A 60,948-nucleotide genomic window follows, 5' to 3' on the forward strand; every position below is an offset into this window, starting at 1 on the left:
AACGCAACCCCAGCCACTACTGTAGCTTCTATTCTATGCGCCTTATATATGAAAATAGTTTTAAAATAGGCCATTCATTCAAGGTGCGCCTTATAATCCTTATAGTGCGGAAAATACGGTATATGGACCGGATTTGAAGGTACTTAACATTTCAGGTTTTAGACAGTCTGCAGTCACAGAGACTATGTCAAAATTTTAGACACTCTGTAGGGGCGTCACTGAGACTATGTAGAAGTTTTAGACAGTCTGTGGGGACGTCACAAAGACTACATCCAGATTTGAGACAGTCAGTGGGGACGTCACAGAGACTATGTCCAGGTTTTAGACAGTCTGTGGGGACGTCATGGAGACTACGTCCAGGTTTTAGACAGTCTGCGGTCACAGAGACTACGTCGAAGTTTTAGACAGTCCATGGGGACATCACAGAGACTACGTCCAGGTTTTAGACAGTTTGTGGGGACGTCACAGAGACTACATCCAGGTTTTAGACAGTCTGTGTGGACGTCACGGAGACTACGTCCAGGTTTTAGACAGGTTGTGGGGACGTCATGGAGACTACGTCCAGGTTTTAGACAGTGTGTTGGGGATGTCACCGAGACTACGTACAGGTTTTAGACAGTCTGCGGTCACAGAGACTACGTCCAGGTTTTAGACAGTCCATGGGGACGTCACAGAGACTACGTCCAGGTTTTAGACAGTCTGTTGGGGACCTCACAGAGACTACATGCAGGTTTTAGACAGTCCGCGGGGACGTCACAGAGACTACGAACAGGTTTTAGACACTCTGTGGGGACGTCATGGAGACTACATCCAGATTTTAGACAGTCTGCGGTCACAGAGACTACGTCCAAGTTTTAGACAGTTTGTCGGATGTCACAGAGACTACGTCCAGGTTTTATCGACAGTCGCTGGGGACTCACAGGACATGGTCCAGGGTTTGGTTAGACAAGTCTGTGGGGACGTCACTGAGACTACGTCCAGGTTTTAGACAGTCTGTGGACCTCACAGAGACTAAATGCAGGTTTTAGACAGTCCGCGGGACGTCACAGAGACTCCGAACAGGTTTTAGACACTTGTGGGGACTCATGGAGACTAATCCGATTTTAGACAGTCTGTGGGAAAGTCACAGAGACTTACATCCAGGTTTTAGACCGTCTGCGGGTCACAGAGACGAGTCAAGTTTTAGACAGTTTGTCAGGATGTCACAGGAGACTCGTCCAGGTTTTAGACAGTCTGTGGGGACATCACAGAGACTATTCCAGGTTTTAGACAGTCTGTGGGGACGTCACAGAGACTACATCCAGGTTTTAGACAGTTTGTCAAGACGTCACAGAGACTACGAACAGGTTTTAGACAGTACTGCAGGACGTCACAAGAGACTAGTTCAGTTTTAGACAGTCGTGGGGACATCACAGAGACTATGTCCAGGTTTAGACAGTCTGTGGGGACGTCACAGAGACTACATCCAGGTTTTAGACAGTTTGTCAGGACGTCACAGAGACTACGTCCAGGTTTTTGGACAGACTGCAGGGACGTCACAGAGACTGCAGGGACGTCACAGAGAACTATGGTTCAGACGTAGTCTCCGTGGACGTAGTCTCCGTGACCTCCTGACTGTCTAAAACGTCGACATAGTCTCCATGACGTCTCGACAGACAGTCTAAAACCTGGACGTAGTCTCTGTGACTGCAGACTGTCTGAAATCTGGACGTAGTCTCCGGGATGTCCCCAACAAACAGTCAAAACCTGGAAGTAGTCTCTGTGACCACAGGCTGTCTAAAACCTGGACGTAGTCTCTGTGACGTCCCCATGGACTGTCTAAAACTTCGACATAGTCTCTGTGACTGCAGACTGTCTAAAACCTGGACGTAGTCTCTATGACGTCCCCAACAGACTGTCTAAAACCTGGACATAGTCTCCATGACGTCCCCACAGACTGTCTAAAACCTGTTCGTAGTCTCTGTGAGGTCCCCACAGACTGTCTAAAATTTTGACATTGGGGATGTCACAGAGACTACGTACAGGTTTTAGACAGTCTGCGGTCACAGAGACTACGTCCAGGTTTTAGACAGTCCATGGGGACGTCACAGAGACTACGTCCAGGTTTTAGACAGTCTGTTGGGGACCTCACAGAGACTTCCTGCAGGTTTTAGACAGTCCGCGGGGACGTCACAGAGACTACGAACAGGTTTTAGACACTCTGTGGGGACGTCATGGAGACTACATCCAGATTTTAAACAGCTGTGGAAAGTCACAGACACATCAGTTTTAGACAGTCTGCGGTCACAGAGACTAGTCCAAGTTTTAGACAGTTTGTCAGGATGTCACAGAGACTACGTCCAGGTTTTAGACAGTCTGTGGGGACATAACAGAGACTATGTCCATGTTTCAGACAGTCTCTAGGGACGTCACAGGACTACGTCCAGGTTTTAGACAGTCTGTGGGGACATCACAGAGACTATGTCCAGGTTTTAGACAGTCTGTGGGGACGTCACAGAGACTACATCCAGGTTTTAGACAGTTTGTCAAGACGTCACAGAGACTACGAACAGGTTTTAGACAGACTGCAGGGACGTCACAGGACTCGTCAGGTTTAGACAGTCTGTTGGGGACGTCACAGAGACTACGTCCAGGTTTTAGACACTCTGTGGGGGCGTCTTTGAGACTATGTAGAAGTTTTAGACAGTTTGTCAGGACGTCACAGAGACTACGTCCAGGTTTTTGGACAGACTGCAGGGACGTCACAGAGACTATGTTCAGGTTTTAGACAGTCTGTGGGGACGTCACGGAGACTACGTCCACGGAGACTACGTCTGAACATAGTCTCTGTGACGTCCCTGCAGTCTCTGTGACGTCCCTGCAGTCTGTCCAAAAACCTGGACGTAGTCTCTGTGACGTCCTGACAAACTGTCTAAAACCTGGATGTAGTCTCTGTGACGTCCCCACAGACTGTCTAAAACCTGGACATAGTCTCTGTGATGTCCCCACAGACTGTCTAAAACCTGAACATAGTCTCTGTGACGTCCCTGCAGTCTGTCTAAAACCTGTTCGTAGTCTCTGTGACGTCTTGACAAACTGTCTAAAACCTGGATGTAGTCTCTGTGACGTCCCCACGAATGTCTAAAACCTGGACATAGTCTCTGTGATGTCCCCACAGACTGTCTAAAGCCTGGACGTAGTCTCTGTGACGTCCCTAGAGACTGTCTGAAACATGGACATAGTCTCCATGACGTCCCCAGGACTGTCTAAACCTGGAAGTAGTCTCCGTGACGTCCCCACAAACTGTCTAAACCTGGACGTAGTCTCTCTGACGTCCCTGGACTGTCTAAAACTTCACGTACTCTCTGTGACGCCAGGTCTTAAAACCTGGACGTGGTCTCCATGACCTCCCCACAGACTGTCTCAACCTGGACATAGTCTATCTCGCCCCACCCCGTCTCCATGTCTGTCTAAGTGTCCCATAACGACGAAACCAAGCTGGAGGCAGGTGAAACCATGCTTGCCTTCAAATATATTCTATTCTGCAGCCCTGAAGCCAAGAACGCAGTGGATCAGTGGCTCTGGGGAGCTGGGACGAAGCCATCTGTTTTGGCCGCCCGAGGGGCGCCATCCCCGGCTAGGAACAGAGCGAAGGTCCGCCTAGAGGAATGGAGCCCTCCGTGTCCAGACCTGGATGTAGTCTCTGTGATGTCCCCACAAACTGTCTAAAGCCTGGATGTAGTCTCTGACGTCCCCGCGGACTGTCTAAAACTTCGACGTACTCTCTGTGTACCGCAGACTGTCTAAAACCTGGACGTGGTCTCCCTGACCTCCCCACAGACTGTCTCAAACCTGGACATAGTCTATCTCGCCCCACCCCGTCTCCAAGTCAGACCACGTTTGTCGTACATAATCCTCTATTCTGCACACTTCAGGGCCAAATCTGGGCTCCCGAGAGGCACCGGCGTGCCCGTCTCTGCTTTTTATGTGCGACGGATTGTGTGTGTTTCATCAAAAATATAATCTTCATAACGGCTGAACAATAGCATCTGATTTCAGTCTGTGACATGTAGTGTTAAATAATAACTGTGAATATTATCTCCAATAAGTAATCATTTTGTGATAAATCAATCAAAATCAATTCAACCATTAAAGGACTCCTAGACGTGTTTCAAGGTAGCCTTTATAAAATACTTTTCTTTTGAATACATAGGCTAATATGAAATAATGAAAAACGATACTCGTTTTCACACCCAAAAAGTTAAATTCTCTTGTTAAAACTCCTTTTCCCTCTTAAAAAAAGTCCAGAATAAGAAAATATGCAAATACATGACATCCCAAAAGTTTGAAACTCAAACATTCGAGTGTAGGAACAATATGAAAAACACATTTTTGAGTGGAGGGGGGAAATCGATAGACTTGGCAGGTAAGTGATGCGTGGGTCAAGGCATCTTTGGTTCAGCACCATGGACAGCGGTGTGAGACGACGAGGAGCATTAAGTGTCCATAACGCACGAAAACCAAGCTGGAGGGCAGGTTGTGAAACCATGCTTGCCTTCAATATATTTCTTTCTGCCAGCCCTGAAGCAAGAACCAGTGGCTCGTGGCTCTGGGGTGCTGGGGACGAAGCCATCTCTTTGGCCGCTCCGAGGGGCGCCATCCCCGGCTAGGAAACAGAGCGAAGGTCCGCCTAGAGGGAATGAGCCCTCCGTGTCCGACCGGATGTAGTCTCTGTGATGTCCCCACAAACTGTCTAAAGCCTGGACGTAGTCTCTCTGACGTCCCCGCGGACTGTCTAAAACTTCGACGTACTCTCTGTGACCGCAGACTGTCTAAAACCTGGACGTGGTCTCCATGACCTCCCCACAGACTGTCTCAAACTGGACATAGTCTATCTCGCTCCCCCCGTCTCCAAGTCAGACCACGTTTGTCGTTACATAATCTCTATTCTGCACACTTCAGGCCAAATCTGGGCTCCCGAGAGGCCCACCGGCGTGCCCGTCTCTGCTTTTATGTGGCGTAGACAGATAGACAGATATGTGTGTTCATCAAAATAAATCTCATAACGGCTATGAAAACATAGCATCTGATTTCAGTCTGTGGCATGTAGTTAAATAATAACTGTGACTATTATCACATAAGTAACTCATTTGTGTGTATAAATCAATCAAACAATTCAACCATTAAAGACTCCTAGGATGTGTTTCAATGTGTAGCCTTTATAAAATCTTCTTCTTTGAATAATAGGCTAATATGAAATAATGAAAACTGATATCGTTTTCACCCACCCAAAAAGTTAAATTATCTTGTTAAACTCCTTTTCCCTCATTAAAAAAGTCCAGAATTAAGAAATATGCAAATACATGACATCCCAAAAGTTTGAAACTCAAACATTCGATGTGTAGAAACAATATGAAAAACACATTTTTGAGTGGAGGGGGGAAATCGATAGACTTGGCAGGTAATGTGATGCGTGGGTCAAGGCATCTTGGTTCAGCACCATGGACAGCGTGGAGAGCGAGAGGAGCATTAAGTGTCCATAACGCACGACAAACCAAGCTGGGAGGCAGGTGAAACCATGCTTCCTTCAAATATATTCTATTCTGCAGCCCTGAAAGCCAAGAACGCAGTGGATCAGTGGCTCTGGGGAGCTGGGACGAGCCATCTGTTTTGGCCGCCCGAGGGGCGCCATCCCCGGCTAGGAACAGAGCGAAAGTCCGCCTAGAGGAATGGAGCCCTCCGTGTCCAGACCTGGATGTAGTCTCTGTGACGTCCCCACAGACTGTCTAAAACCTGGACGTAGTCTCACTAGACAATACTTTTTATTTTCACATTTATTTAATTCAATGAAATCCATGCATATCGTATGAAATGGATATTGAGCATTAGGCATTTTACCTGGTCTTGGTCTGAATCTGCCTTGGACATTCTGTTTTCCACACATAAACATGATGACAATTTTTTTTTAACGTATTTTTGGAATCCATTACCTCCTGCATCCCCCCTGTTGACACATGAGTCAATCCATGCGTCAATACTGCCGCAAATTGAAATAATTTTTTATTTGTATATATATTATGTATAAATACCTTTACCTTTGACCCCAACATCTAAAACCTGGACGTAGTCTCCGTGTGATCGTCGAAAGACTGTCTAAAATTCGACGTGACTGCAGGACTGTTTCAAACCTGGATGTAGTCTCCATGACGTCCCCATGGACTGTCTAAAAACCTGTCTTAGTCTCTTGTGACCGCAGGACTGCAACTCTTTTAAACCTGGACGTGGTTCTCCGTATAGGTCCCAACAGGACTGTCTAAACTTGGACGTAAACTCCGTGACCTCCCCACAGACTGTCTACAAACTTCGAATAGTCTCATGACGTCTCGACGGACAGTCTAAAACCTGGACATAGTCTCTGTGACGTCCCTAGAGACTGTCTGAAACATGGACATAGTCTCCATGACGTCCCCAGCGACTGTCTAAAACCTGGAAGTAGTCTCCGTGACGTCCCCACAAACTGTCTAAAACCTGGCCACAGACTGTCTAAAACGTCGACATAGTCTCCATGACGTCTCGACAGACAGTCTAAAAACCTGGACGTGTCTTGTGACTGCGACTGTCTGAAATTGCCGTAGTCTCCGTGATGTCCCCAACAAACCGTCTAAAAACCTGGAATAGTAGTCTCTGTGACCACAGGGCTGTCTAAAACCTGGACGTAGTCTCTGTGACGTCCCCATGGACTGTCTAAAACTTCGACATAGTCTCTGTGACCGCAGACTGTCTAAAACCTGGACGTAGTCTCTATGACGTCCCCAACAGACTGTCTAAAACCTGGACATAGTCTCCATGACGTCCCCACAGACTGTCTAAAACCTGTTCGTAGTCTCTGTGAGGTCCCCACAAACTGTCTAAAATTTTGACATAGTCTCTGTGACTGCAGGACTGTCTAAAACCTGGGACTGTCTCCACGACGTCCCCACAACCTGTTTAAAACCTGGACGTAGTCTCCGTGACGTCCCCACAGACTGTCTAAAAACTGGATGTAGTCTCTGTGATGTCCCCACAAACTGTCTAAAGCCTGGACGTAGTCTCTTGTGACGTCCCAGCGGGACTTTCTAAACTTCGACAGGTTCCACTTTTCGCTAAAGCCCTAGAAGGAGCAAGAGGAAGCATGTTCTGGACACGGTCTTATGTCAGGACGGAGAAAACCGAAAAGTGGTATAAACTGGAAAAAAGTGATTAAAAAACTCGGAAAAAACCAAAGGTAGGAATCTCCCCGGACGACCACGACCTGCGGAGTGGCAGTTGGAGGATTCGCTCGGGTGAAATCGCAGCGGGGTGAGAGATGTCCTGCTGTGCTAATGCTAAATGCTAAAACGCTAATGCTCAAGCCTAACGGCTAGTCCGTGAGCTAACCACTAGCCTCAATGCTAATATCGGAGCGCTAGCTCCGGGCTAATCAGCACTGCTAGTCACACAAGTATTGATGAATAAGCTCTGATGTAACAATTTTGTCTAGCTTTTACTTGAGTTATGGTGTGCTATGTGTGTGACTGTGACCATATTTGTTATTTTTAAGCACATTAAGTTATGGTTTCTTACTTGAACATTACAAGAGTTTACATTTTGGTTATTTGTGATAATTAATATGTTAATTGCTATGTAAATAGCATATATATATGTGATGGTACTGTTAGAAAAATATCATTTGGTATCATAATATACTTATAATTATTTACCTTTTGCTACTGAGAAATTGTGATCTTATTTTGCAATACAGTTTAGTTAAAGCACTTATTCTCTACAGATATAGGACAATTTAAAGTGATTTCAGTTTAAGATATGAGAAATTGAAGAAATATGTTCTGATCCTACTATTGTAGGTCAGGTTTTTGAGGAACCCTTGGATTTCGATAGAGCCTGTCTGGAGGACGGAGCCAGAGAGAGACGGTGATGGCGAGAGCCGGACCCTGGAGGATGTAGACATACACGCGGAATTGAATCCTTTTGCTCACTTTTACCATACACACACACCCACACAATCGTGTGGTGGACTGACACCTAAAGGGTGCAGATATAGTGAAGTGAACAGAACAATAAGAAAAAAAACACGTGCAGCTGCGAAAACTTTTTATTTTTTTATTATTTCTATACCTACCCGGGTAGGTGCTGTTGTATGTATTTCATGTGGTTTATTATTCTCCCCAGCTTCATATTAAAATATAGGGACGGGGAGCATTGTTCTCATTAAACAAAAAGAGCCACAGTGTCGTGTCGTTCATGTGCATCGGTTGGTTACACCTGGCTCCGTAGCGAATTTAATCTTCTGTTTCTTATTCTGGCCATTAGTTCAATTATTATATCATTTACTAATACTTTTCTGCTTCAGAGGGTTACACTATATTAATGTTAGCCCATCAGCGCTACACTGCTAATGTTAACAAGGCGAATGCTAAATGCTATGCTAACATGTAATGTTAACTGCTAGCTAAAAATGCTAATGTTAATTGCTAGCACGTAACGGCTAGCTGCTCCTGTGTCTAAATAAACATGTTTAAAAATGACTATTTGAGGTGGCTTTTGAATACAGACCCCCAGCAACAGCCCACTCGTCACTCTCAAAATTTCTTTTCTAGTCTGCTGAGCAGTGTCAGTAATATGCATGGGGACGCCGGGCAGAGTCAGGCACACTCCAAATTTCTTTAGAAATTTTTCTATGATATATAGATATGATATGATAGAGTGGCATCACTGGTTAGGTCTGAAACATCATTGTGGTGTCTTGGGACGTCTCTTCCATGACATTAAAAAAAGTAATGAAGAGATGAATGACTGTCTTCAACCAAAAGACTGATGTAAGGGTTCCATTATACTGTATCATGTTCAGTTTTGCGTTCCAGTGTTATTGTTACTTTAAGTAAAAAAACCAGTTGAATTTACTCTCACTTGACTTGTGTGTTTGTGTTTAAAAAGATCTGCCAGTTGTAACATGTAAAAAACTTTAATTGTCCATATTGTACCAGTCTTACTTGAAGTTTCTGACAATCATGATGGTGTCATAGCAGGTAAGAAACAACATTCATGTTGGTGTTGGTAAAGGATCCTATGGTGTAGTAACACTTCATGACATATTAATGAGTAGTCCAAAGTGTACTACTTTACTTGAGCTCAAAGAAAATGCTTATGAACACATTCATAATGATGTCATGACGGGCAAAGTCACATTCATGATGGTTGTAAGACAAGTAAGTAACATTCATGTTGTTGGGGATCTTACTGTTAGCGTCACTTAATGACATATTAATGAATAGTCCAAGTGTACCTTTACTTGAGCTCAAAGAAATTGCTTATGACACATATATTGATGGTGTAATGACAGGCAGTAGCCTTCATGATGGTGTAAGACAGGCAAAGTCCATTCATGTGGTCTAAAGATAGGCACATGACATGAGCGTGAAGTCATGTTGATACAAAGCCAAGAAATAAAAAAAAACAGTTTTAACTGTTGGTCCTGCCACGGAAGGAGATGGCTGAAAGTGACAGGTAAGTTGTCTTGTGTACGATAGCCAGTTGGTAGCTGCTGCTAAGTAGGTTAGTAGCTTTCCTCCCCCGGGCCCAAGGAGAGAGCACCCTGGTTTTTTACCCCTAGTGTGTTCCACCCCAGTCCTAGGCGCTCAAGGTCCAAAGCTAGTGAGTGGGCTGGTGCAAGGCTGAAGCGAAAGTCACCTGCAGGTCATGCTGGTTAATGTCAAGTTGTCATGACAAAGACACTTCTCAGCTATGTGGTTTTGCTTAATGTCAAGTTGTCATGACAAAGATATTTACTGACTAAGTGCTCTTGGTTAATGTCAAGTTGTCATGACAAAGACATGGTCAGCCTATGTCATCTTGGTAAATGTCAAGTTGTCATAACAAAGACACCCCAAACAATGTCAAGTTGACAGTGAAAGAATGAATGATAGAAACCGCATGACACTTAATGACCGCAGTCCTTGACATTCATTACATGTTCATGACAAGTGTCATGTCATAGTTATGACAATGTCATGTCAGTCTTATGAACACCCCTTCAAATAAAGTGTTACCGATGCTTTAAATGCAGGTTCAGTCCATCCATTACTTTGAAATGAGTGATCTTGACTCAAATGGACTTTTATTTCTGTAGTTTGTAAACTGCACAGCACCCTGTTTTATGGACCTCAAATCATTCAGTCTTCAGTGCTTTAGATGCATTTCATATCATCTGTCCAAACCCGAATCATGTCAGAGAAATGAGATTTGGTTACATTCCCTGTGTGACTCTCCCTCCACTGCTTCACCCCACCCACCTCTTGTCTTGCCAGCAACAGAATACACCCTCCTCTCCACCACACACACACACCACACACACACCAAGTCCCACTGGCTGCCCATTGTTCACATAGACTTGTGCATTGCACCATTCAGAGCACAGACATATGCCCAGCCCATCCCCTCCCTGCCTCACTCCCTCACTCTCTCTCTCTCCCTCTCTCTCTCTCTCTCCCCCGCTCTCCCACCTCGTCCTTCCTTTCATCCTCTCTCTCCAACTCCTTCACATTCTCTTCTCTCCTCCATCCAGCAGCATCCTCCGGCTCTCTCCTCTTCTTCCACTGTCAGCAACAATGACCAGCATAGTATCAGGTAAGACAACATGTTCTGACTAGCTTGTCGGTTACTTGAAATTTTATGTGTGTGTGTGTGTGTGCATGGCAGGAAAGGGCTGTATAATTTGGAGGGTGGAGAGGTCTGTGTATCGGTGTAATTGTCATGGCAACTGATGTATTCTTTCTCCTTGTACTGGGGCTCTGATAGAGATAAGAGACTCTCTCATGGTCCCACACACACACACACACACACACACACACACACACACACACACACACACACACACACACACACAAACACTGTGTATTCATCCAGAAAGAGCAGCTTATTGATCATTCATTTGCAATTATATGTGACCACTGCTGACTAAACGTCGGCTTGCTGACGCAGATCCAAAACACAAAAAACTAACCACAGGGCAAATGTTGTCAGCACCATTCTGATGAGTTCATACTGCAAGTAAGAGAGACAACACAGACTAAATGAACTGTAGTAATTATCACAATATTGACATGCTGTGATATTGACAGTGACGATATAAAAGTTAATCTTGTGTTTAAATCATTGTTTAAACGTTTCACATTAAATTCTTAGATAATAACCAAGTGTACTTTAAAATGCACAGTGTTCTTCATGTTTGAGGCAATGTTTAGAGTAGCATTAATTAGTTCCAAAGCCTTCTTCTTGTGTAATTAGCTTCATTGCTGCTACAATAAATGCCAGACTGAGTCCATCCTGAAGAAAGTACTAGAATGTTTGACCCCTTGCACATTGTTATTTGTTTTTATTCAATTGATTACAGCTGCTTTAAGATGCTGGAGCCAGTGCTGTTAAATATGATACATGCACCTTTTATTTTCATGTTTAACTGCACTGGCTCGAGCTATAGCTGGCATCAACCTCTCGGAGCCCTGATGGTCTGTATGAAAATACAAGGGCATGGTTTCCTCTGGGGGATTGTGGCGGGGCGTCCGTCACTCTTTTGTTCTGTTTTGTTCTCTTTGCTTTTATTGATCCAAGTTGATCTTGTCTTATTAAAGCCTTTGAATGGTAGTCCTACACTTGCCAGCCACCAAAGTCCACATGAGAGAAAATCTTTCATTTCATTAGTTATTACATTGTGCTTTTCAGTTTTCAAGCAGCGTAAAAAACATTTAAAAAAATCAAATAAAAGCAGCATTAAAAACATTAAACATTACACAAAGACCTAAATACAGGACTGGAGAGAGGCAGAGATCATGAGGTGCAGACTGAAACTTTTAACCAGGATCAAAAAGTCTGATCAGCCTGTTCCAGCTCTGCCGTGCACACACAGGAAATTTATTTATGTCATTTTATTACTTCAGTGGGCAAAAACTGACTTGGAGGTGAATTGAACGGACAGCAAGCTCAACTATGAAGTTTCTCTGGTGTCTTTTTATAGTTTGAGTCATGCCTAGCCAGATGAACCAGGTAAAGCTCATTTCAATCACTTTCTTTCCATGAATCAGGCTTTGTCATCAGTTTATCTCCCACCTCAGCAGTCTCTTGAGATCCTCGTCAATGTAAGTCTTTTTCCAGCCCAAAGATTTTTATTGATTCCTTTTGATTGCTCATATTTGCCACTTTACCTGTTGTATTGAAGTAGTATCTTCAAAGACACAGCATTGTTTTTATCAGAATATGGGATCTTTCTATTTGCACCACACTCGTGAATAATGTCACAAGCTCTCTGGCTCTGTGGGTGAGTCTACGCCCTGCTCCTCGTCTCACCGATGTCTCCCTTTGTGTAGGCACTTCATGTGCCTCTCTGAGGCACACACACACACACACACACACACTCAGCTGCTGTTTAGCCTCCACAGAAAAAGCACAGCAGGAAGCTAGTTGCTTGGAAAAACAAATGAGAAGAGACAGTTGATGTCATGTAATGCCGACAGCTCACAGTGAGGAGTCTGTGCATGTATAATGAACACATTTGCCTTTCCTGCTCTGAAATGAGATTTGATTACAGCCATAATACTACCTTCTGGTATGCAAGTCAGCCATTTTGAGGATTTGGTGGAGTAGCAGAGGTGACTGTGCTGGTAAATGTCCTGTGAGCAGAGTTAACAGTTGCCATGCCCTACTTCAGACTGACGCTGATTAAATGCTGTGTTGTGCTTCATAAATCCAATCCCTCCTCTGAGCTGCCTACACACAGTGTGACTCACTGTGCATGAGACACTTAACACATTCTATAGCTGTCTCTGCAGATCAATAATTCACTCTGAAATATGTTCCAATAGAAGTAGAAGAAATATTTGACTAACCCGCAATTGTCCTTAATGCACGACTGGGATCGCTTACATTGTTGGGTCATATTGGGTTCTTTAATACAAAATAACTTGGTCACCTGATTTACATATTCATGTTATTGTTTTAACTCCTAGACATATACATGTGACATTTAATGTGGATAAACCATTTTGTCAAAAGAAATCATACAACTCACATTGATTGATCCAAACCAGGTCGCACACACATAGAGACAAACAGCCGTTCACAGTCATGGACAATTTAGAGTCACCAATTAATCTGCGTGCTTTTGGACAACATGCAAACTCGCTGCAGTGCCCACTGCAGCTAAATTAGCGTACTCAGCAAACGACAAATATACATGGGGCTGAGGCAGAAATATCTATTTAGGCCTGTTTTATATAGGTAATAATGTTGATCACTTCCATCTTGTATAACAATAAGGTAACGTCACTTTTATGACCCGATAGCCAGCCCATTATTAACTGTACACGATTTCCTATGTAAGCAAATAGGCTAACACGTCGTTATCAGCAGACTAAAAAGGTGTTGTTATATCAATATTATATATACATTTAGTCATTTCACTGCTTTTATCCAAAGCGACTTTCAGAGAAGGGAAAGAGTCAAGGTACAGTGTGATAAGAAAGTGTTAGTGAGGCAGTAAGTGCTGTGACAATTAATAAAGGGGTACATTTATCATCATGCCTTTGGACAAAGTGCAAACTATTTATGTCCAGTTGATGGTAATGTTGGAGAGGAGGTGCTCTCTGAAGAGCTGGAGGTCTTCAGGAGTTTTTTTTAAAAGGTAGAGATATGCCCCTGCTCTGGTGGGAACTGGTAGGACGTACCACTAACAGGGAACAACAGACGAGAAAAGTTTGGATTGCCTTGAACGAACGGGTGGCAGAGCCAGGCGTTGTTCATTGGAGGAGGTAGCATATGTCCGTATAAGGGCGCTCAAGTAGGTGGGTACAGAAACGGAGACTACTTTGTAGTCAGCATTAGTGATCGGAATTTAATGTGGGCTGCAACAGGTAGCCAGTGGAGCTCGATGAGCAGTGGGGTATCATGTGACCTTATGGGTCGGTTGTAGACGAGGCACGCCGCAGCGTTCTGGATCATCTGAAAGGGTTTCACTGTGCAGGTACAGTAATCTAGTCTTGAGATGACCACAGCTTGTGTCAGGAGTTGAGTAGCGTGTTGAGTTAGGTATGGTATGATTTTTCTGATGTTGTAAAGTACAAAGCGGCATGACCGGGCAACTGAGGCAACATCATTGGAAAAGGTTAGTTGGTCATCAGTCATAACCCCTAAGTTTTTCACTACCCTGGGGAGGGGGCAAGACACAGGTGTTATGGAATTTTCTATTCTTAGGTTACACAAGGTCACGTGTAGGCCTTGAGGTCCTCAGCAGTATTAGTTGTTTGGCTTTGCTTGAGAACAGCAGGTGCCAGTCTATCTCAACCCTGTGGTGACCCCGGTAGAAGGAACTGAAGGTTGCCTTCCTAGACATAATATAGATAGATATATAGATAGCTTGCCGTTGACGTTTCATTAACATAAAAAGACAACAGTGTCTCCAGACTAGAATGTGCAGTAACACCTCCATGGGTAAAAACATTCTCTTTGACTAATTCTGGGCGTCCAGTATTTGTGGTGTTATCTGTAAGGGTTTCAAGTCTGATCACCAGGATTAATTTGACACAATCTGAGACCAACTCAGACACTTCTGATGTACTTTGAGAGTTTCTCTAATTCTCCTTGGCCAAACTTCAGTAAGTCAAGTGGGGTGGCATCGGACTGGTCAGATCTTGTGACTTGAGATCAAGTGGAATTCTTGCTAGTGAAAGGCAATGTGATTGGCTCTCACAGGCTAGATTGGCCTCAGTGACAGGGTGTGGCACTGCGCTGCCCTGGGTGATGAGCAGAAATTATGTAACCGTTTTAAAATGAACTTTACAATATGCAGAACAACAATTAGGTGCTATTAAAACTACTAATATCTCTCAAGCTCATTGAGCCATGTGTGTATAATAATGCACAGTTCTGTTTTATGCTGATGTATACTACCAACTTCTTTTTTTACTCAGGTCGGGTCACATAAACCTTCTCGTTCTTTCCACTGCTGTTTGCTCATCTTCTTTTAATTGGCAATAAAAACAGAGAAGCCACTAAGTGTCTGTATCTCTGACTTTATTTGGATTTTAATGGAGCAGATGGACAATTACTGCATCTCAGTAAGAAAAAGTATTTAGTGGTGTGCTGTGGCTGCTTCTCCCAGACCCAGGGCAATAAATCTGTGGGCAGGACGAGCAGGCTGCTGACTGCAGCAAACACATTATTTGATTTGGAAGTTTTTCTATGAAGAAAGTCGTCCTCTGTGACATAATACTAATAAGAAAATAAGAATAATAATAATAATAATAATAATAATAATAAATTTTATTTAAAAGCGCTTTTCAAGGTAAAGACACTTTACATAAGGACAACAAAATCATCAAAACAATATGAGATAGTACACTAAAAACACAATAGACTGAGCTAAACATTAAAGGCAATTTTGGTGTGTTTTTGTCAGAGGTTTGAAGGTTGGCAAGTCAGTACAGTCACAGATGTGTTTGGGGAGAGAGTTCCAGAGGGAGAGGCAGCTGCAGAGAAGGCTCTGTCGCCCCAGTTCGGTGCTTGGTCCTGAGTGGTGGAGTCAGGAAGTTAGCATCAGATGAACGGAGGCTGCGGGATGGATTGTGGCGATGGAGCAAGCCAGTGAGGCAGGAAGGGGCCTGGTTATGGAGGGCTTTGTGTGTGAGGAGGAGGATTTTGAACTGTATACGCTGTGGAACTGGGAGCCAGTGGAGTTTGTGAAATGTGGAATGATGTTGTGTGGCAGGGACAGAGACATTACATAATGAAACACATGGTTGGGATGCTGAGTGGGACTAATGTGTTCCATCCTAATGAGCCTCTAAATAATAAATGAACTGGTGGTGAACGCACAGGTCCCACTCTTCCTGTCATGTCAGTAAAAACCTGGAGCATTAAACGAGCGTAATGGTTTTAGGAGGGAAACCTTCAGAGCGGCACATCATGACTTAGCTCTTTTAGAGGAGGCTTTCTAAATTTGGCCTGCAACTAAAAAACCCTCTCAACAAAAGCATCTCTCAGTGGAACATGCATCTTAGCAAGTCAGTTCATCTCTTATTCAGCCTTCAGGAAGTGACTGTATAACTGAGGAATACTCAGCAAACCAACCAGGAGGATACTGCTTCTAACACACATCCTTATGTGTTGTTCACAGGGGCGTAGAATGGTAAACCCAGTTTATCCCAGTTTATTAAAATTATGGTTATATTGTAGAATAGGGGTCTTCAACCAGGGGTCCCTGACCCGTATGGGGTTTGCAAAGGTTCTTCAAGGGGTCTGCCAATTTTTGTCATAATATTTGACAATTTTCACTAAAATAATGATGGATGTGAGGCTGCAGATAATTGAGAAACTACAAACAGGATTTGTATTTGCACTCCAACTGGATGAATGAGTGAACATGTTCAAAGACACACAGCTCTTGGCATTTAATAACCAATAATATCTGGTTAATAATATTTTTATCAATCATAAACACATACAGGCTAATAACCCAGAATATAAATAGGTCAATGCAGTGAAATAAAAGTTGAATAAAGTAAATATAAAAGTTATTATAGGCCAGGCTTAAAATGTGACACATTTTAAAATATTAATTAGATGTGGGGGGCCGTGTTCTGTTTGTCTCTCGTCCGAGGGGTCCTTGTGCTGACAAAAGTTGAAGAGCCCTGCTGTAGAGTACAGTTTATCCACCTCTATATTCACCACCACACCCGTTTGTACAATATACATTAAGTACAGTTTTACATGAATCTGCCTTTCTGAACAGTAGGGGGCGTGTTTCAACCTCAAATGTGCAAATACACTTAAATACAGACAGACACAGGACTGCAGTAAATCCTCCCTTCACAGAGGTTAATGTTCACTTTTTGTTGAAGCTGTTTTATGGTGTTGTGCTGCTGTTGAGTTGTACTTCCTTATATTGATTGTGAATATCAAACATGTCTCTATTCATACAGATCTTTCTGCTATTTAGACTACCTTCATTGGTGGAAATAGGGTGGACCAAATAATGGTGTAATGCATACCCCACATGAACATACAGTTGAATCAAGACCTCTTTTAAGCAGTTGCCTTGCTCAGTGCCCAGGAAGTCAACTGGCACCTCCCCAGCTGCCAGTTCACGCTCCAGGCAGGATTTACTGCATGACTTGTTTCATGGACATGTTGTTGTGTGGATTTAACTATGCCTCTAATCTAATTTAATTATGAGCTGTTGATTTAGTGCACAGTTGTCAAATAAAACTGTGTTTGTGTGTCTGTGCGTGTGTGTGCGTGCGTATGTGCGTGATGATTTCAGTCATTTCCATTTAATAAACTATAAAGCTCATTATTCATAAAATATGCTGGAGGCAGAGGGCCCTCTCGAATTCTGTTTTTGCTTTTGGTCGCGAGGTACTCACTTACACAACTTTCATTATGTCACCTAGGCAACACCCATCGATGCCTTGACTGTCTTTTATGCCAGGCTTATCAACAAACACATAACACGTGATGCGTTGATGTGTCTTATCCACCCAGATACACACACACACACACACACACATGCACACAAACACAGAGGATCAGCCTTCATGTGGGACTGGTTTGTTATTGCACCCATGGTGCAGAGAGACAAGGACAAATTATTTGCAGGGTCACTTGAGGAAATGCATCCATAAAAACAAGTAAAAATACTCATGATTGTAGATAAAATGTTTACATTCAGTGTACTGAATGGGCCACATGTAAGAAGCCATCAAAAGAGGACTGAGATTAGTATGTGATTAGTATTCTTATGTACATTTAGATATTTGGCAGTACCTTTGATCTGTCTCTGTTTCTTCACAACATTTAGCAAGTTTTGCTTTCAAAGTAGCATTTTCTCTCTCTACAGCTCTTCCACTGGCCAGATGCCAGGCACAGTGCTGTCTCAAATCAATAGCTAGGAAATGTCTGAGCTGTTGAAGAGCACCACTCACAAACGGCACCAAAAGAATAGAATCCAACAATGTAGCTACTTTATCATCATGTCCAATAGTCTTACTGTCAGATTTGAGGAATTTTCTTTTTCCACAATGTATCAAAGTCGTGTGCTACACCAAACGCATGGAATCTATGTAACTGGTGACAGTTTTGCATTCAACTAATATGCATGCTTCAGTGATAGCAGCTAATTCTGCAGCTTGTGCTAAATAGTGAGATGACAAGGAACTTGTTGTGGAAATTATGGGTGAATAAGATATTTGTATAAAGCCGCTATATAAGGACAGACCATTATCTCCATTTAACGTTTACCCCGTTTTTCGCCCAAAGTCAGCTGGGATTGGCTCCAGCCTCCCACCACCCTGATGAGGATAAGCAGTTACAGATAATGCATGCATGGATGGATGAATTCTGCATTACATGTTGGACCAACTGCTGATCAGGGGAATAGCATGAAACTGACTGCAGGAATGTGTTTTGTTTTATTTGCATGGCTGCACTCGAGAATGCGTGTCCTAAAAACAGTGCTCTTTGGCACTAATAGTGGTCACAAACTCCATACTGAACCTTTAATATTTTTATGAAAAAGCAAGGGGTTTAGTTCTCCCCTCCAGAAAGACCCTGTTTTCACACCCATCAATCCTGCAACTGCAGTTAGTAGCTTAGACTGGGTCTTAAAAGTCTTGACTTCTATACACTATCCCAGACTGACAAATAAACTGTAATCGAAACTGTTGGCTACTTCACAAATATGCCCCACGTAGTTAATATTTAGATATTAGATTTAGATATTATGATACAATTTATATTCAAATACATAACAGCAAACACACTGTCAATCCTGAAATCTGATTTATACTCTCCTGCTTGTTTCTTATGTGACATTCATTTGTTGAATGGTTCAAATAGTAATGGTAATAATAGTTACTGAACTTTCCATAAATGAGGTACAGCGCTTGAGAAGCTAACTGTCTGGATAATTCCTCTGTAGACAGTCTCCTAGGATATAATTATGAGCATACACCAGGTGGTTGGTGCCGTGTGCAGGAACCTGTTCTTCCAGGTAAACATGTTGGGGCTGTGGCTTTGCCTCCATTGATATTTTATATTTCAAATATTTAAGATGCCTTGTGAAGCCACAGAAACTGGCTGAAGACAGAGCTTCTCACTGCCTGACTTTTCTTGAGCCCTGTTTGTCTCACCATCAGTGCACTATGTATTGAGCACACATGGCGGCCTTTATAAATGAAGTACTCATTGTACTCATGTCAGCTGAAATATTATAGATATTAAACTATTTTTTGAGTGCCTCTCTAAATCAGGACCTCAAATACATTTTTAATTCATCAAGTTGTCACATGGTGAACTTGTGGATCTGGGGTCAATTTGTGACAGGTCTATATGTCAAAAGAGGATATGACCAAATGAATAATGTTTGAATGATTTTGTATTCTCTTCTCGTGATCTCATATTAAAGCCTGCTGCTCTAAAACAGACAGGCAAACTTGTTAGAGGTTGTCTGGAAAAAAATATGCAAAATAGCCAAAGAGAATAGACAGGAGAGGCAGTTTCACCATGGATATAAAATGCGAAGCAGCCCAGCCTTTATGGTCTGTAATAAAGTAAAGGATTCCAGGTCAGCTGCATCCATATCCAACGGGAAGAAAAGCCACAGCAAAGAAACAACTCACTTACTCCGAGGCACAAACATGTCTCCACAGACAGTGGCAGTGCAGCAAGCACCACACAAATATCCCAAAAGGCAAGATTTTGAAGTACATGTTAATAATTCATAATCTTCTTAAAAATAAAAGATTTTCCTGAAATGACCTGCAATGTGCTGTAGTTTCAGTCACGCAATACAAGTTTCCATATATCAGAAGTGATGGGCCCACCACTTTTTTACTTTTTTTACTGCCTCTGTTACTTTGAAAATAGCCTCAAATGGCAACTGCTGGAATAAAATATTTTTATACCTGGAAGTCATGTAACATTGTCTGATGTAAACTAGTCTGACTTCTCACTAGAGCAAAGCATTACCCATGCTACAGCTGATCTTATGTCATGTGCTTTATATTCACACCCATCTCATTCAACATTGAACAGACGTATTGAATGCATTCCCTTCCTCATCCTACACATTTGCAAATCTGATTTGAATATGAATATTTTGAATAATGCTTTGATTATGTACAGCTAGCACTCCTCTGTTTCATTTCTTCATTTCTTGTTGTAAATTGACCACTTTAAACTTACCTGCCTGTTCATCTCTGTCACATTAGCATTCCTTAGTTGTAGAGTTAGAAAGTAGAGTTGTGTTTCTGGACACATGATGACTCTAAGTCAAATATCCTCTATACCAACTCCTGAGAAATATATCTGGTATCAACTGTGTCTGACTGCTGTTTGGTGCTGACCATATGCTGTGGATTTATCAGAGCTTTTTCACTGAAAACATCTTTAGTCGCTGCTGAAAAAACAAGGTTTAGGAATGCAGTGCGGATGAACCAAAACAGTAAAGTTGTGGACTGTAAAACAACACAAAACAATGAGCTGAAAGATGCTAAAAGGCTCAAGAGAGCAGGGGCAATCTTTCAAGCCTATGTTCAAAGCTAATGTGGCAGATACTTACCTTTTCTGTGACTTTCACAGAACCAACTGTGCTTATTTGGAAAATGCCCCTTTAAGGCAGGGAAACATAGCTAAGGCTGCCGATACTGAAGAGCTGAGAATGATAACCTTTTGTAGATTGCACAGCAATCCTTTAAGCCATTGTTAATAGTAGTAATAGTTGAAGATTAACAAGAAGTGCAATAAAAGAGCATTAAAACCTGATTCACATCAATCGTACAATGTGTAGCTACTCCAGGATTTTCTATGAACTTTCTGTGCAGGATGAAATATCCAACAGCATTTTTAATGTGTAGAAACCATGAAACAATTAATGAGCACTCTGCTTTCACTTTCACCTTATGTTCTGCTGGTCTGTGGTGTGTGACCAAAGCTGTCAAAGTGAATATTACTTACTGACAGTCTTTAAGTAGGGATGCACCAATTGTGAAATTCTGGGCTGATACCGATACCAATGTTTAAAATAACAACTTGACCGATGGCCGATGCCGATGTTTTTTTTTTTTTGTTACATGTATTGCAAACTGCATAACGTGGATCTTTCTAGAAGTGTCCCAGAAGCATCTCTACGCTTGACTATGCGTTGAATAAGCATCTGTTCTATTTCTGACACGAGCAGCATGCGTCAGTCTACACAGAACCCCTCGAGCGGGCGAAGCCAGACACAGAAAAAGCAAAGAGAATCCATTAGATTTTCAAAATAAAATACCCTCTGCAAACTGCCGGTCGTAAAAACAGACAAAAACGGAACTTATTGACTACGTAGCATATTTACACATATAGAAGCATGTTTATGGCCGATGGTAGTTAGGAGGTGAACATCGGCATCGCCGATGCATCACTGCATCCCTGTCTTTAAGCTGGTTTAAGTTCTATTTATCACATCAATCTCAAGTTTAGACTGTACTCTTTACAGATGTTGTGGAAAATCTCTGTCTATATCAAGGTCTGAGGATGTTAAAATAAAGATCTCGAGACAAAGTTTGAACAGAGTGCACATGCAGTCTGTGAAGCTGACAAACTGTGTGCGGGTGATACTTATACAGACATAGTAGCAGAAGCTGGCCATGAGAGAGGAAGTCTGTGTGGTTAGAGCAGACATCCAAACAGCTAATAATACAAGGTCAAATTAGTGTGTTTCCCTGCTTTTGTGAGGACACATTCTACAAACACTTCTGCAAATAACTACAGAATATGTGATTGTGTGGTATACTGTATGTCCATTACTGCTGTTGAGACAGTCAATAGATCAAAGCATCAACAGATTAAACTTCTTTATCATTGCCTAGACATCGAACAGGTCAAAGCTCATTCAATCAGAAAGTCATTACACAGACCACAAACAGCAATTCCCACCATGAACATGGCAACAGTGGCAAGGAATTACTTTTTAGATATATTATTCTAATTATTAGAATAATATATCTATACTATATCAAAATGACAACACTATGACACAGTTAGCATCGTGTTGCTCATGATCCTTAGGATTGAGCAAGCACCAACCTAGGCATTGACCAAAAGTGACATACATGAGACTGAACGCTGAATGAATACTGGAAAATGAATCACATCCATACTTTGAATAACGTACCGTATATCATTACTTGGACCATTGCTTCCACGATACAAACTTGCTTTCCATTTGCAATTCACCCCATCAGCCAATGGCATGAAGAAAGTAGTGTTAGAGGTTCAACATTTTTTATTGACTCGGATCTCTTACTCTCTGACAGTAAATTGAACAAATCGTTTTTTCTTTTTTTTCGTTCATTTCAAATTTTACAGCGGGTGATGCTGTAGCCCTCTTGTGGGCATTGTAAAATAGATCGCAGTTCTCAAACACTAACACTGAAGGCCACATGGTTTGCTTCAGCTGACAAAGTATAATACACAAAATGCTACAAGCAATTCAAACCATATGAAAACCAAGAAAAGCAAATACACACCACAATAAAGTGACTGTGTCCTGTATCCTCCCTGCCACTGTTGTTTAACAGCACGACAGTGACTGGTAGCTGTCAGGTGACGAATGAATGATCCAAATGAATGAACCGTTCAGCCTGAGCTGCCAGTCACGTGACAGCTAGACAAGTGAATGCAAAACTCACCCTCATTTTAACAATTAGAAAGACAATTAAGTAAGGCAAAAAGTAACAATTAATTAATTAATTGTGTTTTGAATATAACACAAAATCAACATGTTAATAGTATTTATTTACAAACACACTTTACATTATATACCAATAACTAATAACACTACTAATAACACATCTACAAGAACCAAAGACCACTAATTAATTCAGTGTCACATGACAAATGAATCAACGACACAAACCAGACCAAACCATCATTCATTTCCTAATTTGTTTCTCAGTCCACAGCCCGGTAGCCGAGCTACAGCTGTCATGTGACAAATGAACAAAAGAACGTTCCCTATGAACAAACAGTTGTGCTTACTGCTTGTCACACAGCCTGAGCAGGACCTGAGGATGAACGCACAGTTGAGTGAGTCGTGAACTAATCATTTGTTTCCTGTCCTCCTGACTGAGCTTATGCAGCTGCCTGCCATGTGGCAAGGGAAGGTACTGCATGAAAATGAACAAATAACTCACTGAGACGACTCATTACTCCTAAGTCATGTAAAAGATTAGTTCATATTGTACAAATTGTTCACAAACGACACATCACTAGAAGAAACACCACACCTAGCAGCCAGGCCACATCCAGATGGCCTGACTCCAGACTCTTATACTGGTCCTCTTATATACTCTTATATGGTCTGCTATCATCAGCTGTCTTCAGGTTGGAGCCCCCATGGGTGCTGTGAGCCACCAGACCAATCATTTCCTTGCTCTGACTGCACACTGTCAAAAGTCAAATCATCACATACTGAAAACAGATCCTGTGATATAATGTTTCCTACAGTCTTCTAACATTAACTGTCATGTATCTTCAATCCAATCCAGCAACATTCACTTACATTCCGCAAGAGAAGCAGCTTTATTATCAATTTAAATGGCCGTGACTCAGTCGTATTGAGTTGAGTAATGATGAACAGTCCATCTTTGTACCTAATGTTATCAGATAGGATGGGTGTTCGTATCAGAAAGATATTCTATTATGATAGAGCTTCAGCCCCCCTAAAATATTCTCAAGCCCCCCTAAATAATTTGGTGGTGTTTTATTATTATTTTTATTTATTAATTTTTTTTTTCACAAAAAAAATGCCTATTTATGCAATACAAAGTGGCCAGAATATGAGTTTAAACCAATAATCATATAAACTGTCATTATTCACTTAAATATGATCATAAATCTCATTTCATCGGGTACGGTAGAGAGAGCCCCTTCAGTGCGTCATTATACAATCCATTCCACTTTTTCATATAGAGAACGCCCACATCACTGAAATCCCAGTCCATGTTTTCCATGCGACCCTGCTCACTGCCGCTTGCGTGTTTACCTCTGAAGTACACAGAGCCGAACCTCACAGCGGCAAGAGCAGAGCGCGAACGCATGGGTGAGGATGGACATTAGAGCCTTTTTCAAGAAAGTAAGCATTCATCACTGCTGGTAGTACACTTAGCTAACAGCAGAAAAGTTCCATGTAATTAATTAAACCAAAATGTTCCGTGTTTGAATCCCAGCTGGCCAGCTCTGAAAGTTCCTAGCTGCTGCTAGCTAGTTGAGATGACTTCTGTTACCATTGCCGCTATTCGTTTCCTGACCGTGGTCGGGAAACACAGGGGGATCTGTCTTCTCCAGGGCCGAAGTAGTTTCTCGGGGCGAACTCCCAAGATTCGACTCCACACTAGTGATGGGCGGGCCGGCCCGAAACCGCGGGCCACCGCGGTCCGCCCGCGGGGCGGGACGGTGCGGGTAGAGAATGTTCCACTTTATTGGCGGGGCGGGGCGGGTCGAATAATGTATATTGGGATTTTTTTTCCATTTTCTTTAGCCATAGTTACTAGTTACTCCTCCAAAAAGTACCTGCGTTAGTAACGTAATTACTCTGTTGTTAGAAATAACTCGTTACTGGTAACAGACGTGGATAAACGTTTTCCCCAGCAACAATCTGCACTTCACATATACATTTTCTCTTTCATCTAGTATAGGTGAAGTATTGCTTGTTATCGACAATTTGTGAAAGACATCTTATTTTCTGATCGCTCGGGACTTGCTATCTCGTCTCTACTGTGTGTGTGTGGTGGTATGTGCGTGTGTGTGTGTACCGGGAAAACCGGGCATGGGCGGTCTGACCATAGACATATATACATAGACGCCGCATTGAGCGCTGAATCATACGTGAACGGCGCCGCCATATTGGATAAGGCAGATCTGCCCGTAAACTAATACAAGGAAATGGAGGAACTTCATAAAGCGCCTTTCTACAAAGTTATTAAGTTAATGCCTCTTATACACCCATTCACACACACACTAATATATCTGGGAAACAAACAGGCACCGAAACAACGTATGTAACTTTAAAGTGATGATTATAAATGTTTACTCCTATGTAAGCACCAAACCAACGTATGTATATATATATATATATATATATATATATATATATATATATATATATCTATATTATATATATATATATATGTGTGTGTGCCCTCATGTCACGTCTACATTTCAGGATCTGGTTATTATAGACACTGATTAAATGTTAAATATAAATATTTCATATTTATCATCACAGTAACAGTGTTACACACATTAGTAGCTGTAAACACTCAGCATTAGAAAAAATCATACGTGGTGTGGTGCTTACATAAGGAGTTAAACATTTATAATCATCACTTTAAAAGTTACATACGTTGTTTTTGGTGCCTGTTTGTTTCCCAGATATATTAGTGTGTGTGTGAATGGGTGTATAAGAGGCATTAACTTAAAGAACTTTGTAGAAAGGCGCTTTATGAAGTTCAGTCCATTTCCTTGTATTAGTTTACGGGCAGATCTGCCCGAACCAATATGGCGGCGCCGTTTACGTATCGCGACCAACGACCAACCCGCTCAATGCGGCGTCTATGTATATATGTCTATGGGTCTGACTCCAGGTGGATATCCCAGAAGGCTTTGCTGTTGTTGTGACTGACCAGGAAATCCTGGTATACCAGGGGGCGTGGCTAAAAGAGAGAGACCACGTCACTGTGTGTGTGTGTGTGTGTGTGTGTGTGTGTGTGTGTGTCTCTGTGGTAAAGCAGCTGAAGGTGTATGGAGGCGTCATCGTCTTAGATTAATCAATTGATTGACAAAGCTTTAATTGGTGCTCTGAAAAAATTTTCGGCGCGCGCATAGCGCGCAATAACTTTTCTCCTCTATGGGCTAAGCCACCCCAGTTTCTTAAACCTAGTGACGTCCCTGATATACACATCAGAGTTGCTCTTAATAGACACATAATCTCAGTGTCTTATATACTTAGGACTGGGTGGTGGCTCTCTTCTGTCTGATTTCTGCCAAATGTTGGATTACATTTTTATTTGGTGTCTCCTCCACACCTCTCTCATGATTCTTAAAGGTGATTGTGACACCAACACCAACTTTACAGATGGACCCAGTCCCTAATGTATCATTTTGTAGTAACAGTTTGTTGGAGCAAGCAACAAAGCAAGGTTTTCCCAGGGCAGTCTCCAACTTTTTCAATCGTGCCATTTGCTCATTTGCATGAGCACGTTTTTCATTGATTTTGTTACTTGTAACCCAAGTTACAGAGTATAAATCTTGATTGACCACGGCATACAGATACAGAGTATTCAAACTTTTCACTCAGATGTTCAGGGTTAGCTAAGTCCCTTGTTTCAGCTCTCTTCCTGTACACTGCATATTCACAGATGTGTCTCAATTCAGATACTACCATTAGTACACTTCTGTGTAGTACACTGTGTACACTATGTACCTCCTGGTGTAGTGCACTACTTTCAACAGGTTTTGTCTCACTTCAACTACGGCACTTACCAGAAATGACGATTTACAGCTTCTTCTTCATTCCTCTGGAGCATCCATGTCGACATCTGTCCAACAAAATATAAATATAAAACACGTGTCCAACTTACATTTGTACAGTATATTGCTGTATTCACAGCAACTGTTTCAACTCCAGCAGCTTCCTTAGCCATGATTAGGACAGTTCATCGTTTATCATCACTTTGCTTTACAAGGAGTTCCAGTTACCACGCAAGAATTTCTGGGATCTTGATAATAGATATAATATGGATAATGTGTGCAGACCTGGGATGTGATTTCTCCATACACAAATAGCTTTTTATGTGTGTTATTTGAAAGGATTGGTTTTAATCATTTCATTTTTTTGTTTTTTGTTATTTAAGTTATTAAGTGGACAGGTTTCACACTCTAACACTGTTTCTTTTATCTCCCTGTAACAGCCTACACAGACAAGATCAAGGAAATGTCCATGCTGTCTCTGCTCTGCTCCTGCTTCTACACACAGCCACACCCCAACAGCCTCTATCAGTTTGGAGGTCAGTCTGTCTGTCTGTCTGTCTGCCTGCATGACTGTCTGGCATCTTGGTTTAAGGCCTAAATAATAAAAAACAGTGTTATGTACAGAATATCCTTGTGAAACAGATTAATTATTGTTTATTATTTATTGATTTATTGTCTCTTCTGCTTTAAATTAGAGTACACATCTTTTCATTCATAGATCTAAGAAAAAGCAGAATAAATGAATGGTGAAACATGTGTGAGGCATGAGGGGTCACTAAATGATTTCATAAGTATTTTATTAATTTTATTAAATTATTTCAATCATATATTATGGCCTATCGCAATCACTAGATCTCATAACATTGAATCAATTTTGATCAACATTGGAATATAACATTGATTTTTCATCAGGTTTGCACCCTTAGTTATTTCACTGATGAAAAATAGATCAAGGCAGACATAAAATCAATGTTAGTTCAACTTAAAATCAATTGCTGTTTTATCATCGAACTGACATTGTAATAACATTAACAAATTCCCTGTACAGATTGTAAAGCTCTCCAAGGCAAATGATTTGATTTGATTTAATTGAATGAATCCCCAGATAGCAGACCAACATTGACTCAACACTGAATCAATGTTATCTAGCTTTGAAAATTCAATCCAGGGCCGTTTCTAGCTGTTTGGGGGCCCTATGCAAGATGCTATTTGGGGCCGCCTATTTTGTCAAACTACAAGGGAGAGATTCCTAACCTTTTTAGATGATCTGTGGCAATGCAACAGTCTGTTAGATTTTAATACTAATGTTTCAGGTAGTAAGAAACATTCACATGTAACACTGCAACCCCTGATTGTGGTACGTATAACCACAAGTCTGACAGAAATCAGCAAAAGTGATTACCTTGAATATCCCTCTGATGTCTGAGAAAGCAAGAAAAAAATTGACAGCACCCGGCAGACAGCTTACTAACTTGTGTTTCAATGTTGGTGTGTGGACTGGATTCTGGTTGTGTCAGACTTGGAGGTGAAGGGCTTGAACAAGCGAGTGTCGGGCCAGTCGTTTGAGGTGATCCTGAAGTGTCCCAATCAGTCTGGGGACAAAAGCCAGCCTCAGCTGCTGCACTCCCCCCCAAAGAGAGAGGTGTCCCTGGAGGAACTCCAGAAAAGACTGGAGGCTGCTGAGGAGAGGAGGAAGGTAAGCAGATCCAATCATAGTCTAGAGTAGAATAGCACTGCTAATTTTATCTTTCTCTTATCTTTAACTAAAAAAAATGTTCCAATGAATATGTTTTACCACCATTAATGCACATATGTTTCATTTGTACTGTGGCAGTCAGTATGATTTTGGGCTTTAATTTAAGAGTTTCAGAGTTTACACATTTTAGTTTTAGAGTTTTTTTAATTAAACTTTAATAATAAAAATATTAGATTCCCCTACATATGTAAACAAGTTAGTCTGGTTCTGTCTGAGGTTAAAAGAAACCCTGCCAACACTTAAAAATAAAGCTTACAATCAGTGAACTTTCACTGTTGGTTTTAGTCTCTGTGCAAGCACGATGAAATCTAACCTGCCATCAAGATTACAGGAAGTCACTGTGCCCGGTTGTTTCCGGGCATAGATTTGGTTTCAGAAGTGGGTGTTGGGTAGAATGAAGTGGCATTTATATACATCTGAATCAATGAAAAGGTCAGAAAGAGCTTGCTGCTGCTTAATGAATAAACAATAATAGAGGAAAGCAATATTTTTATTGACTCCTCTCTTCACTAATTTTGACTCTAGAGGCAAAACTGTGGGAGAAAAACAAAAAATATCAGATGTTAAAAACACATGGATGGATGGATGGATGGATGGATGGATGGATGGATGGAGGAATGGATGCATGGAATTATAAATTAGGCAGCATAAAATATAGCTTTGACTACGACAGACTACTACAGAATATGTGCAGGATCCTGTTGAAACCCATCCAACCATTGAAGCCCCAGAACCTCTGCAAGAAGTACAGCTCTGGCCCTTCCTGGGGTCCTGAGGGCTCCCGTGTTCCCAGCCCGCTCTAGCCTGTCATCATGGTGAGCTTCACTCCTATAAGTGATCCACCTTTATATTCTCCCCCAGGATGGAGGATACAAGGGTCAGAGTATATCTAAATTCCACCAGGCATGGCTACAACATGTTTTCTGGGACTAATCATGTATATTCCTCAATGTTGAATAACTTAGTAACTGAAAAGTTGTTGTTCTGGGGTGCTGTGAAAAACATACTATACAGCTGACACAAAATACCTTAAACAGAGTTCACACTCTTAGGAATGTCTGGTAATCTCTTATTTTAAACTGTGTTTTGCTTGCAGTAGCCATCAGAACGTACTGTGCAGTGGTGTAACCTTGGTAATGTCCTTCACAGCAACAACATTTTTATTCAGAATACCAAAGTTTCACAACAGTCCTCCAAGTATTTCAATTCCTTTAATTCCTTTGGTTGTTTTGGATACGTAGAGGTTGTAAGGTTATATAAGCCTTTGCTATATTTTGACTGTACACTCAGGTTTCAGAGGATGAAAATGGTGTTAAGAAATAGCTTCAGTAATCACATGTCTTTCTCAGTCCATGATTGAGCAACTTGTAAAGGAGCACAGTTCTGGCAGGCAATGATGCTTTAGTGGTTTGCTGAAATATAATTCCAGACACTATAAACCAGCCAAGCTTTTGCCTTGAGTCAACCTCAAGATAAGTTCATGAAATCACTCCACGCCTGCTCTAAAGGAGTGTACGCTGACGTGTCCTTCCATCCATTAGTCAGTGTCAAGGTTATGTTGTAAATGAGAGGAGTGTCACAATTACTAGGGTGTGCACAATGAGGGTCATAGTGAACCTGACAAGCTAAATGAGGAACAACAGGCACTGAACAGATTGTGCTGTAAACAGGCAGTACAGTACAAGTATAACCTGTTTGTTTTTTTATAATCTAAAAGACCATAAATTATCATTAGCAGATAATAGCTCAATGATTATATTAGGGCATGTGTTGAAACTTCCGGGGTGGCAAGTTTTCTTTTAGAACTGCATGAGCTTCAAAGATATATTGTGTTTATTTTGTGCCTCAGGGGAGTAAAGACTGTCAAGAAACTGAGGTAATCTTGAGGGCAGTCCTTCTTTTGTTTCCGTCTGATAAACTTATTTTTAGGTTTTCATGAACGCCCACTACTGCCATTTCCACCATTAAGGTGACTCCACACTTTCTGTCATCCCCCTTGCTGTAGTCCCAGGAGATGTTGGTGCTGAAGCAGCTGGCAGAGAAAAGGGAGCACGTGCAGGAGGTTCTCCACAAGGCCCGTGAAGAGAACAACATCTTTAGCAAGAAGACGGAGGAGAAGCTCATCCAGAAGATGGAGGTCATCAAGGAAAACCGAGAGGCCCACCTCAATGCTCTCAAACAGCGCCTGCGAGAGAAAGCAAGTCCTCCTGTTCAGTGATCATTTGTGAATTAATATGAATGTTTTTCAGTCCAAGAGGGCACCATTCTTATTTCCAGCAAGCTTTATGCTTTTTAATCCCCATTTTTTTACCACATGAATGTGTCTACACATCAAATAATATTTTTAAAAAATCATTTTGATACATCGGATCAACGACCTCAAATGCCCTCAAAATAAAGCCACTTCCTGTTTCTACATGTCTACTGACTCTGTTCCAGATGGCAGATTCTGTTTGACTACTCATTAAATGCAGCAGAGACTGTGCTCTTATCCTGCTTCCTTTGTTCGCAACACAAGGACCTTGAAACTAAAGCAACTAAATGGAATTCAGCCATCATTTATTTTATTATTTACACCAGGGCTTTTCCTGCTGTGGCATGTCAACATGTCTTCTGTGATGTAAAGACTTACATTATACATTATAAACAAGTTATGTTATTGTAGAAACCATTTTGAGTCACAATTAAATGTTGATGCAAATTAGTTATTAAGAGTGACTTACAGCCGTTTTACATACAGTGGATGAGTGTTCCTAGTGCCTGTAAAGCGAATGCTGAAAGTGAACTCTAGTCTGACTACTGTGGAAAGGTGGAGGGTTAGCACAGGTACCGTATGTTGTTCAGGTCATCAAGTGCAGAGCTCAGACTAGATATTTTATGAAACCACCAACACCCCAGGAAGGCTCAACATTTGTTACCTTACATCCAGAAACAAGGAAAGCTGGAAAAACCGGAATGCAGACAAGATCTATATATAAAGTATATATATGTAGTATATATATATATTAGTGCTGTCAAAATTAACGCGTTAATTTTGTCGAATTAATTTTAAAGAATTAACGCGTTAAAAAAAATTAACGCAATTAACGCGGTTTTGTTTACTTCCTGTGGCGGCCGCCATTTTGGATGTGGCAAAGTAAGCTTTGTTTCCCAGATATATTAGTGTGTGTGTGAATGGGTGTATAAGAGGCATTAACTTAAAGCCCTCACGGAGACTGCGCCCTGGGCGGTCGCCCACATTGCCCATAGCTAAAACCGGCCCTGCTTGTTTTAGTTTACGGGCAGATCTGCCACATCCAATATGGCGGACACGTTAACGTATCGCAGCAACGGACCAACCTGCTCAGTGAGGCGTCTGTGTATATATGTCTATGATCTATCCTAACTAAAGGAGAGTCCTGTGCATATATGTCTATGATCTATCCTAACTAAAGGAGAGTCTGTGCATATATGCTATGATCTATCCCTAACTAAAGGAGAGTCTGTGCATATATGCCTATGATCTATCCTAACTAAAGGAGAGTCTGTGTATATGTCTATGATCTATCCTAAAAAGGAGAGTCTGTGCATATAGGTCTATGATCTATCCTAACTAAAGGAGAGTCTGTGGTGTAAAGATGGATAAGGACGGACTTTTAGGGGGAACATTTCATTTTAAAAAGTTGCCCGACGGCTCGTTGGACAAAAACAAGGCAATTTGCACAGTTGCAAAGCCGAATTTAAATTCCACAGAAGTAAAACGACTTAACATATCACCTCAAAGCAAAACACCCAGTCTACACTACAAGAGTGTGGCACTCCTCAGTAATTTCCTCATTCTGGCTTTTTTCTGTTTGCACGGTGCATATGTGCACACTAGCCAATAACATGAATGAATTTAAATATACTTCTCTGTGTTTATTCTACATTAATTTGATCATTTACATAAATAAATATTCATTATAAGCTTCAGTCTCAGAAAAATGCATTTAATTTATGATACATTATTGATAGATTAATCGTGATTAATTACAGAAATTTTTGCGATTAATTAGTTAATTTTTTTTATCGATTGACAGCCCAATAATATAATTATATATTTAGTGCTGTCAAAATTAACGCGTTAATTTTGTCGATTAATTTTAAAGAATTAACGCGTTAAAAAAAATTAACGCAATTAACGCGGTTTTGTTTACTTCCGGTGGAGGCCGCCATTTTGGATGTGGCAAAGTGTAGCTTTGTTTCCCAGATATATTAGTGTGTGTGTGAATGGGGTGTATAAGAGGCATTAACTTAAAGCCCTCACGGAGACTGCGCCCTGTGCGGTCGCCCACATTGCCCACAGCTAAAACCGGCCCTGCTTGTATTAGTTTACGGGCAGATCTGCCACATCCAATATGGGCGGACGGTGTTAACGTACGCAACAACGGACCAACCGTGCTCAATGAGGCGTCTATGTATATTAGGTCTATGATCTATCCTAACTAAAGGAGAGTCTGTGTATATATGTCTATGATCTATCCTAACTAAAGGAGAGTCTATGGCGTAAAGATGGATAAGGACTTTTAGGGGGAACATTTCATTTTAAAAAGTTGCCTGACGGCTCGTTGGACAAAAAAAGGTATTGCACAGTTTGCAAAGCCGAATTAAATTCCACAGAAGTAACACGACTTTAACATATCACCTCAAGCAAAACACACCAGTCACACTACAGGAGTGTGGCACTCGTCATTATATTTCCTCATTCTGGCTTTTTTCTATTAGCATGTGCATATGTGCACCTTAAGACCATAAAATGAATGCATTTAAATATACTTCTCTGTGTGTTTATTCTACATTAATTTGATCATTTTACATAAATAAATATTCATTATAAGCTTCAGTCTCAGAAAAATGCATTTAATTTATTGATATTTTATTGATAGATTAATCGCGATTAATCGCGATTAATTACAGAAATGTTTGCGATTAATTAGTTAATTTTTTTTAATCGATTGACAGCCCTAATATTATTATATATATATATATAGATATATTATATAAATAATTATAGTGTAACACAAAAAGGTTGGATGTCCTTGCATAATGTTTCTGAAATATTTCAATGTTTCCTTGTTTGCCTTTAAAAAAAATGTTGTGCCTCTAAGTTTCATGTTCCAGAGAAGCCCCGCCTTCTGTCATTCTAGTGTTTAAGTTTCGTTTTTACTATCTGAGAGTATCTGAGTTCCTTACTTTATTTTACAGGAAATCCACGCTGCCGAGGTACGCAGAAACAAGGAGCTTCAGGCTGACCTCTCTGGCTGAAGATGTTTTCTACACTCTGGCAGTGGATGCTACTTTCGAAAATTTTCTCTGTGTCAAAGTTTTCCTGTTGTTCAGTATTCATCACTATCACCCTACAGTGCACCTTTCAGGACTCAAACTAGTAGTTAGTCAGCACAAACCTATGTTACTCATCTGTTTCGTTTTTGGTAAACCAAGTGCAAAAACATTCTGATAGCAGAGTCAAGAACAGCTGAAATAAAGTCCAATCCTGAGCCAAACAAGGTCTGTGTTGAGTTTATAAAGAGAATAACAAACTTTGAGTAGGTTGATTTCTTTCCACATTATTTCACTGTGAGTTTGTCATGACTCATACCTGGACTGCCCTAAAGCCTTTTTAGGGTCCTAGGTGGTCTTTTTGGGGGTTTTTTCAGGGTCACCCTCTAAACCTGAGCTGACTTTGAAATGTGGCCCAGTGTGTGTGAATTCAGTTTAAAGACTTGAAGCCAGAAGAAAGTTCTAAAACAATATTTAAAGTTCTCATACTGGCAAAAACCTGGAAAATCAAGGCCTGGGGTTAAAGTACACTGAATTGTTCAAAGCAGAGGAAGTTTATACTTTCTCTGCTTCATAACTTAAAGTCTTAAAGGGGCATTCTAACAATTTTACAAATAAAGTTTAGTTTTAGTCTTCTGTGGCTAGGTGTTGTGAAGAAATTTCTGAAGTCAAAGGTCAATGGTGAGGTCAGGAGTTCAGAAAGTGTTCAGGAGCCTCTGATGTCTTATGCTGTATTATTTATTGATGCTTGATCAAGGAGAATTAGAGACACTCTCAAAGTTCATCAGAAGTGCCTGAGTCGGTCTCACATTCTGCCCAACCCGTGCTGGTAGATAGACTTTAAACCACGAGATAACATCACAAATACTACACGCCCAGAATTAGTCAAAGAGAATGTCTTTATTCATCCAGGTGTTATTGTCAGCATATTCTATTCTGGAGACACAGATCAACAGCAAGCTATCTATTATATCTAGGAAGGCAGCAATAGGTCTCTTCGACCGTGGCCACCACAGTGTTGAGACTGGCACCTACTGTTCTCAACCAAAGCCAAACAACTAATACTGCTGAGAACCTCAAGGCCCACACTTGACCTTATGTAACCTAAGGATAGAAAATTCCATAACAGTAGGGAGCACACCAACCTAACGAATGACTAAATAATCATGATGATATCAAATAACCCAGATGGTGTCATCACCATCATCATATTATTACATTTATTTCCCACCACAGTTTTAATGCAACGCTGAATGTTCATATATATACAGCAATTAGCACCAATGCCTTCATCTATAAAATAATCCCTCCCTGGTCATTGGCAGTACACTAGACACAGTACAAGCACACATCTAGAGCCTGCACTAAGAATGAGTGAAGAGTATGTAATGTAGTTAAGCTGTGCCTAATGGTCAAGTCTTCACAGAGTGTGGGGTCCCACATTCTGTAAAGACTAAGCAGGACATGATGTCTTCTAGCCATTGTGCATCCCTCCACCTGAGCAGGATTACTTGCTGAGCTTGAAGGGAGGCAAAGGATAAAGTGTGTTGTTTTTCTATAACTGACTGACTGACTACCTCCGCTTCCATGACCCCAAACAGAGCAATCAGCGTGTTTGGTTCTAACTTAATATTTAACACCTGAGAGAGTATATAGAAAATGTACCTCCAATACTTGGTAAGGCTCCAACAGGACCAGTACATGTGGATGAGAGAAGCCTCAGCAAAATCGCCTCAACACAGTGTGGGCTACATAGAGGATAGTTTGGATTTTGAAATATGAACCCTGTGTACCACTTTAAACTGAATTAAGCTGTACTGTGCACAGAGGGAGGTTGAGTTAACCAGTTTGGATGTCCAAGTGTAAAGAGAGACCTAAGTCTCCCTCCCATGCTGTTCTGAGCCTATCTATCAAGTTTGACTGGTTTTCTACAACCATAAACCACAGTGGAAAGGTATTGGGTGTGGGCAGGTACTGCATGTACTTCCCATAACAATATTCTCTGTCACAGTGATAAAACAGTCATCTTCAACTTCAATTCAAGTTGCAATGTGCAAAGTTTGACATTTGAAGGAGCAAGAAAAAGAGGTTGGACAGGTGGCTGATGGGTACTTGAACCCTGACGTTCATCTTCAATTCTTCCTGCTTTAAAAGAAGAAAAAAAATCAGTGCTCCACGGTCGGTCTGGATCATACTATCTAAATATCCTATAACTTTATTAAAATTATAATTCACATGTCTCCAGTAAAAGTTACATTTTTATGTCAATCACTGACAGCAAGGTGCACTCTGGTCAAAACTGTTGCAAATGTAAATGTTTTATTCCCTCTCTCTCTCTCTGGGGAGGAGTGCGGTGTAGAGAGCGCATGTCATTTTAACCTGATGCTGCTGACGCAAAATGTGGGAAACGAAACTTAACCATGAAAGAGTGCGACTGAAAGGAGCAGGCGAGCCTCGCACTGATCACATGCGCTCCGGTTCAGGGAGGGGACAAGACGCTGCGCGATCACCGTTGATGTTGATCAGCCGGTGTCACGTTCAGGGGACCAAGCGGAGGACAGCAGTCACTCTCTGCAACATTACAACCTTTGATGTTCTGCCAGTCTGACGGTAATCGTTGTGGTTATTACTATGAATCCTTCTTGTTTTACTGTTATTATGAATATATGTAGTAGTTAACAGTAGTAACATTTTCATAGAACACTGTAGTTACTGTAGCAAACTTGACAGTGATGGATGCAGAATGTCACGATGCGTGTTTGAACTTTAATGTCTTGGAGCTTTCTATGAAATTCTGTTTAATATGACTCCATACAAACACTGACTTCATTCTGAGGCGCTGCTCCTTGAATTAGAAATGCACAACGGCGCCATCTAGTGGATTTAATTTAATTCAATTTAATGATCAGGATTAGAGATGTCAAACTCGGATGCTTTGGGAATTCGGATCTTTCTGAGTCAATCACTAAACACATCCGGATCTTATGAGTCATTTGTCCATAAGCATATAAATTCTACCAGTGAAACACAAGCCCGCCTGTCTTAGACTACAAACAGGCTAAATATATTTAAATTTGAGAGCTATTATACGAGGAGGGCAGTTTACTGTTTGTGCATTTGAAATTTTGATGCAGGAAATAAAACTTTTTTATTTTCATTTTTTCTAACATTAAGTATGAGGCTGTTTACTTCACAGTGTTTTTATTTAGCTGCATTATGTTAAACTGACACAAATACAGATCATATTCTCATATTATATTAACACATAATGCTGCAAATAAAATGCTCCTCTCACAGTGTTTAGGCTATATTATCCTAGCCTCTAAAGTTTATTAACTAATTGTGTTAAATAAAGTGTGGTGAATAGGAGCATTATTATTAACAACATATAACGCTGCAGTTGCTACTGTACATAGGAAAAGATCCAGTCAACTCGGTTGAATCAGTGAATCATTTGGGTCTGCTGGATCAGGGAGCGATCCTGAATCTGAATCTGAATCCAGGACTGTGCTTCTGAGTCTGAGTCTGCAGGAAGTTATAATAATAATAATAATGCCTTTATTTATATAGCATCTTAAAAAACAGTATCTACAAGGTGCTTTGACAGACAAGCATGAACAAAATACTCAAAATAAAATACGCAAAATAAGAAGAACCAACAACATTTAGAAGACAATAAAAAGCAATTCAAAAATGTTTTTTTAAAAGTTAAGAAATGCATAGATTCCTTAAACAACCACATAACAAGTCTGAGTCATTTGAGTCTGCAGGATCGGTGAGCAATCCGTGGGTCTCCTGAGTCTTTTGGTTCTTTTGAGTCTTTTGGTTCTCGGGTGTTTCCAGCTCTGTACAGATTTACTCAATGGATCTGAATCTGAATCCGAATCTATGCTAGTGAGTCTGAGTCTGCACTGCTAGAAGTTATGCTGACATCTAAGTCTTGACTTCCGAAGCTATTCTGGTGGTGGAAACGAGCTTATTGTCAACAATAATAGCGAGGCATGTTGTAATGAGATTGTACAGGTTAAAAGGAGTGGAGTGAATGACGCAATTTATCATTTTAATCTGCATATGTGGCCTGCTGTTAGACAGATGTAGGACGTAAAGATCCGGGTTAATGGAGACTATGACTCGTGAATCCCGAGTCAGTTAGAGGATCCGGGTTAATGATTCAGATGAATCGCGAGTCATACACCACTAATCAGGACTGAGCCAAGGTCACTGAAGTGCCAATAATAAGTTAAAGCTCACCCTCTAATAAAATTGTTGTGATCATACAGGTATTATTATTATTGTTATTATTATCATTATTATTATATGATAATAATATTTATTATACAGAAACTGTTACCAACTTAAATAAAACATAAATCAAAATGTGTTTATATTTCGCGGTATTTACTCTCAAAATAAACATGTTTTGCTCGAGTTGGAGCCTTAGTAGCAACACAGAAAATTTCAAGTCCCAGTTAAGTAACATTAAAGCTCTGCAGAGAAGTTTCTCAAACTGAATAAATTCCTACAACATATGAAGTATTCTGTTTCAGTCCATATTAGTTAACCAGCCTGCTGTAACTTCAGTGAATTTATATTTTTATATTTTCCTGAGCATTTGTTGGATAATATGCTCTTTATTAGATATTATAACATCCAAATTTTTTTCCTGAAATAACAACAAAAAAAAACTTTTCCTGTTGTTCAGTATTCGTCAATATCCAATATCCTGCACCTTTCAGGACTCAGACTGTTTTTTGCAGCAGCTCTGGCAGTTATAATGTTACCATGGAGATAGCAGAGTAATATTTTTAATGATGATCATGGTGTGATCTCACGCTGATTTAAGCATGTTCCAAATTGATTGTCTAGTTGACGAGTCAGACTGCTTTGTCAGAACTACTTGTTGTATTGAATATACTGAGCACACTTCTTATTATGCTTTTTTCTATATTGTTTTCCTTTTAGGCAAATTCTATCTGGACATTTCTCTGGCCTTCATGTCGCTATAGATAAGGTTAGTTACTCCCTTAGTTAATTAGACTAAATCTGGGTCTATTGTGACTGACTGCAGCCTGAAAATGCTAAACTGAAATAATATACTTTTGGGATGAATTGCTCAAGCCTTGTGCGCATTCCTACAATCTACAAGGCCATTAAACATTTTCCTGGATGCTGGTGCTGACTTAAGCACTATGAATGTATCACAATGTCAGCTAGCAGGTCCAAACTGGCTCCTCTTTTATCAACACATGACCTCAAACTTGTATGCAGTAAGTGCTCTGTCAAGGAGAGAGAAATTACGTATATGTTAAAATCCGTCCACCACCAGTGTGCACGCGATTTCCTGCTCTGCAAAGCCAAGGGTGGCAGAAAATGGAGGCCTATTTCTAGGCGGCCCATGTTTCCAAGCCCAAGTCGGTATGAGGTATGTTACCACTTTGTGGAGGACCTTGGTTGCACAGTCCACAAGAACCGGTGTACTTTTGCCAGAAGTGATGAGGAAGCTGCTGTGTGGACATTTGAAAAGCATCACAAATTAGACCATGTGGTTCTCTGTGATCTTATAACTCAGTCTGAGAGAGGATCTGATCAGCCTGACAACTCTGCACCTCAAGGGGATGTTTTGGCAACTCTAGATTTGAAGGCTGTGTGTGATCTGTGTTCTGTCAAGAAGAAGGAAATAACATACACAGTTCAGTCAGTCAGTCACAAGTGCAGCAGAAATCTGCTTTTAGCCAAAGCCAAAGCCTCAAACCAATGGAGGCCTGTCTCTGAGCCTCCTCAATGTGAACGTTTTGGTAAAAATGTTCTTTACCAAAAGTGCAACTTTTTTGTTGAGGGCTTTGGATGTACACAGCATGGAGAGGCATGCACCTATGCCAGAAGCTGCGAAGAGGCTGCTGTATGGAACTATGTCAGGGACAAGAAAATTGATAAAAATCAATTGCTCAGCCTTGTAATTGAAAGAGAGCCTATTCCAACACCAGAAAGCGCAGCTAAAAGCATGCTTAAGCAGTTTTCAGGTAAATTCATTGAGCTCTGCAAAGACTGCTTTCATGATCGCCCACAAATATTGACAGCTAAACGGTGGAACGAAACTTGCTCAGCAGATGCAGCGCACCCCTGGGATCCAGTCTTAGTACATCACCTATCAGAGTATAATGGAAAGCAAATCTACAGCCAGGTGCGCCCCCTCCCCCCGAACTGTCAGTTTAAGTACTGCAGTCATGTCTGGCAAGGTATGCCCTGTTGGCATGAGGCCAGCCACTGCCAGTCTGCCCAGAGCGAGGTGGAGATGGCCGTGTGGAAAGCGGAGCACAGCGGACTCTCAGTTCCGCCTCATCTCCTTCAGTTGAGTGAGCCGGAACAGACGCAGACCAGACAGGTCGCCATGTACTGCAAAGTTTGCCTCCTGTCCCTGTCCTCCCCAGAGAGCTTCTACAAGCACTGCTCCTCTTTGGAGCATGCCCAGTTACTTTCTGAGGACACCACCACCAAGTGGAGAGGACGACAGCCTCCACACAACCTCCAAGCTGATTTATGGCTCTGTGAAAGGTAAGCAACTCTACTACCCTTTACATGTAGGCTCATGCTTTATCATTGGCTTTGTCCCACTCACACTGCAGCATTAGGGCAGCAGTAGCTTAGCCTGTGGCTTGGGAACTGGGAGGTAGTGGCAGTATGGAATGGACTGGTAGGTGTTCTAGAGGTGCCCTTGAGCAAGGCACCAAACCCCAAACGTGCGCACATCCGTGTGTGTGTGTGTCTGTGTGTGTGTGTACTTCCGGCCTAAGTATGAGCAATCAATAGAGAAATATAGTTTTATGGGACTTTAGTAACATTAGTGATATTCTCTGTTTCTGTTATTGTCGATAAAAATGGAAATACTAACACTGTGTTAGTCTGTCTGTCAATACTCTCTGACATCTCCAGTTTGTCTGTGATCCAGTCCCATTCATTCACACTGGACAAAATCTGCGTTGTGAATACATATTATCATTTTCTACTCTGAGTAATTTACAGCAACAGTCTTTTTACAAACAGATCTCAAATGGGAGGCACTTGTTGGGGGCTATGATCAGCAGTGGATTAATCCACATTTGATGCTCCAGAGTTTGTGGCAGCAGAGCGGTGTGTGTGACTCAAATCAATCAATTAAGTTGGCATCATTTTCTATTCTTGGCATCCCAAGATACTTTGAGAATTATTGAAGTTATTATTTGTGATTATCTTTGATAATCCTAATAGCCAACGCTAAGCCACACAGATTGGTGCCCCTTTTAACCATTCAGAATCTCAGACTGGAGGGGAATTGAACCACCGATTATCTGATTAGTGGACGACCCACTCTACCTCCAAGCCACAGCCGCCCAACGATCTTTCCCTAACCATAACCAAACTCAACCAAGTGCTTTTGTTGCCTAACCCTGACCAGAGGCTGGACATGAATGATGATGCCACAGTCGTGCACTTTGTCATTCACCCTAAACTCCTTGCATCTCCAGTGCACATACATAAAGGAATAATATGTATCAAAATGAAGATACACACACAATATTTCTGAGTAGGAACTTTCTGTGGGATCTGTTGACAATAATTTTACTCATAAAACATCACTAAACTTATTTTCATTGTGTCCCAGTTCTATGCTACACACCAATCTCAATCAGTGTGTTCATTTTGTAAAATTATAATTAATAAACTAAATGACATAAATACACTCAAAGACGCCAACAGACAACAATACCATGAATTACAATACATATTGTTATAGATATTTCCTATATAGATTTTATGTACGTAATTATTGTGTCATAATTACATGACAAATATCTGTTAAGAGGAAACCATGGGCAAAGCTTAGCGGCTGATGGCTGCCATGACAGACATCACATCACACTATCACATTAAAACTGACTGGAGGGACACCACTATGGACTGTACATTCAGTTGCTTTTGTGATTGACTGTCTGCAGTTTTAAGAATTAACTCGATATACAGTAAACAGCATTTACTGTACTATATATAAATGAGTATACATTTTCATATAAACTTTGTAATGTCTATGCACATTTTTGTGTATTTGGGTTTTATTTTCTAGTATATTTTATATTTTTTATGCATATTGTTGATGACCTATGCAAGGTTGTGCATTTTTGAGTGTTCTCACATTTTTTTAATGTATTTTTTATTTTTAGCCTATTGTAAACAACGTGGACTAAAATAGAACTGTTGTTGCTCCTTTGCACATAAATGTGCACATTGAAACCTATTACTACACTATTTTCAATCCTGCTCAAGATTTTATGAAATATAAAAACTATATAAAATTTAAGGGTTAAAATTAAAAATAATTTTAAAAAATCATTAATATTTGATATGTATGATTAGGACTGATGCTGGTTTTATTTTTTATTTATTTATAATTTATAAGATTTTTATAGCTAACCCTAACCCTAGCGTTGCAGGGCACCAGAGGGTTAATTGATACATGATTTGTAATATACTGCTAAACTTTTCATCCTAGACCACAAACTTGTGAGTACGGCAGTAAGTGCCCAAAAGCTCATTCTGTGGAAGAACTGCAGGAGTGGATGATGCGTGCTGCAGAAGAGAAGAAGATCAGACATAGCATTGAAGCCCAGGGTCTCATGTGCTATAATGAAAGACTCTTGGAGGAATACAGAAACAGCAGTAATGAAGTGCCTGTTGTGAGTACAGCCTTTTGTGTCATTATTCTCTAATTCTGTTGTTCATTTGTCACCAATCCCACCGTCTTTCTAATGTAGTTCATCACCGTATATACATGCATACATACTTACATACATACACACACACACACACACGCACACACACACATACACACACAAATATACATACACTGTGAAATCCATAAAGTAGAAATAATTTTGTTTTCAGACACATCCCTTTATTTATTCCTATTTATACACATCAGCTTAATTGTGGTTTCAATAAAGTTTAGATACAAATTATTTATTAATAATAAATCACATCACAACACAACACACTCAGTTCATGAGAAGAGGTACATATTTTATTTTTATATTTAATTATTTTATTCCAACTTTATGGGCCACAGTGTATATGAATGTATTATACCTCCTGCAGAGACCATCTAGCATCAAGTGTTTTAATGAGGACTCTTTCATTTTCAGTGAGCTCTCGACATTTTACCATTCACCTTTTTATACCCATCCCATTAGTGGTGACTGTGGCTGTGGGTGCATTGTAGGGTGTTTTTATCCAGTGAATGAATTAAACTTCTGTAGGATGGCAAAACGAAAATTCCAGTTGAACTTCCCAAATGCTTATTCCACATCTAGTCACATTATGATTGTTGGTGCTTTATTTCGTTTAATAATTAATTACAGTATTTTAAATCACTATTTCAAATGTCTAACAGTTATCAGAACAAGTTGACGACGTCAGGATCTCTTGTGATGAAGATTTAACTGTGACGTGTGAACAGAACAATACAACACTGCAATGGAACTTCCAAATTGAAACAGAGGTAAGATTTTCAGCAGATAATTGTAACAGGTATGAAGCTTGTAGTAATTAAAGAATAAGCAACTAACTAATTAACTGAAAGTTAAGGCAAAATGATTTTTACTCAGTTGTAAGTGAATTTAAAACCCTCAACAGAGACTGTCTGATGACAGCAGGGAGGTTATTCCAGAGGGAGGAGGCAGGCTAGGAAAAGGCCCTTCAAAAGAAGTCAACATGCTGCCATGTTGACTTCTTTTGAAGTCACCGGACAGAAAGGAGTGCTGTATAGTCAGGTGGCAGACTCTGTGTATGTCTGTGGATGTGCCTCGTTCCTTGTGCACTGGTGCACTGGTATACGTGGCCGTTCTAGTCAATGTTTCAAACCCCACGGGCATTGCCATGATCTGTTTCAGAAGCAGATCTCTGCTTGGCTCTGCCGAGAATACCCAGCTGTTCCATTTTTTGAACAGCATACCGTGAGCAGCCCGTGTTAATTTTGCACAAAACAGCTCAAGTTGGCTGGTAGCCAGACACAGAAACGGCATAGAGAATCCAGTCAGTTTTCAAAATAAAACACCCTGTGCAAACTTCTGAGCGTAAAAATGAAAAGCCAAAAAGCAGCATATTTACACATCCAGAAGCATATTAAGAAGCACCTAAACAAAGGAAAGTGACCAAATCTGATGAAGTAAACAAGTCTGGCGGGATAAACGCTCCGCTTCTGAAACGCTCCCAGTGGGGTTTGAAGTCACGTGGAGAACGGACCAAAACAGCGCTGCGGCTGGGACATGACAAAGACATGTCTGGTGGATGTTATGGAAATTTCTATTATATGGGGTCACATGTGGGCCTTGAGGTCCTCAGCAGTATTAGTTGTTTGGCTTTGCTTGAGAACAGCAGGTGCCAGTCTATCTCAACCCTGTGGTGACCTGGGTCGAAGGAACTGAAGGTTGCCTTCCTAGACATAATATAGATAGATATATAGATAGCTTGCCGTTGACGTTTCATTAACATAAACAGACAACAGTGTCTCCAGACTAGAATGTGCTGACAGTAACACTAACATGGGTAAATACATTCTCTTTGACTAATTCTGTTATCTGTTAGGGTTTCAATTTTGACCACCAGCACGGGTTGGGCAGAATGTAAGACTCAGACACTTCTGATGAACTTTGAGAGTGTCTCTAATTCTCCTTGATCAAGCATCAATAAATAATACAGCATAAGACATCAGAGGCTCCTGAACACTTTCTGAACTGCTGATCTCACCTTTGACCATTGATTCCAGCAATTTCTCCACCACAGTGGGGTTTTGATGTTACTCTTTTACTTTTATTTCAACCGTTTTTATTTCATCTTCCAGAAATATTTATTTTGGTATGCTATGCTCATTGCTACTTTTCTTTCTATACAGAGACAGCTTGTGCATGTGGCACTGTTGAAGCAAGAACCAGGAGCTTCTTTCACCCTTGGTGACATCAGTTCTGTACCCTGCATCTACTCCTCAGGTGAACACTTTCACAGTGATGACATGACCTATGACATCACCGTGTCTTTCACATGCATCAACCCGGGCCTCTATGAACAGTGGTTAGTGCTAGATTTTGACATGAGACCAGTGCTTGTGAGGAAATTTAGAGTAAGAGTTGGCCAGCTGTCATTGGATGACACTGAAGAACAGACTGAGAACCGTGGAGCCAACTTTCATAGTGTTGAGCGATGGCATCGAGGGAACAGGGTGATCATCCCAGGTTCCTCCAGGACAGAAGAACACGAGGAGCTATTAAAGGAGTACAAGCCCCCTCAGATTAATATTCAGTATAAATCCTCCTACAACAGCCAAACACCTCTGAATAACGAGAACTACAAAGAAAGAATGCACCACTTCCTGTACAATGAAGAATGGGCAGAGGACCAGATTGTTTCAAGGTATTATGCTTAACTCTAGTCTTTCTTTTTACACTGCTTGGAATATGCACAAATTCATAAAACAATGCCTACCAAACAACAATGTCTTTGTCTTATTTCCTTTAGACTCAATGTTTGTGGAGAAATTACAACACTGGATAGTACACAGTTTGGCATGACAGAAGCACCTGGGGGACTGTTCTGTACTGTCTCAATTCCTTATAGCCTCACACCAGACACCCCTGAGGGACAGGCACTAAAACGAAGCATCCAGTCTGCCTTGATAGCCCCTTCAAGTGGTCAAAACTCAAGGGTCTATGAAGCCACCATCCTGAAAGACAAAACAAGTGAGCACAAAATGTACTTGCATCTGTCCAAAAAATGTTGCTCTGATCTTCTTCTCCAAAGCAATGAATCGTATCGAATGGAGGTACAGTTTCAGCTGAACCGCCACAGCTTCTGCACCATGCATAAGGCAGTCGACCTCCTACCTGATACAAAAAGAGTGTTACCAGACCTTAAAAACTGTGGAGTTCCTGTGAATGACATGCTTTATGAGCAGCTGAATACAAAGCAGCCGAATACAAAGCAGAAGTTAGCAATTGACTTTATCACTGGGAATTCCAGTGGCCAAAAATTTGTGGCGCCACTCCTCATTTATGGACCATTTGGAACTGGGAAAACATTTACTCTTGCTACAGCAGCCAGAGAGCTTTGTAAGCAGCCTAACAACAAAGTGCTCATTTGCACCCACACCAACAGGTAATGCATACAAAATATTGTCTCTTTTTAAACCTTGTGTTATTTTCAAAGTATTAATCCAGGCTAATCTCTTTGCTATAACTGTACTCTTGTAAAGAAGTTTTAATTTATTAATGCCTACATGTATTATTTCTTTGACATTTTTGCTTCCTTTCAGTTCTGCAGATCTGTACATCAGAGTACATTTCCATCCCTTCATCAAGAAACATGTTGGAATGAAGCCAATTCGAATGAAAGCAAACAAACAAGGGAATGCTTTGTCTGCCACAGATGACATTACTTTGAATTACTGTTTTCTTTCGGAAGATAGAAAGTATTTTCTACCACCTACAAAAGCTGCCCTAGATCGCCACAATATAATCATTACCACAACAACAATGGCAAGATCTTTTCATGACCTAAAACTCCCAGAGGGATACTTCACCCACATACTAATTGATGAAGCCTCTCAGATGCTAGAATGTGAGGCCTTGATGGCCCTTGGTCTTGCTGGGCCAAACACCAGAGTTGTTTTGGCTGGAGATCACATGCAAATGGGACCCAAACTTTTCTCAGTTGACGACCATCACCGTTCAAATCACACACTCCTTAATCGTTTGTTCCACTACTACCAAGGCCAAAATTGTGATGCTGCCCAGAACAGTAGAATCATATTCAGTGAAAACTACCGCTCAACCAAAGAGATTGTGGAGTTTGTGTCCACCCATTTCTACGTTGGTAAGAATGATATTATCACAGCTACTGGAGAAATTCCGGCTCCTGAAAATGGCCATGCCCTAAAGTTTCACCATGTTAGGGGAGAGTGTCTCTTGGACACTGTGTCAGTGTCTTGGTATAACACAGAAGAGGTTTCCAAAGTGGTTGAAGAAGTCAGAGCGATTCTCCAACACTGGCCATCGACCTGGGGTACCAAGGACCAAAGCTCAATCTGCATTCTATCAGAGGGAGTTCAGGTAAGTTAAAATTTTGCATCTGTCACAAGACTGAAAAAAAACTATTAATTGGATCAATGACACAGTGAACCGTTTGTTACTCTTGGTTTGTAGGTTCGGCAAATTAGGAGGGCGCTTTCGAGAGGAGGCCTACCTAAAGTTCACGTTGAGAATCTTGCAAATGTGCAAGGTAATTTAATATAACTTTAAGAACTCTTAAATGATTATCCCAATTTGTTAGACAATGGATGGCTAAACTAAAACTGTGCAAGCATTATCTTTCACATGCGCACTATATACTATTGTCATTTAACATAATAAATGTTGTCTTCATGTCTTAACAGGCAAAGAGTTCAGGGCAGTCATAATGACAGCTGTCCAAACACGTGACAGCCTAAACACGTCTCATCTGCCTGGTCTGGAGCTCTTTAATGATGCCCGTGTGTTAAACACTGCGATGACTAGGGCTCAGTCTCTCGTGGTTGTGGTTGGAGATGCTGCTGCTCTCTGTTGCTTTGGGAAATGCTCAGGAGTCTGGAAAAGCTACACAGACCACTGCATTAGCAACAACAGTGTGGCACCACAGCATTTTACCAAAGATTTCTTTGAAAAAGATGTTAAAGAAACGGCAAGGTTTCAAAAGTCTGAACATCTGGATGAAAGCAAAATTCTCACTGATGCTATTCTTCAAGAGTTGAAAGATGAATATGAACAGCTAAAAGAAAACACTTTAGATGAAGACAATTTGGAACATGAAGACTTTGATCACCACAAGCTAAGATCATCAAACAGTGTCACTGATGTTTGCACAGACCTTTTGGTATTGTGTAAAAAACAGCCAGAGATTTACAAGCAAGGAAAGTTGGTGAGGGAGACCTATAACAGAGGTTATGTCATACCATTTCAAAACCCCACCAAACGTATAAGCATTACAGGAAGGGAAAACCTGCGTATGGTCTTCACTGGAGATGAAGTGGTCATAAACACTGGACGTGTGGTCAGCATCACCAAAGAAGTGGAATCAGCCCGTGTACTTGTGTGTCTGCTTGAGGATGAAGATCACAGCAAACCAAGACAGAATTCTGAAGACCAATTTGTCAAAAGAACAATGGTGCCCATCACAAAATCTGCACCCAAAATACGCATACTGATCAGCAAGAAAAGACGCAACTTTCTTCCTATATGGGAGAAAATTAATGGACAGTGGACAGTTGCAACACATAAACATATCGATGAAAACCTCACACAGAACAATGTATTTATCGTGCAAGTGATTGGTTGGAAAAAACATTGTTCTATTCCATTGGGAAATGTCATAGATATTCTTCCAGTTGGAACATCCTTGAATGATGGACAAAGGATCCTGAAAGAAGAATTTAAAGTTGCACCCCCTACATCAGGTGAGGGTTTCTCCATCACAGAAGAAGACATCACATCCAGACTGGACATGCGTGAAGTAATCACTTTCACTATTGATCCAGAAGGAGCAAAAGTGTTGGATGATGCCATCAGTGTAAAGGAAATTGGAGATCACTATGAGCTGGGAGTCCATATTGCAGATGTGGCAAGCTATGTGAGTCCAGGTAGTAAATTTGATGAGGATGCAAAACAGCATGGTACTGCATATCACGGCAGTGGTGAAAACACCATTCATATGTTTGACCTAGACTTGAGCACTAAACACTTCAGTCTCCTGCAAAATCAAGATCGCAGGGTGGTTTCATTAATGTTCGAAGTAAACAAGCAAACAAATAAGATCATTGGAGAACCCAAATTCCAGCTGTCACTTATTAAGTCTAATAGGCAATTCTCTTATGAAGAGGCTGAGGACATTATCTCCACAAGATATAGAGAGAGACCTAATTTTGACACAGTAGAAGACTGTGTCACAGTGGCCTATTGTTTTGCAAAAGCTCAAAGGAAGAATAGACTTGTGGATTGGGCTTATTCTCAACCTGATGATAAGAGATTGCCCGGACATCGCAAAGCCCATCTCATGGTTGAAGAGCTGAGTGTGTTATTCAATACACTTGCATCAGAGAGATTGATTGAATCAGAAAAAACCAGGTATCTCACACCACTTCGCTGTCAGGAGAGTCCAGATCCTGAAAAAATAGAAGAATTAAGAGAGAAGAAAAGTGCAGAATTAATACCACTGTCTTTCCAACTGCGGCACAAAGTTGTCCCTGTGGAACAAGCCCCAAACTATGAAAATTTCCCCATACTTACAAAAGTGTGGAGAGATATCCTGTCAGCTGCCAAGGCAGATGATATAGACAGTATGGTGGACCTGATTGCTGCAGATGACATCTACCCTCTCCTGCAACCACTCATTGATCAGTTCAGAAGGTGCTCTAGAAAAGCTTCTATCATCCGTTCCAACCTGTCCAAAGCAGGCCATGGGCATTATTCTCTGAACGTAAGATCTTACACACTAGCATCCTCACCAATACGGCGGTACATGGACATTATCTTGCAAAGACTTTTGCACTCCATCATATGTAACAAGGATGTCCAATACACTCGAACAGAGATTTTGACTTTGTGCAGTCAGTTTGATGACAACATCAAGAATGCCAAGGAGTATGAACAAAAGCTTGAGCAGATATCCTATGCAGTGACCATGAAACATCAGAGTGCTTCAAAGTTAGCCTTTGTTGTAATTGTGGAACCCAACAACGATAGTTTTGCAGTGTCGTTTCCTTTTAACAAGAACATATTTGCAGCGAGTTTAGCAATTATGTACAAAGAGTTACAATTGTGCGACCAACCACTGTATGACAAAGAAAATCACTGTGTTACTCTTAAATGGAAAAGGCGGATCTACACAGTTGACACCAAGAATATCTACCAAGAACTGAAAATACCAAACCGTGGTCGCTGTGTTGAGCTTCCTCTGAAAATATGGAGAGACACTGTTGAAGCAATTGACAATGAAAAGTGGGATCATGCAAAGTTTCTCATAATGGGTGCTAATGTCTCTGAGGTACAAGAGGTGCCTCATGACCGTTCTGTAGGACATGAGGTTGACATGAGCCTCCAGTTGCAAACAGGTGACATCCTTCAGGTCCAAATGACATCAGAGTTAAAACGAGGTTATCACATGCCTGCTGTTCAGTTGGTGCACATCAATCCAAACTTTGAGATTTGTGTGGACCATGTCCACAACCCTATCACATGCTTCTCTAGATCTACAGATGCTCCATCAAGGAATTATTATAGTGACACAGAGGAGTATGTACAGATCTGGAAACCAATGTGTGAGATGGAATCTGCTGCCACTGCAGTGGATGAAAGTGACAGCATAGTCATTGAGAGCCTGGTGGTAAACTTCAATCAAGAGCAGGAAGGCACACTAACAGGAAGCTTCTTCTTACCTCTGTCATTGATCAATGAATGGGCCATTGAATGTAACCTTTCAAAGTGCTTATTGTGCATACGGAAAAGAGGTTTGGAGTTGACGCCAATCCCGGAACATTCTGCACTTGTGGACCCAAGAGAGTTCATATGGGTCGCCCATGGTGTCACAAGAAAAGTAGAAGAGAAAACTAAAACTCCAAATGTAGGTAGTAAAGTGGATTTCTATGTCAATCACCTGCCAATGGCGAACATCCCGAAATGTGTCTTCGAGAGAAACACTTCTTTCACAGTTGAAATAATCCCAAAGCTCCTGCCAGACATGTAAGTTTAAATTGACCACACCAATTAGTTTGATTTTTTATTGGACACTAAACTTTATTTGTTTCTGAATTTCTATTATTGACATATATTTTTATGATTTTTTTGTAGCCGGAAAGAATATGCTGTGGTCAATGTTGCATCTGAATCTACATGTAAGCTTGTCAAGAATATAGCACTTGGACAAGGAATTCCAAGAGAGGGTATGTCCATAACCTAATTTTTGTCATCTCATTCATCATGTTTACTATTAACTATCATGTAAACTATCTTATAAACCCTTTTTAGTCACACATAAACTTGAAAGCACAAAACACGTTTTGTACATTTCTGTAGTGTTGTTAAAATATGATGTTTTTTCTCTTGCAAAACAATGTATCATTTTGTCTTTACAGTAAAAAACATGTGGAACCCAGTGAGGAAAGAGCCCCCATATGGACTGCCAGAGCTTAACCCGAGTCAGCGTTCTGCTGTGGAAAAAGCTATAAATACTAGCTTCACACTTATACAGGGACCTCCTGGTAAGAGCTGAAACATTCACCCTGATTCTTCATATGTTCTACAAAGACTTAAACAATTTCCCCCATTTATTTCTTAGGAACTGGAAAGACGATAGTAGGTGTGTACATTGTGTCTCATTTCTTGGAGCTGAACTCGAAGAACCCAAGGAAAGTATGTCACCCAAAGGATAAGAACAAGAAAGAAGTTATTCTCTACTGCGGTCCATCCAACAAGTCTGTTGATGTGGTTGCAGGTACTGTTGCTTTGTTTCTTTGCTGAAATGTCAACTGCATTTCTTTCTGCTACTTTAACCTTTGTGGATTTTTTTTTATATTTTACTTTTGTAACACAGAGTACCTGCTAAAGTTAGGGAATAGCATAAAGCCCCTCAGGGTCTACAGCCAACAAGTGGAGATGCTTGATTACCCGTATCCAGACTGCACCATTCAGTTTTCCCAGAGAAGTCTCCGCCAAGAGCATTCCAAACCAGAGCTCAGGTATTGTACTCATACGAGCTGATGAGACTCTGAATCATTCCTTAATTAACAAACACTAACATATTTTACATGGTTTTAGGAGCATCACTCTGCATCACCGCATGCGAGAGGATCAAAATCCTTTTTCAAGTCAAATAAAAGATTTTGACCGACGCATTGAACTTGCACAAAAGAAGAAAGAAGTAAAACTTGAAATTGAGAAAAAAGTACAGCTCCTATGCGTTCAACTTGATCTTAAGGAAAAAGAAGAGCCCCTACCCATTCAACTTGTTCTTGAGGAAATAGAAGAGCTCCGATGCATTCAATTTGGTCTTGAGGAAGAAAAAGAGGTCCAACGCATTCAACTTGCCCTTGAAGAAATAGAAAAGCTTCGATACACTCAACCAGAACTTGAGAAAATAGAGGAGCTGACTGCTGGTGAAGTGACAGAGTAAGTTCAGATTAAGTAAATTGTTTTCAGTTCTTGCTTTCTGACCTATTCTTCACTATCACACATCACACAATGGAAACCTTCTGTTGGAAAATGACAATGTAAGATGAGCTTTTACTGTGTAATGATACAAGCTTTCAGTGTCACACAGTTATCAAATCAATCTAATCAAAATAAGTTTTATTTGTACAGCCCAAATTCACAAAACACATTTTGCCTCAGAGGGCTTTACAATCTGTACAGGGAGTGACCCTCTGTCCTTAGACCCTCGGTTTGAGTGAGGAAAACTTGCCCACAAAAAACCTTGCTGCATGTCAGCATATGCCTTCACACTAAAGAACATTTCTGATTGTTACTTTTCTAAAGCACAAGTAAACACGGTCACACCTCCACACAACCATGACATCCATGACACATATAGAGGGCAGAGGAGAGAGATGGAGACAGCACTGTAAACTGGTTGCTACATTTTTATAGTGTCCTGAACTCTCACCCAGTGCATTGCCCTAATGTTGATGCCCAGAAAATAACAAAAGAGAAAATACAGACAGATTAGGGTAGTGATTGAGAGTGATTTTTGTCAATTTATTCGACAAACTTGTATCAGTGTCCAAAACTGCTAAAATGAAATAAATTGATGAATTTTAAAAGAATTTGAATAAATAAAATAGTATTATTTATTTATTTATTTATTTATTTATTTATTTATTGTTACATTTATTTATGTATTATTTTCCCTTTGCATTTCCTCATGTTTATGTCCTCAAATTTTATAGATACATAAAGTTAACAACATAAATACTCCTTATATATTTTCCTTTAATGTTTCTTTATGCATTTCTGCTTAATTATGCAAAGGAGGGTCAACTATTCACCTACTGGTTGATAGACATCATAGTGCTTATACAGTATTTTACATGCCTTGCTCCCATGCTGGTGGTGCCTGACTGAGGCAGTCAGCCATGTATAGCTGTGGTGCATCCATTTCTGGTTATAGCTGCCATCAACTCAATTAGCTAAGTTAGTGTTTACTTGAGCAAAAAGTAAAGCTCTCTATCAGCCAGAATTGTCTTTTTGTCAAGCAGCAGCCACAGTGACTGTGAAGTGAAGCAAACAAAGATAGATGCTTACTGGGAATACAGAGTGAACATCTCAGCTGAACACCAATAAGTGAGCCTGGCCACTGAATTGCAAGCAAGACATCTATGATGTCGATCAACCAATAGCTGAAAAGTTGCCTCCATGACACACTTTAAAACACAGCCTCCTCATTGGTTTACTGTTGCTTCATGTTTCTACAGTAGCCCAGCCAAATTAAACATTGGCTCCAGGGACCTAAATGAGTTTTGCGGCCCGTGTAGTTTCTCTTTCACTCCAGGAAGGGTGGGGTGATGGGGTTGCAATCAACAACTGCACCCCTAGATACCACTGCTCTTTTCAGTAACAAGTACACAGAAACTGACAGTCAGTCAGTTTGGTAGCCCTTTCAAGACTGTCTCATCCACTAGATGTGAGACGTCCTAGAAGGTCCCACAGAAAAGGGAAAGCATAAAAAAGAATTTGAAGCTCTAACTGTGTGGATTGTTCTTCCTAGATATAAAAAACTTCTCAGAGAAGCTCGGACATATGAGCTTGAACGGCATGACATCATACTGTGTACATGTACACAGTCGTCCACCCCGAGTTTAACTAAGACAGTCAGCGCACGTCAGATCCTCATTGATGAATGTGCAATGGCCACTGAACCCCAGGCCCTGATTCCATTAGTCTGCAACAACAACCCAGAAAAGGTGAGTTTTCCATTTAACAACGTTGTCCTTAATCATGATCAATGCTGCTTTCTTTGTGCCTTGATTCATGAAAATACTGCTGAATTTACATTTGTTTTAATGTCCAGATATCTTTTTTCTTTAGTCTAATTCTTATCAAACATGCAATGATATTATTTCATATTATGTATTGTAACACTGGGGTGACAAATGCAACACGACAACTACTCGCTGATTGTCCTGTTTGACATGGAAATTCATTATTCTCCAAAGGTCATTTCTAAGGATAATTGCCTTGTTGTTTCTCTAGTCCATCTGTCAGGTCAAATTACATTTCCCTCAGTAGTTTGGTTCATGGCAATAAACCTCAAAAACTACTGGACAAATCCTTCTGTTATCATGACCTCCTGATCTGTCCTCCCGTGCCTCCAACTTTCAACTTGTACACAAGATTTGTTAAGCACATTCTTGCCCTCAATGGGATTGAGCCTTTCCATTTTGGAAAACAGCCACGTACTCACCCTCGTCTGACTGTTTGACACCTGGTTGTCTTTAAATTGCAGGAGTTTGGGCCACTGTTGGCACCATTGCTTAGTCACTCTGAGTTTTAGAGTTATTCACAAAGTCTTACCTGTCTTACCATGTGACTTTCAGATTGTTTTGATCGGTGACCACAAACAGTTACGACCAATTGTGAAGAATGTGCGTGTAAGGAAGTTGGGGATAGGCAAGTCTCTGTTTGAACGCTACCATATGATGCACAAGAAGAGGGCAGTGATGCTGGACACCCAGTACAGAATGGTAAGGACATTAAATACACACTGTATATACATATTTGGTGTGTATCATGCATATTATATAGTATATTTGCTATTACAATAGCAATATTGTAAGACCACGTGTCTGTGTTTAGTATTGTAAATATCGTGCTTCAGCTGTAATCAACTGCCAATGTTGTACATTCATAGCATGAGGACATATGCGAGTTCCCATCAAATGCATATTACGAGGGGATGCTGAAAACTGGGGTGGAGCAGCCGAACAGTGTCCTTCGCGTTGGTGACAAGACAATGCCAATCGTTTTTGGGGACATCAAAGGAGAGACCGTCAGACTGGTTGTCAACACAGCCAAGGGCAACGAGAACTCTAAAGCAAACCAGGAAGAGAAAAACAAAGTGGTACTACATTGGGCACATGCATTTCCTTGCTAGAACAGTAATATAATATAAAAATATAGGAAGAAAAATTACTAAAGAATTATCCTAATAGAGGTCTGTGACATTGTTTATTAATGCTTTACTACAATACACTGTTTGGGTTTGGTTCTTTTGCAGATTGCCATTGCTGAAAAGCTGGTGACCAGTGCCAAAATTGAACAGAAAGGTATTGTGATTCTGTCACCCTATAATGCCCAAGTATCAGAGATCAAAGAGGCGCTGAAGAAGAAGAAGCTGGAGCAAATCACCGTTACCACAATCACCAAAAGCCAAGGTAACAGTGTAGCTTAAGTAACTGAACTACCTCAATGAATATTCCAAAGTAAAATTATCATCCATCCATCCATTATCTGTAACCATGTACGCTGAAGCCTATCCCAGCTGACGTTGGAATTACTTCTCAACTCAGACATGTAACCAGTATTTTTACTTTTTAATGTAACATTTTGTTTTCTAGGAAGTGAATGGAATTACGTCATCATATCTACAGTGTGCTCTCTGCCAAGTGAGAAGATTGTGAGAGAACCCGATGGCGGTTGGCTGTCCAAACATCTGGGCTTCGTGGACGATCCCAACCAGATAAATGTGGGCATCACCAGAGCCAAGGAGGGACTGTGCATCATTGGTAAGATACTGCAGCTCCTCTCTTATTTTTGAGATTTTGGTTGAGTGACTTGGGTTAGGGTCTTCTTTCAGTCTTTCAGACACATTTAGGTGTTTGTTTTACTTTGTCTAGTAGATTTCACCGAAGTTAGCAAAAAATATTCACCTGTAGTATCCTTTTATGGTTCATGTTTTTGTCCTTTCAAAGGAGACTTAGAGCTGCTCAACTGCGGTGGATCCTGGAGGGAGCTCCTGAAACACTACAAGCTTCACAATGCAGTGACAGATGCAGACAAGATTACAGTGTGTGCCAACTGATCTCTATCATTTTAATGAGACTCAGACAAGCAGCATATCATATGTATGACTTCATGAAATCTGTATATAAATATTGCTTTTTCTATATTTCTCCAGTATTTTTATGTATTCTTTTTACAGTTTTATAGCAGATTTTTGATATTGTATTTGACACACTTGTTTTTGTCACTTCTCTTGAACATGGAAGCACCTGTAAATAGGAAATCCTACAACTGTGTATGGAATTTGACCATAAGATGTGCTCATGTTAATGCAAACCTTCAGGTTCAAAGTCTGAACACTTCAATTTGTTTTTTTGTATTTTTCATTTTAAATATTTTTATGAAATGTTGTAGGTTACAATAACTTAAGTGTGGACAGCTGACAAAAGACAGAGTTCAGCTCTTGCTCTTGATCTTTTAATTTATTTTTAAGTTTAGTTCAAATGTAGAGAAACGCTTCCAATGATGAATTGCTCCTGTCCACTGATAAATGAGTCAGCATTCCTTTTCATTGTACAGCTGATATTTGTGCAGCTTTTGATGTTTTACCTCTTCTTATTGTTTTTGATACCTGTAAATGTTCAGATTAGTTTTGGCTACATAATTATCCATAAAGAAGTTGTATTTTGTAAAATGTTCAGTAATCTTTGTTTTTTTAAAGTCTTACTACATTCAATGATTTTAGTAGCCTAAATGTGTGTGCAAATGTATGAAGATATTAAAAATGAAGAATTCATATTGAATGTTTTGTTTTTTCAGTTGTAAATATGAAATATTGAAAGCTAGGTGATTAGCTATCTAAGTTAGCTATTCTAAATGTCACATTAGCCAGGTCTCATAAGAATAGACAGAGTTTCATAGCCTGTTCTTTTCATCACTCTTCTAAGAAGATCCTGACTCCAATAAAGTGTGCTTTTTCGTTATATCCTCTGCATCTGAGTCCTCATTCCCGTCCTGGTCTGACATTACACTTTGGCCAGTATGGACTCAGCAGGGATAGAACAACTCACGACAGCCCTGCGAGCCCAAGAAGCCCGGCTCTCCCGTCAGGAGGAATTCCAGACCGCCATGGCCTCCCAGATGGGGCTTCTATCTTCACAACTCCAGAGCCTGCACGATCATCTAGTGCAGACGAACGCAGCACCCGAGCCTCCAGTAGCAGCGGTTACCCCACCAGTGAATCCCGTTCCCACTATGACTGTAGTAGGAGCAGCATGTAAGTTAGCTCCACCAGTACGATTCTCTGGCGAACTGGGCTTATGCAAGACCTTCCTTATAGACTGCTCTATACATTATGAGCTAAACCCCCAAGCTTTTCCCACTGACCGATCGAAGATTGCATTTATGATTTCCCACCTTGCCAGGAGAGCCAAGGCCTGGGCTTCGGCAGAGTGGTCCCGAGATTCACCAGTTTGCAGATCACTCACAGAATTTGAAAAGACGCTGCAGAAGATTTTTGACCCGGTAACGACCAACCGGGAAAAGGCTCGGGAGCTGAGCGGGCTGAAACAGGGCAACAACTCTGTCTGTGACTACGCCATCCAGTTTCGCACCTTATCGGCGGAGATTGGCTGGAATTCTACAGCCCTATATGACGTGTTTTTGAAGGGATTGGCAGCTCCTATCCAGGACCTCCTGGTTCCTTTGGACCTACCCACGGACCTCGACTCACTCATCGCCCTCGCTATCCGGACAGATAACCGAGCCCACCAACTCAGGCAGCAACGCACCATGAGACCCCCACCGATGGAAAGACCCATACGCCCGCAAGCACCAGGTTGGCCGGCAGCCCGTCGATCTTCACCAGAGCAGCATCATCATCCTCCTCCAGAAGGAGAAGGAGAACCCATGCAGCTGGGGAGAGCCCGACTATCACCTGAAGAGAGACAGAAACGGCTAAAGGAGGGTCGCTGTTTCTACTGCGGTGAACCCGGTCATCTCGTCGCCACCTGCACTGCCAAGAAGAACCTGGTGGTGAGTAACTTCAAGGGTGCAGGCATCCCACCACGTACTCTCACTACTGTCCAGGTAAAAAATCACACCACCTCTGAGCTTAAGGCACTTATAGACTCGGGGGCGGACGAGAGCTTGATAGACTGGCATTTAGCTGAACAGCTGGGCCTTAAAACAGAACTGTTAGCTAAGCCCATCCGAGCTAAAGCTCTAAATGGACAGGACCTTTTTTCGATCACACACATCACAGCACCTTTTAAACTGAACATCAACAACCACCAGGAGAACATTCGTCTGTATGTTTTCAAGTCACCCTCTCAGACTCTCATTTTAGGACAGCCATGGTTACACCGCCACAATCCCCACATAAATTGGAGATCAGGAGAGATCCTGGGCTGGGGAGCGGACTGTGAGAATGACTGTTTGAGACGTCCGCTGCAAGGAGAGGAGGTCACAGGCATTAATCTGATTTCTGTTAACCCCGTCACAGGTCCCAATTACCCGGACCTGAGCTCCGTACCTTCCTGCTACCACCACCTTAAAGAGGTATTTAACAAAACCAAGGCTCTCTCACTTCCTCCTCATCGACCGTACGATTGTGCCATTGATCTTATTCCAGGTTCCACCATTCCCAAAGGCCGCCTGTACGCGGTCTCTGGGCCAGAGAAGGAGGCCATGAGGGAGTATATTGATACCTCCCTGAAGGCTGGACTGATTCGCCCCTCTTCTTCACCTGCCGGAGCTGGTTTCTTCTTTGTGGGAAAAAAAGACGGTTCTCTAAGACCATGCATTGACTACAGCCCACTTAATGACATAACCATAAAGAACCGCTATCCACTTCCCCTTATGTCATCTGTTTTTGACCAGCTCCAACAGGCCCAGATCTTCACCAAGTTGGATCTTCGCAACGCTTATCATCTGGTGCGTATAAGAGAGGGTGACGAGTGGAAGACTGGGTTTAATACTCCTAGCGGTCACTACGAGTACATGGTCATGCCATTTGGTCTCACTAATGCTCCGGCCGTATTCCAGGCCATGATTAACGATGTGCTGAGAGACTTTCTCGACCATTTCGTGTATGTATACTTGGACGATATACTTATCTACTCCCCTGACCTGACTACCCACCAAGACCACGTAACCCAAGTATTAAAGAGACTGCTTGAAAATAAGCTCTATGTCAAGGCTGAAAAAAGTGAATTCCATGCCGACACTGTCTCCTTCCTGGGCTTCATCGTAGCCCCTGGAAGAGTGCAGATGGACCCGGCTAAAATTAGCGCTGTGGTCGATTGGCCCACACCTGATAGCCGCAAAAAGGTTCAGCAGTTCCTTGGGTTTGCTAACTTTTACAGGCGGTTCATCAGAGGCTTTAGCGCAATAGCTGCTCCTCTCCATGCTCTTACCTCCACAAAGGTGCAGTTCCGCTGGTCTCCAGAAGCTGATGCTGCCTTTCGAGATCTCAAACATCGATTTACCTCGGCCCCCATCCTCACCCTGCCAGATCCTCGACGTCAGTTCGTGGTAGAGGTGGACGCCTCTAACGAGGGGATCGGGGCCATCCTTTCACAGCGGTCAGAGCAGGATGGTAAGATGCACCCTTGTGCTTTCCTGTCACGGCGACTATCCAAGGCGGAGCGGAACTACGACGTTGGTAACCGGGAGTTGCTGGCGGTCAAGCTAGCTTTGGAGGAGTGGAGACACTGGCTCGAGGGGGCGGACCATCCATTCATTGTCTGGACAGATCACAAAAACCTAGAGTACATCAAGACAGCTAAAAGACTCAATTCTCGCCAGGCCAGGTGGGCGCTATTTTTTAACCGATTCTCCTTTTCTCTCTCATACAGGCCAGGGTCCCGAAACGTCAAGCCAGACGCACTATCTCGTCTCTTCGACCCTGAGCCTGTTGCCAAGGATCCAGAAACGATCCTCCCACTTTCATGTGTGGTTGGAGCGCTGACCTGGCAAATAGAAAATGAGGTTAAGCAGGCTAATGGTGAGGCTCCGTCACCTAGTGGGTGTCCAGAGAATCGTTTGTTTGTCCCGGTTGATATGCGCCCACAGGTGATCCACTGGGCCCACACCTCGCTGCTTTCCTGCCATCCGGGAGTCAGAAGAACGATGTTCGCTATCTCCCGGAGGTTCTGGTGGCCCTCCATGGAGCCGGAGGTCCGGGAGTACGTAGAGGCATGTTCGGTCTGCGCCCGGAACAAGACGTCCTCCGGGTCACGCATGGGTCTCCTGCAGCCACTTCCCATCCCCTCCAGACCGTGGTCCGACATCTCGGTGGACTTCGTCACGGGGCTCCCGGTCTCTCAAGGCAACACCACTGTCCTCACAGTGGTGGACAGATTCTCCAAGATGTCTAGATTCATTGCTTTGCCTAAACTGCCCTCTGCCAAAGAAACGGCGGAGATCATGATGATCAATGTTTTCAAAGTTCACGGATTTCCCAAAGACATTGTGTCAGACCGGGGCCCCCAGTTCGTCTCCAGGTTCTGGAGGGAGTTCTGCCGACTCATCGGAGCCAAATCCAGCCTGACCTCGGGTTATCACCCGGAGGCCAACGGCCAGACCGAACGCCTCAACCTGTGGGACAGTGGGTCCCGTCTCGTTATATCCTAGACTCTTCCCTCATCACTGACTTCCACAGGGACCACCCTGACCAGCCTGGGCCGTCAGGAGTCGGCCCTAGAGGGGGGGGTACTGTCACATTAGCCAGGTCTCATAAGAATAGACAGAGTTTCATAGCCTGTTCTTTTCATCACTCTTCTAAGAAGATCCTGACTCCAATAAAGTGTGCTTTTTCGTTATATCCTCTGCATCTGAGTCCTCATTCCCGTCCTGGTCTGACACTAAAGATGTGAAACAGAGTCATCTCAAATATAAGATGTAAAATGACTTCTGTAAAGAAAAATGCAGCAACATGAATTTTACCTAAGAAACTAGTGGAAGATATGTATGCCCACCTCAAGTCATTCCAACCAACATCTGTGAAGGTTCCAAGGTGATCTACAGAAAACTGGCTTTCACAACTACAGACAGTCTACCATCAGCTTCAGGTTGGAATGAACAACAAAACTATTTCATAAAATCTGCCATTCTGTAAGTGCTCTTCACAGTGAACACCCTATTAGGTGTTGCTTCACATCACTTGTCTGCTCTGTCTGATGGCCAGAGAGATAAGAGATCATTTAGAGCTGATCAGTTTCAGACACCTCCATGTTCAACATAAACATAACAACATCTTAATGCTTTTATAGTATG

General features: G+C 41.4%; 2 protein-coding genes across 5 annotated transcripts; both read left to right on the forward strand.

Annotated features, from left to right (window-relative positions):
• Window positions 1-10,544: 10,544 nt before the first annotated feature.
• LOC104935840 (stathmin-like 3) lies at window positions 10,545-33,852 on the forward strand. Of its 2 annotated transcripts, none has more exons than XM_010751737.3 (5): window positions 10,545-10,641; window positions 27,015-27,110; window positions 28,092-28,270; window positions 30,336-30,527; window positions 33,554-33,852. In XM_010751737.3, the coding sequence occupies exons 1-5, from the start codon at window positions 10,623-10,625 to the stop codon at window positions 33,611-33,613; spliced, it is 546 nt and encodes a 181-aa protein (XP_010750039.1). In that variant the 5' UTR covers window positions 10,545-10,622; the 3' UTR covers window positions 33,614-33,852. The 2 variants fall into 2 exon arrangements, with proteins under 2 accessions (XP_010750039.1, XP_027131756.1); XM_027275955.1 differs by lacking the exon at window positions 10,545-10,641 and adding an exon at window positions 24,130-24,178.
• Window positions 33,853-36,083: 2,231 nt separating this feature from the next.
• helz2b (helicase with zinc finger 2b) lies at window positions 36,084-60,494 on the forward strand. 3 transcript variants are annotated; one of them, XR_002042593.2, is made up of 21 exons: window positions 36,084-36,238; window positions 38,591-40,180; window positions 42,153-42,336; window positions 43,050-43,157; window positions 44,550-45,064; window positions 45,170-45,805; window positions 45,963-46,758; window positions 46,852-46,927; window positions 47,082-50,418; window positions 50,527-50,618; window positions 50,811-50,936; window positions 51,014-51,169; window positions 51,269-51,413; window positions 51,493-51,843; window positions 53,438-53,633; window positions 54,267-54,413; window positions 54,581-54,790; window positions 54,947-55,103; window positions 55,287-55,454; window positions 55,641-56,563; window positions 60,404-60,494. XR_002042593.2 is itself a non-coding variant. In XM_019269176.2 (21 exons), exons 4-21 carry the CDS (start codon window positions 42,220-42,222, stop codon window positions 55,748-55,750), a joined length of 7,443 nt encoding a protein of 2,480 aa, XP_019124721.1. In that variant the 5' UTR covers window positions 36,084-36,238; window positions 38,591-38,639; window positions 40,057-40,180; window positions 42,153-42,219; the 3' UTR covers window positions 55,751-56,654. The 3 variants fall into 3 exon arrangements, 2 of the variants coding, with proteins under 2 accessions (XP_019124721.1, XP_010750041.1); XM_019269176.2 differs by lacking the exon at window positions 60,404-60,494 and having other exon boundaries at window positions 38,591-38,639; window positions 40,057-40,180; window positions 55,641-56,654; XM_010751739.3 differs by lacking the exon at window positions 60,404-60,494 and having other exon boundaries at window positions 55,641-56,654.
• Window positions 60,495-60,948: the final 454 nt, after the last annotated feature.

The sequence above is a fragment of the Larimichthys crocea genome, unplaced genomic scaffold, assembly GCF_000972845.2.
Source record: "Larimichthys crocea isolate SSNF unplaced genomic scaffold, L_crocea_2.0 scaffold269, whole genome shotgun sequence".
NCBI classification, from domain to species: Eukaryota; Metazoa; Chordata; class Actinopteri; family Sciaenidae; genus Larimichthys; species Larimichthys crocea.

Bases quoted from the DNA above. Each gene is read 5' to 3' on its own strand.
- LOC104935840 (XM_010751737.3), top strand. The intron at 27,111-28,091 runs GTCAGTCTGTCT...TGGTTGTGTCAG, and splicing joins CAGCCTCTATCAGTTTGGAG to ACTTGGAGGTGAAGGGCTTG. The intron at 28,271-30,335 runs GTAAGCAGATCC...CCCTTGCTGTAG, and splicing joins CTGCTGAGGAGAGGAGGAAG to TCCCAGGAGATGTTGGTGCT.
- helz2b (XM_010751739.3), top strand. From the start codon at position 38,832: ATGTCAGCTAGCAGGTCCAAACTGGCTCCTCTTTTATCAACACATGAC. The intron at 43,158-44,549 runs GTAAGATTTTCA...CTTTCTATACAG, and splicing joins ACTTCCAAATTGAAACAGAG to AGACAGCTTGTGCATGTGGC. The intron at 55,455-55,640 runs GTAAGATACTGC...GTCCTTTCAAAG, and splicing joins GGAGGGACTGTGCATCATTG to GAGACTTAGAGCTGCTCAAC.